This window comes from Aquarana catesbeiana, linkage group LG05 (genome assembly GCF_042186555.1).
Source record: "Aquarana catesbeiana isolate 2022-GZ linkage group LG05, ASM4218655v1, whole genome shotgun sequence".
Classification (NCBI taxonomy): domain Eukaryota; kingdom Metazoa; phylum Chordata; class Amphibia; order Anura; family Ranidae; genus Aquarana; species Aquarana catesbeiana.
Window position 1 is genome coordinate 367,518,010 of NC_133328.1, and position 61,720 is coordinate 367,579,729.

General features: G+C 41.8%; 1 protein-coding gene across 1 annotated transcript; it reads left to right on the plus strand.

Moving 5' to 3' along the window:
- Nucleotides 1-2,955: 2,955 nt before the first annotated feature.
- Nucleotides 2,956-51,646, plus strand: LOC141144863 (leukocyte elastase inhibitor-like). The gene is made up of 7 exons (XM_073630947.1): nt 2,956-3,108; nt 5,087-5,262; nt 13,221-13,361; nt 28,439-28,556; nt 31,331-31,473; nt 45,613-45,780; nt 51,163-51,646. Exons 2-7 carry the CDS (start codon nt 5,095-5,097, stop codon nt 51,565-51,567), a joined length of 1,143 nt encoding a protein of 380 aa, XP_073487048.1. The 5' UTR covers nt 2,956-3,108; nt 5,087-5,094; the 3' UTR covers nt 51,568-51,646.
- Nucleotides 51,647-61,720: the final 10,074 nt, after the last annotated feature.

The window sequence follows — 61,720 nt, forward strand, 5'->3', positions numbered from 1 at the left end:
ACCAAAGATTGTGGAGCCTTCCAGAAGAGGACCCAGTGTCGTAAACATGTTCCTAAAAAATTTCAATTGTCCTGTGTTTGGGGCGTAATAAGATACTAGGGAAAATAGTCTGCCCTCTATTGAGCCCTTCACGAGAATATACCTCCCCTCTGGATCTTGCCTCACCTGCTGCGGTGTAAATCTACAATTTTTAGAGATAAGGATAGCAACCCCTCTGGTTTTATTTTCCGTGTTAGCTAAATAAAACAAGGGGAACTGGGCGTATATGAAGTTGGGTTTGTACCGGATCCGGAAGTGTGTTTCTTGAAGAAATAAGACATCAATTTTGCGGGATTTCATATAATCGAGAACCTTCCTTCATTTAGAAGGTGAGTTCAGCCATTGGGTATTATGTGTAGCAACCCTTAATAGGGAAAACAATGAATCAGTGGCAGCCATGGAGCAGAGGTAAGGGTCCCACCACCCATCCACCAACGCCTACCTGGTCTGAGCGGTTGTGGGGGACTAAAGCCTGAACAGAGGTGGGACTCCCTCGCCTCCTAGGTGGAGAATGGATACCGACCAGCAGACAGCCAACTGTAAGAGAATAAATTATTAGAGAAGAAAGAAGAAAAGGGGAAAGAGGGGTAGGTAAGGAAGTGTAAGGCAAGCCCTCGTGGAGTGAGCAGTGAAGGCTTCGCAGCACGACACTCCTCAAAGTCGAAGATATGTCCAGTCCCTGCGAGCAGGGAGGACTCCTAACCCAGGGAACAGGAATCACCTAATCCATGGGGTAGGGGGAGGCACGGCTTAACTGCCCCAACCTCGGCGCACCTTTTAAAAACAAAAAACATTAAACAATATAACTAGCAATCAGAAACATTCTAATATGGGGAACCGTGTGGAGCCCGAGAACCTACCGCCCCATGGTCCCTTCCCCCTGCCCGGAACACAAACCCGGGAGGGGGGAAAGGACTCCTCACGTACCAGCCCAGGGAAAACAGTACCCATCCCGCGTCTAACGCACTTCAGCAGGTAATGTTAGGGTAAAGAAAAATTTTATTTTTTTTTTACGGCCATTAGTCTCGGTAAACTGATGCTTAAAGCCGCGTTGGAGGAAAGTGCTTAACATAGAATTAATAAAAAGAACCAAACAGAGGCCATGATAGCCAACGTCAATAGAACAAGTATGTGTTCAGATCCAAATAGTAGTTCCCCTATTGGCCGCAAATGGAACAGATTGTAATAAAAAAAAAAAGAGCGCAAAAAAAGGAATATAAAAAGCTGGGCACGGAAAATTATTTCCCCCTGGTCATACCATAGTCCCCTTGGAGACTGAAAAAGAAATAACAGGCGCATATAAACCCCAGCCTCCCTCGGGGTTCCAGTTGAATTCCGAGGAGAGAGCACGGGTAGAAAGTGAACTTCAGTCAAAAAGAAAACGGACAACTTCTTGACTCGTGGTATCATGGAGGTCTGGCTTCTTTGGTGCGTTTGTATTTAGGTTTCTCCCACAGAGGGCTTGCTGGTGAAGGGCGTTTGGAGGAACCCACTGAGGAGTTGTTAAAGTCCATTGCTGACTCTTGGGAGATGAGACGGAGGTCTAGCAGGATCCGTTCTCCTTCTGGTAGGCTACGGAAGGAATGTGTCTTGCCCCTGTAGTCAAACTTGAATGCAAAGGGAAAAGCCCATTTATATTTAATTTCATGCTGAGTAAAAACAGTAAGTAGGGGCTTCAGCGACCTCCTTTTTTGTATTGTGTTCGGTGATATATCTGCGAATACTTGTATGGTGTGACCTCTGCACGTAAGAGGATGTTGATGTCTGCACTTTTTCATCACCTCTTCCTTTACCGAGAAGTAGTGTGGTTTGACCACTATATCTCTAGGAAGGCCATCTTTCCTCGGTGGTCCCAAGGTTCTGTGTGCTCAGTCTATCTCCAACTTATGTGCAGGAATATCAGGGATAATTTGCTTGAGAAAGTCCTGGACCACCGCCGTGGAATCAGTTATAGATTCAGGGAGCCCCCTAATTCTAAAGTTTTACCTTCTAGATCTGTTTTCAAGATCATCGATACGTGAAAGAGCAATGTCCAGCTGATCCTGTAATACCTGTATTTGGTCAGAGTTCTGTCTAGTTTTAGATATGGTATGGTCAAGTTTGTCTTAAATTGCTTCCATCCTGGAGCCCAGTACTTGGAAGTCTTCCCTAATATCTGCCGTTATTTTGGCCGCAGTTTGCGCCAATCCTCTGTCCAGAAGGGCTGATAATTGGGAGAAGAGGTCCGGTGCTGAGAGCATCGTGTGGGCAGGGATGTCTGGCAGCTCAGATCCCGTTAAAGTGTTAGGAGTGGTAGGCCTCAAGGAAGACTCCATGGACTGTTCAGTGAGGGGCTCTGTGTATGCTGTAGATTGTGCCATAGGCTAGAGAGTACTCACTGGGGTCCCAGGAGGGAGAGAGCGGGTCACTGCAGCGTATGACAGTTTGTCTCCAGGGCTCTCCATAGCGTTCTGTGTGTTAGGCAGCATGGCGCCCACCATCTTGGATTTGGCCCGCTCCACCGAGGCCCTGAAGAGTGGTTCCAGACCTCTCCTGGTCGCTCCCACCGGCATGGGCTTGCTCCCCAGCTATTCCGCTGGCAACTGACAGGAGAGCAGCATTTGCTGTCACATCTAATATATCAGGACATGATGGAATCACAGGCAGTCCAGCAGGATCCAGGTCATTTGACAGCTACCTCTGTAGCACAAGAATGATACCAGCTATATGAAAAGTGAAGGGGTTAATTGTCAGCCTATAGAGGCGATAGGACTCAGTAATCATCTTGTTTTGAAAGTGCCATTTAATACAAATCTTTTACAGCCCACCCTTCTTTTTTTTGCATTCGTAAATGTCCTTAAATTTCATACAGCTACATAATTTGCATTTTCAGCTGGATTTGACTTAAGAAATCCTGTGTACTGGTCATGTCTCTCTAGCTGTAATCCCTCCCCTTTCTTCTTTGACTTACACTGTCTTGTTACAGTTTCACAATCTGTGGGAAAAGGCTGCAGCAACAACCCGTCACCGCCCAGCTCTGTGAAATATACAGCTGAAAGCTTTTCAGAAGCCTGGAAAAAAATACAAAGGGTAAGGCATATCAGTTTAAAATCTTGTTTGCAAAAAGTGTCAGAGCAGGCTAGAACAAAGTATTATTTCTATGACTGCCTAACATGGAACGCCACCCAAAAAGGCTTTCTTTAGTTTTTGAATGAATTGATTGAGTTTGATGTCTCGGTTAGTGCTCACCCTAACCGCACAGCATAACAGTAAAAAATTTTAATGTTGGCTTAAGAACCAGAATGGGATTGGCATATTGCTGTTGCTTCAAACCGCATTGTATGTAAGATTTGTGTTCAGGTTTACATTTTGTATGGTCCCATATAGAAATGTACCATGCCACAACTTATGGCTTCGTTTGTATGCTTCTATGGTACTAAAATGTAAGGCTAAATTGCTTTGTGAGCCCTACACATGTGTGTAAAAGGTAGTTGTATACATACATGCAGCATTCTTTCTGTTGCTAACCAGATCACCAGAAATAAGGTGCCTATTAATATACTGCAGTTCAACATATACACAGGTAGCAATAAGGCTTCTTTTACATGAACCTAGCTGCTGACCTGTGATCCATGGTGGGTCATGTTGTCAGCAGTGGCTGGCCCGCTATTACCAGGAAATCAGAAGGAGATGTGCCACCTCCCACATGCTTGTTCAAAGAGGGATTTTCCACTGACGTTCCTCTTCACTGTGCCACAATCAAGTCCATTGTATGCATTTGCAGTGTGGCCCCATTCACCTCTATGGGACACGGTGGCGGGCTGTATCACCTGCTGAACACAACATACTCTATTTCTTTTTTTGTTGCACCACTTAGTACAGATTTGAAGCCACAGCAATGCATATGGGGCTGCCTGGCAGCCTGAGTTTGACAGGAGGCTAAGGCAAGTTAAAAATGCGCCTCAACCTTCTGTTTTTTCTGCACTGACAATGCCCATGTGAAGGGGGCCTAAGTTGTTTTATTTACATGCACATTACGCATTAATAAAGGTGCTTTAAAAATGACTTGTTTCCCTGTTTGTTCCACAACGCAATTTAAACTCGTTTGTGCCTATTTTCAGAAAATGCTGGTCTGGCTGTTATGCAGATCTTCTGGTTTACATACTTTAAGTCTCTAAAATGAGAAACGTGCAGATAAGGATCAGCTATGACTAAGCACCATATCTAGAGTGAAACGCGTCAACAGCTGTGCAGTTAGTTTGTATTGCCCTGTAATGCTTTGATATCTATTTTTTGATAAAGGTGAACTTTTTTGGAGTGCGGCTATCCAGTGTTCTATTTCTTTCATGTGCAGATAAGGAGTCAAAATAAAGCTTGAAGTCATTAGCTGCATATTTATTCTGGGTCACTGACTTAAAGTGCTGAATCAAGATGATTAGCATGACAGCCAGGCAACTAGCATTTTCAGAGTAAACTGTCAGCACTGGTTGCCTCCATTGTCGTCCTCTCATTATCAGCTTTCTTTAAGGTAAAGTCTTATAAAAGTTTTTAGTGTATGTGGCCCCCTAATGATGGAAAGCATTTAAGCATTTGTCATCATGCAGATATTTTGAAACTTTATTTCAGTTTGCTTTATTTTCAAGATAAGTCAGCTTCCAGTGCTGAGAGATTGGATTTTTGAGGCAGATGGATTTTCTACCCTAAGGGCCACCATACACCCTGCCTGTAAACCTTAACACTAACCCTCTCTGTAAGCTTAACGGTAACCCTAACTTTAAGTAAACACAACCCTTCCATACTCCAATACCAGCATAAGAACCCTCACCATAATTTTCAAGTACTCAAATATTTCCTAGATCACTCCTTACGCTTTCCTCCTGGCTTGATTATTAAAGTAAATTACAGCCTTACCAATTAATTGCAAATATGACAGAGCGAACAAACGTAGTTACTTCTTATTACTTAAAGGCTAAAAAAATCCTTTTGACCGGAGTCCACCAATGGTTTTAATACATTTGACTTTACAGATAATACATAAACTAATCATATTGCTATATTGTCTTTACAGGAACCAAAATGGATGCACTGACTTCTGCTAACACTACCTTTTCACTTGATTTATTCAAAAAATTAAGTGAATGTAAACCCACAGGGAATATCTTCTTCTCTCCATTAAGTATCTCTGCTGCATTGGCCATGATTTCCATGGGGGCTAAAGGTAAAACAGCCGAACAAGTATCAAAGGTGAGTAGTAACAGCCTGATTAGGAATACCAGTAGTTCATTTATGTAATCGCATTCATTTATATGAAATCTCAAACTATGCTAAATGTTTTAGAGGTTATTTATAATATTAACAATCACACGTTGCACTAACCCCAACCACAAAATAATGTGAAAAATATTCAAATTAATCATTGATAATAATTATAATGACAAACAATTCATAAGTCCAATGTGAAAAAATCCAAGTTAAAAAGAATAAGTGAAGAGTGATCCAGAAAATGTGATATGGAAGATATCCTCCGTGGTAACCATTAAATGAAGAAGGTGCTTTGAAAGAAGATGGCACAAAGGGGTTGATTTGCTAAAGGCAAATCCACTCTGTGCTGCAGGTGAACTGCAAGTGCACTTGGAAGTGCAGTCGCTGTAGATCTGAGTGAAAGCTCTGTTGATTTTATCATCCAATCATGTGCAAGCTAAAATGCTGTTTTTTATTTTCCTTGCATTTCCCCCTCAGATCTACAGCGACTGCACTTAAAAGTGCACATTCAGTGCACTTGTAGTGCAAAGTGGATTTGCCTTTAGTAAATCAACCCCAAAGCCCTCCGCCTAATAGTATCCTGAAAGGCTTAACTCTCGATCACAGGATCATATGCATTTATATCAAAAGATAAAAGTTCTACATAGTGTGTACCAATAAAAATGTTTTTTTTAATATTATAAGTATAACCATCACATTTAAAAAGGGATACATTGGCGTTCAATGCATAAACTTAAGCCGATAGGTAAAATGGCTGCATGTAAACATCTGGCAATGCAGGCTCAACCCCATGTGTTTCGTCACAGCTGTCATCTTCCAGAGCATCTGATAAGGCTATTTGGTAAGTCTTTCTGGATACTATTAGGTGGGGAACTTTGTGCCATCTTCTTTTAAAGCTCATTCTTCATTTTAATTGTTACCATGGGGATATTGTCCATATTCCTCCACTCCTCTTCCCTTCTCTGTCGGGGTCCCCCAAGGTTCTGTTCTTGGACCTCTTTTATTTTCAATCTACACCTCTTCCCTGGGTCAGCTGATAGCCTCTCACGTCTTTCAATATCATTTCTATGCTGATGACACACAAATCTATCTCTCCACCCCTCAACTCACTCCATCAGTCTCCTCACGCATCACTAACTTACTAACCGACATATCTGTATGGATGTCACACCACTTCCTCAAACTCAACTTGTCCAAAACCGAGCTTATAATATTTCCTCCCCCACGTTCCTCTTCCCCCGACTTCTCTGTCAAGAGCAATGGCAAAACCATCCACCCGTCCCCACATGTCAGGGTACTAGGTGTTATCCTGGATTCTGAACTCTCCTTTCAGCCCCACATCCAATCACTTTCCAAAGCTTGCCGCCTCAACCTCTGCAACATCTCTAAACTACGTCCCTTTCTAACCAATGAAACCACAAAGCTCCTGATTCAATCCCTGGTTATCTCTCGCCTTGACTATTGCAACTCACTCCTCATTGGCTTACCTTTAAACAGACTATCCCCCCTTCAGTTCATCATGAATGCTGCTGCCAGACTCATCCACTTTACAAACCGCTCAGTGTCTGCTACCCCTCTCTGCCAATCCCTCCATTGGCTACCACTCGCCCAACGAATTAAATTCAAAATACTAACAATAAGTTACAAAGCCATCCACAACTCTGCCCCCAGCTACATCACTAACCTAGTCTCAAAATACCAACCTAATCGCCATCTCCGTTCCTCCCAAGACCTCCTGCTCTCTAGCTCCCTCATCACCTCCTCCCATATCCGCCTCCAGGACTTCTCCCGAGCCTCGCCCATCCTCTGGAATTCCCTACCCCAATCTGTCAGACTGTCTCCAACTTTATCCACTTTTAGGCAATCCCTGAAAACTTTCCTCTTCAGAGAAGCCTATCCTGCCTCCATCTAACAACTGCACTATTTTCTCCATTAGCTCATCCCCCACAGCTATTACCCTTTTGTATCACTTGACCCTCCCTCCTAGATTGTAAGCTCTAATGAGCAGGGCCATCTGATTCCTCCTGTATTGAATTGTATTGTACTTGTACTGTCTGCCCTAATGTTGTAAAGCGCTGCGTAAACTGTCGGCGCTATATAAATCCTGTATAATAATAATAATAATAAATTTTCTGGATCACTCTTCGCTTGGTTAACTTGGATTTTATCACATTGGACTTCTGAATTGTTTGTCTTTATAATTATTTTTTATTTATGATTAATTTTAACTTTTTTAACATTTTGTGGTTGGGGTTAGCGCAACATGTGGTTGTTAATATTTTCATGACTGTTTATATCTCATAGTTTGTTTGCTGCTCTGCTTCAATAATTCATTATATACCTTAATGCAGTAGATATGCAATGCAGATATATATTGTGTTTTCTTTATGCCTGTAATATTATTTTAGGTCCCCGTGCAGAGCAAAGGAACCAGTTCTCTTTAACTGCTTGCCGACCGGCTCATGCCGATTTACGTCGGCAGAAGGGCACGTACAGGCAGATTAACGTACCTGTACATTGCCCATAAGAAGCGGTTTGCGCGCACGCCTGCCGCGACCTCCATGAGTGTGCTCGTGGGTCCCATGGACCCAATGTCATCTCACGGAGAGGAAAAATGGGAAAATGCTTGTGTAAACAAGCATTTCCCCGTTCTGCCTAGTGACAGGACACTGATGACAGCTCTCTGTAATCGGGAACAGTGATCATTGTCGTGTCACACATAGCCACGCCCCCCCACAGTTAGAATCACTCCCTAGGACACACTTAATCCCTTCACTGCCCCCTAGTGGTTAACCCCTTCATTACCAGTCACATTTACACAGTAATCAATGCATTTTTAATTGCACTGATCGCTGTATAAATGTGAATGGTCCCAAAATCGCACCTAAAGTGACCGATCTGTCCGCCATAATGTCGCAGTCACGATAAAAATCGCTGATCGTCGTCATTACTAGTAAAAAAAAAAAATAATAATACAAATGCCATAAAACTATCCCCTATTTTGTAAACGCTATAACTTTTGCGCAAACCAATCAATAAACGCTTATAGCGAGTTTTTTTTTTTTTTTTACCAAAAATATGTAGAAGAATACTTATTGGCCTAAACTGAGAAAATATATATATATATATATATATATATATATATATATATATATATATATATATATATATATATATATATATTTTTTTTTTCGGGGGATATTTTTTATAGCAAAATGTAAAAAAAATTTTTTTTTTTTTTTTAATTGTCGCTATTTTTTTGTTTATAGCGCAAAAAATAAAAACCACAGAGGTGATCAAATACCACCAAAAGAAAGCTCTATTTGTGGGGAAAAAAGGACGTCAATTTTGTTTGGGAGCCATGTTGCATGACCGCACAATTGTCAGTTAAAGCGACATAGTGTCGAATTGCAAAAAGTGCTCTGGTCTTTGGGCAGCCAAATGGTCCGGAGCTGAAGTGGTTAATGCACACATTACCCAGCAGCAAATACCCCCCACCTTTCCTTCATTCCCCACCACTACATTACATTCAGCTGCCATGAGTAAGGAAAGGAAGCTGTGTGAAATCTTACATAGGGGGAAGCCCCTTTCACCACACATGAGAGGAAGGGACATAATTCATACACCTTTTCTGCTGCTTTGCACTGCATGTGTAAAGCACAGGCTTGCTGTAAGTATATTTTGAAAGGCTGGGTTGATTAACATCAGAGTTATCAAAGAGCCATAGATCAGTCTACTGGCTGAATACCAATGAAATTAGATCATTTCTTTAAAACATATCATACTTTTTTTTTTTTTTAAACACGATAACGGCAAGATCTGTATCAAGTTACAATTGCAGGCTGCCATCACTGACTTCTGAAAATGCTAGCTGCGGTACTGTTTCTTCCCTAATACTTTCAGTTACAGACCCAGAATAAGTATGCAGTCAATGAGGGCAGGGTGAAGTCCTGCAACTGGCATTTTCTAAAAGGTGATGATGACAACCTGCATATTTATTTTAGTATAGGGTTCTCTTAATCAGTATTCTTATATAAAAAGCTTATGTGAATAGTAGATTGTCCATACAGTTTAACAGATTAAACTTTACATATTTGCACAATTGTTGGCTCTTATTGCTAAATTTGATGTTGTCATAGGTCAAGTACCTCTGACAATCCAAACTACCAAGAAGATAATTGGTCTTATCAGTATGGGAAGGTCCTAGACCGAGTCACTATATAAAAATGAATGTCAGGGTAATCCTTACTGCAGGCATATGTACTTTATTACCGTTGTAAAGTTATTATGCCAGGTGTTCTTTGTACTTGGCTACGATTGCTAACAGAACAAGTTTGTATTATATAGATATGCACATCAAAGGTGAATTTGGCTTGGCTTCCTAACATTGCAGGCGTTCCAAAATAAATAGCAATTTGTGCTGTAGGGAGTGTTTACCAAAAGATAGTCACTTCCAGGCTGCGCCCTTTCCGGCCACCTTGCCTAGATCATAGTTTATGAAATTTTGCAGTTGAGTTGACCTGTAGAGACACCCAAGTTGTTTAGACACTGCCCGGCCACATAACTGGGGTGCTCAGTCCTGCAATCAGATCTTTTCTAATCAATGAAATACTAATACAATTCAACCCAATTTGTATTCTAGGTCTGTTTTGTAAAATGCTTGAGGTTCAATTATTTACTTGTAGTATTCCCCTGAGTGTCGAACTGTAAGGTTATTCTATCTCCTGCTTGAGTTTGGTGCTCTTAACAGACATCTGAAAACTGTCATTTAACGATGGGACTGCCAGGATTAAATAAAAGAAAAAAAGTTTTTTTGAATTTACAATTTTACCTAGTCCCTGGAAAGTCTGTCACTTATCAACCCAAAGCTCAGGCAGGAGACAGGTCAGCCTCCATGGAAGCCTTGCAGACTGTATTTGGGCTGACGTTTCTGCTCTGAAAAGAATAGAATTCAAGTGTGTAACAAAGTGCACACCTATTCTTAAGAGGTGTGGGGTGTGCTATTATAGCTGCTTTAAGCATATGTCAAGTGACAACAGTCCCACCGGTTACTCTTGTATACTCCAACAGCAAAATAGACAAGAATAAATGGCTTTCCTTTAGCAGAGTAGGGGAAGACTACTGACCCTGGTGGATTTTTAATATTATCTGTGTATCTGTTGCATATTTCCTCTTCCTTCCTATTTGATAAAACGGTTTAATCATGACAGGAAATATATCCAATAGTCCTGGATAGCAGTAAAAACCAGACAGGGATCCTTTCCCGCTCCATCTAAAACTAGATAAAAATTGTTTTTGCTGGACTTACACTTTAAGGTTAGAAATTTGGATTTTTACAAATGTCCAATTATGACTGGATAGTCATAACTTTATTTGTAAAACATAGCTCTTTTAAAGTTTGCCTTTAAGAAAAAATAATATATGCACATATTTTACAGGAAACAAAATGTGCATTTATTATTTTTTTCTACATGAGCTTGCAAAGCATTGCACCCACGATCAGGGGATCAGGGGTACAATGTCGAGCTCCTGCAAACAATTCCTTTAGCTCTTGTACCAGTTAGAAAGTGGAAGGAAGTGCCAATTGACTATGAGTGCACTTATCGGCGCACTCCTAGTCCATTGAGAACTGCAAGTCTGTCTGCCACGGTGGGAGATGGGACTTGTAGTTCATTCCATCACAGATTTTGGTGAATGAATTATGCAGTGATGTGGGCAGTGGGTCAATTTTAAATGTGACAGTGGCTATGGGGGAGAGGAAACTCAACCCGATGTCACGGGGGGTGGCACTCTGTAGACTGAATGTAAACAATGCAATGCTAATGTTGGCCTAGACATCTGATAACAGAAGTCCAGACCAATGTGAGGGTTCTCAGGAACATGTAACCTGTTCCTAAATGTGAACTTAGGAACATTCAGTGATACCAAGCAACATTGGATCCCATTACCATCACTTTTTTTTCTGTCATCAGATGTTCAGGCAAAGGTAACATTGTATTGTTTATAATCAGATTTCTAGGTGTGCCTGGATATACTATAAAAGCCATTTTTTTTTAGAAGTGCAGTCATCCTTTTAAATGTAACCTGTACATGAGGGCTGCCATTGTTGAGCTCACTCTCCTTTATGTGAGTTTGTGCTTTGCCCCAGAAGCATTGCTCCACACAGCAGAATGGGGCAGTGAAAGAGTGAATGAAAGATGAGTATATTCTGTTGGAGGGATGAGCCTTAATGCAAACCTGTTCCACTGCCTTTTTTAATTTGTGTGTTTTTTTTTTTTTGTTTTTGTGGCAAAAGCTTGGACCCTAATTCCATCCTCTTAGAATATGCATGCACTGAATATGCACTATACTTTCTTTTTAAGATACTGGCTGCCTGGCTATCAATTTCACCATCTTTCTTCAGTACTCTGAGTCACTGACCTCTGTGACTTTCCAGCTAACACTGTGGAATCAGAAAATAATCTACCCTGCAGATCAGTGCAATGTTGCCCAATTTAATTAAACATGCATGTGACTAAACTGTATACTCATCTCATATTATATTATAACATAATTTTATTAGATAGTCAATATTGCATTAACATTATACAAAACTGCTAAACTAAAAGTCAGCCTTTTCAAGTGCACCTAAAATAAATTTAATACAAATGACAAATTACCGTTTTGCATTGTGTGTTAGATGTCAGAGGGTCAAAAAGCTCATCACCAATAGAGGTAAGTACAGCGGGGACCAGGGAGTGGGAAGGATGTATGGTGTTCATCTTTTCATTTTTTCTGATTAGGTGAACTAACCCTTTAACCTTTCAAGACCAGCAAAACATTGAGACAGAAGCTTGTACATTCAAGAGACTAAACAAGCAAACACAAGGAACGCAACTTAAAGTGGAACTTCAGTCATTTTTTCAACCTTCCATCTATCAAATCCTCTGCCCTTGTTGTTTTAAATTTGGATAATAAAACATTTTTTTTTATCTATGAGTAAATACCTCATACAGCCCACTTTCTGTTTCTAGTCTGGTAAATAGCCTAGGCTTATGACATCATGCATAGCACTCTCTCTCACTCTCGTGAGAGTTTGCCAGGAAGGGAGGGGGGATGAGTCATAAGAGGGCCAATGAGAGCGGAGGTGTGTGTCTGTGTAAATCCAGGAAGTGAACAGGCAGCAGCTTCCGCTGCCCACAGTTAAAATGTCTGCAGCCAGACTCAGTGGAGGGAGATTTCTGAAGCATATTTGGCAAGTACAGAATAACAGTATATATAAAATAATACACAGTGGTTGGAGGGAAGCTTCAGAAAGGTAAAGATGTTTTTATTACAGATTATGTGAGCAGACTGCAGTTCCTCTTTAATATAACACAACCAGAACAACCATCCTTAACCACTTCCCACCAAACCACTGTACATAAATTGCCGGTGGGACAAGTACTGTTCTGAGTGGACGTACCCGCACATTCTCTCAGAACTGCATTTATGCGTGCCCCCAGGGGCACGCATCAGTGTGACCACTGTCTCGTGGACACAGCCGATCACCGATCTGTGTCCTGATTGGCGGTGCTCCACCTTGGTACCATGTGATCATTGTGACCAATCTCAGCAATCACATGGCCAGTAGTAAAGATGGCTGCTATTGATGCAGCCATTTTGAACTACTGGGAGCTCTGTGATTGGTCAGTGTGATCACAGGATACAAGGCCAAGCACTGCCTCCCTGTACCATGTGATCAGCTGTAGCCAATCACAGCTGATCAGTGTTCTCATGGCTAAAGGTATGCAGCCGAGATCTGTCAGAAATGATTGTTTATACAGCCATCACAAAAAAACCTCCCTGATAGAAAATCTTTATTATGAAGTCCTGTTTCTTATGAAATGTGATTGTTTTACCAGATAAATTAACTTTAATGGTTCAGTTATCATTTTTATTTGTTCTTTTCTTTTATATAGGTTTTACATTTTGATGCTGTTAAAGATGTCCATTCCAATTTCCAAACACTGAATGCTCAGATTAATAAGAAAGCTGGTTCTTCATATACACTGAATCTTGCTAACAGACTATTTGGTGAAAAGACATTTGACTTCTTATCTGTGAGTATTCTCTTTCCCCAGATAACAATGAAATGAGTATTTGTAATTATTAGTTTATACTTTAATTGGACTGTGAGTCAATCTTTTATCATAATACCAGCAGACTATCACCGTAAAAGAGAAAAAGCACAATTCAGTTGCCCATAGGAACCAAACAAGTGTGATTTAACACTGCTCTAGCTGAAATGTCATCGGTTGGCAAAGACTACTGCAAATATTTGCTTGTTACATCATGCTTGTAAAGAAGATGGGTATCTGTTAGATCCTATCACAGACTTGATTTTCCTGGTAGCGTTTCTAAATATGTTAATGTTACTGTTTTAGTGTAGGTGGTACGGGAATTTCAGTATTACAAACCACCTGTTGTATGAATTTGTCACCTTGGCCGGTTCAGTTGAACGAGAGGAAGAAAAGCCTCTAAAGTCTCCATGGGGCCTTGATGAGTAAGACCAATGGCACTTAAGCTACAGCTGTTGTTACTGAGTGAGCATAAGGGGCAAAAATCTCACATTTCCTTGTCAAAAGAAGTTTATTGAGTATACAATGTTATAAAGATACATAAAGTAAGTTTACAAGGATGTATAAAGTAAGCTCATTGTTTTACAGTAGGGTTTATATAGGTAAATATCATGAAATTTCAAATATTAAACATTGGGTTCACGTAAACCTAAATTAAAGATATATATCATTTCCTTAGTTACTTTTGTAGGTATTTAAATGATTTATACCTACTATACATATTGTTTACAAGTAGAGTGTATATAGGTCAAATAAATTCTGATAATGAGCTTTAATCGTAAGGTGGAGAAAAGGAAAGAGAAAGAAGAAAAAGGGTTGAAAGGTAGAGGTATGGTCCACAAGGTTGTCCCGCTCGTCAGTTTATTATTCTTTTTAGTTCTCTTTGAAGCCTTAGAATGGGTGTCTCTGTAAGTCATTTAATCTGTTACCATGGCAACAGGACAGAGTCATTGAAATTTGACAGGAACTGTTGTTTTATCCAAGGATGCCAAAGTTTTTCAAATTTTGGAATTTGATTTTGATCGATGGCTACCATCTTAGCATGGGACATTGTATTATTCATTCTGTGAATTGTTTCTGCTAGTACCAATGTAGGAGATTTCCATGCCTTGGCCACTGTTTGTTTTGCAGCCGTTATTAGTTGGATCATAAGTTTGAATTGAGAGAGTGTTAACCATTCCGGTTTTAGATTAAGTAAAGTTAAATATGGATCTGGTTGTATTATTTTTTTAAATATTTTAGATGCAATCACGAAGACTTCCTTCCAGAAGGTTTGGATTACTGGGCACGTCCACCATATGTGTAAATATGTGCCTATTTCTGGGCATCCTCGAAAACAAAGAGCTGAGGTATTAGGTGAATATTTTGCCACTCTAGCGGGTACAAGGTACCAGCGAGTTAGGACTTTATAATTTGTCTCCAGTGCTAAGATGTTGGGTGAAGATGACTTAGATGTGAGCCATATGTTAGACCAGTCCGTGTCTTCTAAAGTTCGTCCCAGGTCCTCCTCCCACCTCTGAACGTAAGAGGGTCTATTAAGATTTGCTACTCCATATAATTGATTATAAAGTGATGAAATTGTACCTTTAGCAAATGGATCTTTTGTACAGATTGATTCAAAAATGGATAATTGGGATAATGGTGTATCCCCCTTTAGGAATGGTGTATAGAAATTTTTGATTTGGAGATATCTAAATATCTCAGAGTTTGGTAGATCATATTTTTCTCTAAGCGATGGAAATGAAAGGAATGATTTAGATGCTATGAAGTCATTTAGTGTCTGAATGCCTGATGTTGTCCAAGCTTTAAAAGAATTTGGGTAGATCCATGCCGGATAAAAGGCCGGATTTCTGATAAAAGAAAGGAGAGGATTGTGTGGAGATTGTAACTGATATTTGGTTTTTAGTTTATCCCAGAGAGATAAGAAGTGTTTAGTTATGGGATTATGAATTTTAAAGCGGTCTTTAGGATCAAGCCATAATAAATTTGATATTAATAGAGGGTCATTTTCTGAAGCCTCTATAAATACCCATAATGGGATTTCCTGTTTTGCATGGTATTTGGACAAACTGGCCAAATGTGCTGCTCTGTAGTAGTTAGTAAAATTAGGGTATCCCAGGCCTCCTTTATTTTTGGGAAGATGTAGTGTGTGTATAGGTATACGTGGTTTAGAAGAGCCCCATATAAACAAAGTTGCTCTTTTTTGTACTATTCTCAAAAAATAGGAAGGAATTGGAATAGGGAGGACTCTGAATAGATAAAGCAATTTGGGTAGAATAGTCATTTTGATTGCATTAATCTTCCCTATCCAGGATAAAGGAAGTTGCGACCATTGTTTTATTAGATTTGTGATCTGTCTTAATACAGGAGGATAATTGGTTGAGAATAAGTCAGAATGAGATGCTGTTAAATGAATTCCAAGATATGGGATTGATTTTTCTGCCCATGTGAATGGGAGTGCAGCCCTAGCCGGGATCAATTCCATGTTTGTGAGTGAAATATTAAGCACTAGGCATTTCTTAGGATTAATCATAAGGCCGGATAGGGCTGCAAATCCATCAAGAGCTGGTATTAAGTTAGGACCAGAGACCTGTGGTGATGATAGAAAAAGTAATATATCGTCTGCAAATATACATAATTTGTGTGTAATACCTCCTACTTCAATGCCAGTTATAGTTTGGTTTGTTCTGATGTATTGGGCCATGGGTTCGAGTATAAGGGCAAATAATAGGGGAGATAATGGGCAACCCTGTCGGGTACCTCTTTCGATATTAAAGGCTTCAGATTTGTATCCAGCATATTTTATATAGGCTTTGGGTTTATTATATAATGCTTTGATCCATGTTAAAAAGTGGGGTCCAAAACCCCATTTTTGTAATGAATATTGCATATATTGCCAGGATACTGTGTCAAATGCCCTCTTAATATCGAGAGATAGAAAACATAAAGGGATTTTCCGTTTTTTAGCAATATGTGCCAATAACACTGCCCTGCGTATATTATCGCCTGCCTGTCTATTTGGCATGAAGCCTACTTGATCTCTATGTATTAATTTTCCTATAATGCTATTGAGGCGTTTTGCTATTATTTTTGCTAATAATTTAATATCGAGGTTTAACAGAGAGATAGGCCGATAATTCACACAGGAAGTATCATCAGAAAGGGGTTTTGGGATCATACAAACAATTGCCAGTAGTGTTTCTTGCCGAAAAGAATGTCCATCTAGAAGATTGTTAAAAGTTTCAGTGAGAATGGGAGAGAGTATTTCTGAGAATGTTTTATTGTATAAAGCCGAGTAGCCGTCTGGGCCTGGTCTTTTGTTAAGTTTTAGGTCTTTTATGGCGTTAGCAACTTCATCTATAGTTATATGCTCATCCAAACTGCTTTTTTGATTCTGAGATAATTCAGGTAAGGTTATTTTTGAGAAGAAGGATTCAGCCTCTGTAGGATTAAATTCATTGTTTGTCTTGTATAAAGTTGCGAGATGTGAGTGAAATTTATGGACTATTTTAACTGGATTACAAGTGTAAACATTTTTTGATAATTTCAAACGTATTGGTTTGAAAGATTTGTTAGTTGAATTTAATGCCCGAGCCAAATATGTACCTGGTTTGTTTGTATTCATGTAGAAATTGTGTTTGGAGCGTTTGAGGGATTTATCAACTGACTCAGTGAGAAATAGATCGTATTCCAATCTAGATTTTTCCAGATGAGATTTTGTACTCTGAGATGGATTATCTTGAAATGATATGTAGGCTGCATTAAAATTGAGTTCTAGTTTTTTTTGCTAGATTTTTGCGTTCCCGTTTAAATAGTGCCATTTGTCTTTGTATTGTACCACGCAGGACAGGCTTATGAGCTTCCCACAGTGTTATTGGGGAGATGTCTGTTGTATTATTAATTGATATGTATTCCTTTAAAGCTTGTTCAATGGCCATCTGATGTAGTGGGTGTTTGAGCATTATGTCCGGTAAGTACCACGTTGGGTCATGCGCTTTTGGTATGGCTGAGGCTATAGTAGTGTATACTGCATTATGGTCAGACCACGGAATCGGAATTATATCTGATGCAATAATTTCTGGTATCATTCCTATTGTTAGAAAAATATGATCTATTCTGGTGAAGGTTTGATGAGGGTGCGAGAAATAAGTGAATTTCTTTTTCATTGGGTTACTTTCTCTCCATGAATCTACCAGATTGTATTTGGAAAGAAGTTGAGAAAAAGGTAATCTAGAGGTTATTTTGGATGGTGTAAAAGGTGATTTATCTAGAAATGGGAGGAGGACCTGGTTCGAATCCCCACACATTATCACTGTTCCTATTTTGTGTGTATTAATCACTTGTAATATATGTGAGAGGAATGGTGTAGGTTGTTTGTTAGGAGCGTAGTAGGAAATCACCGTGATTGCTGTATCCATTATATAACCCATGAGTATCAGGTATCTACCTTCTGGGTCTTTAATTTCTGATGATAAGGTGAATGGTGTGGATCGGTGAAATGCAATTAGAGTTCCCCTTTGCTTGGTACAGGCAGAAGCCGTGTAAATTTGTTGATAAAAAGGAGAAATATATTTTGGAGTAGAATCTTTGGTGAAGTGTGTTTCTTGGAGGCATACTATGTGAGCCTTCTTGTTATGGAAAGTACGGAAGGCTTTGGTCCTTTTTTGAGGGACATTTATTCCCTGAACATTCAGGGAAAGTATATTTAGTGGTGCCATGGCAATAGATCAAATAGTTTTGACTTACTTTTTGTTATGCAGAGCTGACTGCGCAGATCAACCTGTGTGGACTGAAGAGATGAATAGATAGAAAAGAAACCAGTGAATTCTGGAGTAAAGAGTAAACAAAAAACATATAAGATTAGATGATACATTGTATAAATTATTTTTTGCAAGTAATCACAATTTACCCGTGAAAGAGAATAAATATCTCTCTCAGGGGAATAAGTGCCTTCGTCACACTCCCACATAATATGGTTGGGAGAATGAGGAGGGCTAATGGGGGTACACGGATCTTCCGCTTACAGGAGAGAAGTGCTATGTCAAAAGACATCAAAATGATGTTTCGTTAATTGGAGTGCAGAATATAGTTTTTGTTGAAATTATTTATTCCAGGGTGGTTGTATACGGTTAGTCTTTCCCTAGGCTAAATAATTCAGTTAGAAAAGTACTGTTAATAACTTTGGTATTGATGAAGATAGTTTGAATTATTTTGGGACTTTAACCCCTCCAGAGTAAACAATTACATATTTTATTCATATGTAACTGTTTAGATATGTTAACTCATAAAATTGAGGTTGTATTGCTTCAGATTAGAATAAACAAAAACATAATTCTAGGAACTAGTTAGGTAATAATATATTTGTTTTAAGAAAAGAAAGAAAAAGCTTCCATTACTTCTGGATTATTGAACATATTTGTCCTAAAAAGTAATAAATCTATTGTTACTACCTGATAATATATAACTGAACAAGAATTTCCTTATTTCACTTATATATTCTAAGGCTATATGAATCAGAAGTAATAAGAAATATAACTGGAATGTAACATGATCCCACACAATGTGTGACTATCAGAATGCAGTTACATTCAGTTATAAATACAGGTTTTTTATAGAGAACCATCTCTTAGTATAATAAATAAAGAGATATCAGGAATTTTAATGTCAGTTCATTGAATCTTCTTGGTCTGTGGATGATGTGGCATAACGGCCTCTTTTGTGAGAATGATGATTCCCATTTTGTTCTGGAATTTTCTGGGTGCTGCCTGAAGGTGAAGATGATGCCATTCTTCTGCGTGTGGGAGTGTTGCTGCTTGTGGGTTCTGTCAGATTTAATTTTAAAAGGGTTTGTTGTGTTCATCTGCTGATCTGCTTCTGTAAATTGTACCTTGGTGGTTAAATCTGACTGAAAAGGGGAAGCCCCATTGATACATAATGTTGTGGCGTTGCAGTTCCATTAGTTGGGGTTTCATGGATCATCTTTTAGTAATAGTAAGTTGGGATAGGTCAGCAAAAATTTGATAATTGTGTCCTTGAAAATTAAGTTCCTTTTTTTCTCTTGCAACAATTAGTATTTGTTCGTTTGTTCTGTAATAATGAAATTTTGTGATTATATCACGTGGGGGTCCATCTTTCTTTTTGGCTGTGAGGGCTCTGTGTACTCTGTCCAGTTCTAAACGTTCAATAGGGATATCTGGCTTTAGTTCTTGTAATAGAGCAGTAATAGTAGATTGCAGGTCTGTCACAGTTTCAGGTATTCCCCTTATGCGCAAGTTTGAACATCTGGCTCTATTTTCGTAATCTTCGAGCTTAGTTTGAAGTATTAAATTCTCTTTTTTTAATTGTTCCAATTCTGTTATATTTTCTTGGGTTGTAATTTCAATTTCATCCATTTTTATTTCTAAGGCTGCGGTGCGGTTTCCCAGCTCTCTTATTTCTTTGGTTAGGCTTTTTGTTATTTGGTCTGAGGTTTGTTTTAAAGCCTTATGAAGCATCTTTTCAAATTGTAATAATATTACTGGGGATACTGAGGAGGCTTGTGGAGAAGTTTGTGAGAGGATTTGTTCTGTATCTGACTCAAATGGAGAGTCTTGCTGTGACATTTTCTGTCTGTGAGAGCGCCCTGATGCTGTATCTTGTGAGGTGACTGGAGCTGCTTCAGCTGCAGTGAGTGCCTGTGAGCTCTTTGTGAGGTGATTTTTATTTCTGCCACGGTTTCCTCCCAGTACCATATTTCCTGCCCAAACTTTCACAGTTTGTTCCCTGGGGCAAAAAGGTTCAAATGGATACCTTTTGAGCCTGCAGGCTCCGCTTTGTCCTCTTCTCTCCTCAGCGGTGTGGAGCTCTAACAATGCATGTCTGCTCCGCTAGGCTCCGCCTCCTGCCCCCAAAAATCTCACATTTTAACCTATCTGGGTTTTTCTGACAAGTAACACAAACTGCATTTAAATGGACAGCTGTGAACTGTACCAGGGTTGCTAAAAAAATATGCCCCTGGGGAATAATTCCATATGATACTAGCAGAATTAGTTGTCTGTGTTGAAAGTATTGTTGCAAGGGCTGTATATGTCCATAAAGTATTTAAGTAAACCATGTTATATGCAGCTGCATCACAAGTAGCCCGTTGCATGCAGCAGTTAGCTTACAAAAAAAACTGCAGCATCAGAACCCCGAATCTGCCATTTATTCATAAGAAAACTTGTAAAGGTAAGTCAGTGTTTTCTGTCACTGGGCCATTTGTATACAGTGGTCATAGCCCACCCTGTTTTTTGCAGGCAGAAATAGAATTCAGTTAAAACCCAGCTCCAGGCAAAAATGAATTTTAAATAATGTGTTGGCTGGTGTCAGGCTTCCTCGCATGCAGCTATAGTAAGTGACCATAGTAAGCAGCCAAACTGACCCCCCAACGTGACAGCGACCTTCTGGGCAATGCAGGACTTTTCCCAGCGACATTCCCAATGTGAGAGTGGTGGGATGACTCTGATCCATCCTCCTGACTGTGTGCTTCATCCACTTCACTCCTATGGGGTTCCAGACACTGGGTACCTTCTTCAGGCTTGACAGCCAGGGACATCAGCAGAACTCACACTTTCCCAAGCAGCATGCTTACCAAATAAGGGCACCACATGGATGGATATGTCCTTTACTGAAGCCGCAATCAATCATGACTTTCATAGAACAACTCCATTCAATGCAAATGGACTCTTGTACCAGGCCTTTCAGGTGGCGGCTCACTTCCTTGCAGTTAGATGGGCCCATACTCCTCCTGGCCCTGGAATGGGGGAACAGAGGGACATACCAGCTTAATGGCTCTCTCTCTTCTGTCTCCTGGAACTAGGATGGGGAACCCCAGGGCACCCTGCCCTCCCCCAGGAGGGGGGAGAGCAAGAGAACGCTTATGATGTTGCCTGTTCCTCTTTCTCTGCAGTCAGACCCAGCTCTCCTCCTAGGTCCTTCCTAATATCCCAGCCTACTCCCAGGGGGAGGAGACACCTTAAAGGGGACCCAACTCTACCACCTGCCCACAAGTGTATTGTGCATCAATCACTTTACTCCTCAGTCTTGATTGCAAACACCTTTTTCTAAGCCATCCCACAGTGTATGATTCAAAGTCAGTTTCCTCTATGAGCTCAGCTAATTTCTTGCCCCAGGGAGCAGGCAATTTTCCCTGCTTGTTATCTTCTTGGGTACTGGTTCCCTCCCCGCCCAGTGAGTTCTCCTGCCTTTGGAGCCTATGAGCTAATACCTCATGTACACTCAGTAAACAGCCAATCCTTTCAGTACACAAAAAGTGTAAACAAATGATGAGGTCAGGCCAGGTAACATGCAGGCTTAATCAATACGGTCTTACAAAGCATGCATGTTTGGAAAAAAAAGCAGAACTATATATTTATCATCCAGCAAATACAGTTTGAGGAAGAAGGAGAGAAGAAGCTGCATGACTGTTTTGGGAAGGAGAGAAAGAAAAGAGGCAGCATGAACACATTGGGGAGGAGATGGATAGAAGAGGAAATCAGACTGATTTATGGAGTAGGAAGAGAGAAGAGGAATGATTACTGCATTGAGGAGATGGAGTGAGTCTGGATTGGGGAGAGAGAGAAAAGGCAGCATGATCAGACTGGAAAGGAGGGTGAGAGAAGTATCAACAAGACTAAAATGAGCAGGAGGGAGAGAAAAGAGGCAACAAGACAAGGGTGGGGAAGAGGGAGAGAAGAGAAAGCATAATCCAATTGGGGGACGGAGAAAAAAAGAGAAAGCAAGATCTATTTTTGGGGGTTGGGTTAGAGGATAGGAGGCAGCATGACAACACTGGGGAGGAGGAAGAAAAAAGGGTTTAACAGGACAGAAGTAGAGATGGGAAGGAGGGGAAAAAAGGGGGCAGAGTAACTGGATGGGGGAGGAGGTGAGAGAAGAGCCGGTGAGACCCAATTGTGGGAGAGAGAAGATCATGACCAGGGGCTCATGATAGGAGGCTGAAAAAGTCAACAACAATAGAGAGGGATGGAAAGAGGCAATGAAACTGAGAGACCAGAGCTGAGACGCAGTGGAAGTTAGTGATAGACTTTACCCACTGCCCGATGCTTGCCTTGTTACTTGACCCCAGTACCTGCACATATCTACAGTCATTGTGGGTGACAGGAGCGAGTTATCAACTGTAGGTGCTGGGAGAGCACCCCCAAACACACCAGCCCAGTTGGAAAACGTCTGCCTGTTCCCCTGCCCTCAGAGTAGTTAACAGAGCTGAATCATAGTGCAGGAGGTAACAGAGGCAGCAGTGATTTCGGAGCTCAATGCCCCTTCACATTTAACACAATAACATGGTGCATGAGGCACTGCCTTCAGTCCTAGTATAGTCATGACATGATGGCAGCCTTTGTGGAAGTTAGAAGGTAGCTATTCTCTCCCTAGACGCAGCCAAAGCATTTGACTGCGTCGAGTGGACACATTTATGGGAGGTTCTAGAGAAGTTTGGGTTGGGTAGAGGATTCTTAAAGTGTATTAGATTAATGTATTCAGTTCCACGAGCATGTATACAGATAAATGTCATCATTATCAGAGTATTTCTCTCTGTGCAGAGGTACTAGGCAGGGGTGCCCACTATCACCGATGCTGTTCGTATTGGCTATAGGACCACTGGCAATAGCAATTAGACAGACAACCACTGTCAGGGGATTTGAGAGAGGAGGAAGAGCGGACAAAATGTCCTTGTACGCAGATGATGCTTTACTATTCCTGGGAGATACAGAAACTGATTAAGACCTTTGGTAGTTTCTCGGGGTTTATTATAAATTGGAAAAAATCAGTGCTATTGCCAGTTGATCTTTAGCCCAAATAGATAATAAAATACAGGTTGTTACATCCTTTAAATACCTGGGAATAAGGGTTTCCTGTAGCATAAGGGAATATATAAATTATGACTGGGTCCCTATATTGGATAAATTTAAGGTGAAGAGTAGATTATAGACTAAATTAACTTTATCGGTGGTAGGGCGTGTAAATTTAATGAAAATGCCCCACATTTACTTTAATAATCTGGATACCACTTAAATGGTTTAAAAAAATAGATTCCCTGTTTCGAACCTTGTTATGGAAAGGGCAAAATGCTAGAATTAAGCTAACCACACTACAACTCCCTAAAGATAAGGGGGGTTTAGCCGTTCCAAATGCTAAAATGTACTTTTTAGCAGCACAACTCCAACAGGTTTCAGGATGGGGAGTGATCGACTGGACGGATCCTATCCAATCGATAGTTCTGAGTAGATCTTCACAATTTCATTTGATAGCTCAATTAGAATCAAGTAATTTTTCTTACACGTCACAGGGCTCTACCCTGGGACTCATACATAAAGTATGGCAGGAAATGAGATGTATTCTGCAATATAGTAATATTTCAGTCTATTCTCCCCTATGGGGAAATAAAAACTATGAGGAAGTGGGCAGACTAAAAGGGTTTGGAATATGGAGAGAAAAGGGGATAAAATATATTGCACACCTTTATACAGATAATATACTAAAAACATTTCAAGATTTGCAGAAAAAATACTTAATTCCCTCCCACACCTTTTATAAATATCTACAACTGCGCCATGCGCTAGAGAGTCAGTTTAAAGATAACAAAGTTAAGATACAAAATATGCCACTTATGGATTTTCTTGTAAAGATACAGGTTAAGAGGGGTCTTATTTCCACTCTCTATATGGCCATTTGACTGAGCAATCACAGAAGATAAACAGCTAAGTTTAAGCCAGAAGGGGATGGGAAAGACCTTGGAAAATTGACAGATGAAACATGGCAGTGTATACTGGAACATGTACTGTCCGTATCCATCTTACCACAGCAATGCTTAACCCAATTATATATAATATATAGAGCTTATTGGACACTAGCTAAATTATACCAATGGGGGAGGCAGAATATGTTGGAATGCCCGAGATGTTCAAGAGCATCTGCTGACCTAATGCATATGCTTTGGAAATGCCCTAAACTGTTCAGGTTTTGGCAAAATGTGGTAGAGACTATTATTTAGGCGTATTAAACACAGGTACAGGTAGATTCAAGAATATGCTTAATGGGCCCATTAGATAAAAAAATATACACTCCAGTAACTAGGATACCCATTAACCATCTCAATACAGTGCACTTTCACCCCCTTCCTGCCCAAGCCATTTTTCAGCTTTCAGCGCTGTCACACTTTGAATGACAACTGCGCGGTTATGCTACACTATACCCAAATTAAATTTTTATTATTTTTTCCCCACAAATAGAGCTTTCTTTTAGTGGTATTTGATCACCTCTGTGTTTTTTATTTTTTTTTTGCGCTATAAACAAAAGAAGAGTGACAAGTTTGAAAAAAACTCAATATTTTTTACTTTTTGCTATAATAAATATCCAATTTTTTTTTAAAATACATTTTTTCCTCAGTTTAGGCTGATATGTATTCTTCTACATATTTTTGGTAAAAAAATCGCAATAAGCGTATATTTATTGGTTTGCGCAAAAGTTATAGTGTCTACAAAATAGGGGATAGATTTATAGCATTTTAATTTATTTATTTATTTTACTAGTAATGGCGGTGATCTGCGATTTTTATTGTGACTGTGATATTGTGCCGGACACATCGGACGCTTTTGACACATTTTTTGGACCATTCACATTTAAACAGGGATCCGTGCTATAAAAATGCACTGATTACTGTATAAATGTGACTGGCAGGGAAGGGGTTAACACTAGTGGGTGATCAAGGGGTTAATTATGTTCCTAGGGAATGTTTCTAACTGAAGGGGGAGGGGACTCACAAGGGGAGGAGACCAATTGGTATTGCTCTATACTGAGAACACACATCAGTCTCCTCTCCTCTCCTCTCTGACAGGACGTGGATCTGTGTGTTTACACACACAGATCCACGGTCCTGCCGTGTTTCCGGACAATCGCGGGTGCCCGGCGGACATCGCGGCCGTCAGGCACGCGCAACGGGTGCCCAGTGACACGGCGGGCGGGCGCGATTGCCGGCAGCGGCGTGCGCGTCCCCTGGTGGGTAGGGAAGGCGAGGGCATCATATCACGCCCTCCCAGAATGAGAGCCGCGCTGCCTGGCCGTCATATGACAGCCGGCGGGCAGCAAGCGGTTAATAGGATGCTGTTTGTAGCACAAAAACTGATAGCAATTCAATAGCTATGGATTACGGTAGTTAGGGAATGATAGCTAAAATAGGAAGAATTGGTATGGAGGATTCATGAAGGGGAGGGGTATGCTAGTAGCTGATTTAGTTTGGCCCAAGGGAGGGAGAAGGGAAAAGGAAGGAGAAATTTATTTAAAAACATTTTTTTTTCGTAATATGTTATTGTTGTATGTATTTTGTATTTTTATGTGTGTTTCACTATGTGTTTGTGATAGAGGAAAAATGTTAATAAAAAGAGATGGAGAAAAAAAGAAGGTAGCAGTTTTGAAGGAGCATGGAGACACAGCTTAACCACTTCAGCCCCGGAAGATTTTACCCCCTTAATGACCAGAGCATTTTTTGCGATTCGGCACTTCATCGCTTTAACTGACAACTGCGTGGTCGTGCAATGTTGTACCCAAACAAAATTGATGTCCTTTTTTTCCCACAAATAGAGCTTTCATTTGGTGGTATTTGATCACCTCTGTGGTTTTCATTTTTTGCGCTATAAACAGAAAAAATACTGACAATTTTTTTTAAAAAAGCAATATTTTTTACTTTTTGCTATAGTAAATATCCCCAAAAATATATTTAAAAAAACTAATTTATTTCTCAGTTTAGGCCGATATGTATTCCACATAAAAATATCGCAATAAGTGTATATGGATTGGTTTGCTCTACAAAATAGGGGATAGATTTATGACATTTTTGTTATTTTTTTATTAGTAGTAATGTCGGTGATCTGCGATTTTTATTGTGGCTGCAACATTGCGGCAGACACATCGGACACTTTTGACACTATTTTGGGACCATTGACATTTATACAGCGATCGGAGCTAAAAATAGCCACTGATTACTGTGTAAATGTCACTGGCAGGGAAGGGGTTAAACACTTGGGGGCGATCAAGGGGTTAAATGTGTTCCCTCACCATGTTCTAACTGTAGAGGATGGGCTACCTAGGACATGACAGAGATCACTGCTCCCGATGACAGGGAGCAGTAGATTCCTTTCATGTCACTAGGCAGAACAGGGAAATGCCTTGTTTACATTTACATTTCCTCATTCTGCCTCTCATTGTCACGATCGCAGGCCACTGGCGGACATCAAGCTTGCAGGACCCACGGGCATGCTCCCCACGACGCGTGGCAGGCACGCGCCAGCTAGCCCGGGATTACGAAGGGATGTACGGGTACGCCCTTATGCACACCTGTGCCATTCTGCCAACATACATCGGCATGTAGCGGTCAGGAAGCAGTTAAAAGATAGTTTCCTACCTTAACTAAAGAAAAATTATATAGTTAGATCATTTCAGAATAGGTGTCACAAGAAATAAACAGTGACAGAGTCTGTTTAAGTAGTGAAGCAAAGAGAGAAAAGACTTTGCCAGAGATTGTACTTCAAATAGGCCAGCTTCCATAATTCTATTCAGGTTCCTTAAGGCCCCTTTCACACTGGGGCGGTGGGGGCGTCGGCGGTACAACAGCGCTATTTTTAGCGCTGCTGTACCGTCGTTCTTGCAGCGGTATTCGGCCGCTAGCGGTGCGGTTTTAACCCCCGCTGGCGTCCGAAAAAGGGTTAAAATCCCTCGTACAGCGCGGCTATAGCCGCGGTATTGCAGCGGTATAGCCGCGCTGTCCCATTGATTTCAATGGGCAGGAGCGGTTTAGGAGCGGTGAATACACCGCTCCTTCACCGCTCCAAAGAAGCGGTTTGCAGGACTTTTTTCACCGTCCTGCCAGCGCACCGCTTCAGTGTGAAAGCCCTCGGGCTTTCACACTGAACAAACAGCGGAGGCTGTTTAGGGGCGGTTTGTAGGCGGTATTTTTAGCGCAATACCGCCTGCAAACCGCCTCAGTGCATGTTGCTTTTGAGCGTTTTTGGAGTTTTTTTTGTCATGCTTGCCACGTTTTTGAGCAGTGTTTTTGTAGCGTTTTTGTGGCGTTTTGCCGCGTTTTGCGTTTTTTTTTTTTTTTTTTTTTTTTACAGTTTAGAAAAAAAAATTAAAAAATTAAAAAAAAACGCTGTAAAAACGCTGCAAAAACGGTGCACATGCGTTTTTGATGCTGGTCCATTGAATTGTTTAAGGCCCCTTTCACACTGGGGCAGTTTGCAAGCGTTATTGCGCTAAAAATACCGCCTGCAAACCGCCCCTAAACAGCCTCCGCTGTTTGTTCAGTGTGAAAGTCCGAGGGCTTTCACACTGAAGCGGTGCGCCGGCAGGACGGTAAAAAAAGTCCTGCGAGCTGCATCTTTGGAGCGGTGAAGGAGCGGTGTGTTCACCGCTCCTAAACCGCTCCTGCCCATTGAAATCAATGGGACAGCGCGGCTATACCGCGGCTACAGCCGCGCTGTACGAGCGGGTTTAACCCTTTTTCAGCCGCAAGCGGGGGTTAAAACTGCACTGCTAGCGGCTGAATACAGCCGCATAAACGACGGTAAAACAGGGCTAAAAATAGCGCTGTTTTACCGCCGACGCCCCCACCGCCCCAGTGTGAAAGGGGCCTTACATGCAAAACGCTGCATTTTGCATGAAAAAAGTCCCTGACCCTTTCCAAAAATGCAGAGGTACAAAAAGGCATTGATGTGAACATGTTCCATAGGAACCCATGTTAAAAAATTCCCATGCATTTCTGCAAAATGCATCACAAAACGCGCTAGTGTGAATGGAGCCTTAAGGGAGTTTTTGGAATTGGAGCTCCTAAATGTTTACCAATGTAATGAAGGTAAATTGTGTTCTCAGTCCAGAGCAGTGTCTTGTCAGAAAATGGAGTCCTCTGTATCAATAAAAGAAAAAAATGTTTTGTGCTTTGCTTTACATCATCTAGTACATTCCATTATAGTCATTGATCATATGACATGCATGAATAGAGTTTAACATAATAAATTACTGTTTCCTACCAGGGATTTTTATCTTCGCTGCAAAGTCTGTATCAGGCAAAACTAGGCACCATTGACTTTTTAACTGCACATGAAGCTGCTAGAAAAGAAATCAATGCTTGGGTTTCAGAACAAACAAAAGGTTAGTATGAGTTTTAAAAAATGCATTGAAAATTGAGTACTGTCCGTAATACTTTTTTTATTGTTTTATATGCACTAACATGTCATTTTTCATGGACGAGCTTTCGGGATGTGTCCCCTTCTTCAAGGTCCAAGCAGTCTTAATTCACAAAAGTTTTAGCAAAAAGTAAAATGTTAAAACAAAATAAAACAAAAAAATCTCTGAGGGAAAGGAAAAAGAAAATCAAACACATACAAATCAATAGTATGGCAATGACAATAAAGCTATCAGCAAGTGAGATAAGACAGAGGGAAACCTATAGACTGGAGGGGGGTGGGGGGTGATAGTCACAGAGGGGGGTCATACTGTAAAACTGTAGTATAGTGTGTAAGGAAACCAATATCTAAATTTAGGCCATTGTTTTTTGTGTCAATAAGAAGTATCATTCTTAGCTCAAATGTTTTCCTTTCCTGGATAGTTCTGAAATTCCCTTTAAGAACTAATACATTGCAGTCTTCTATAGTGTGGTCCGGTTGTGAGAAATGATGTCCCACAGGTGTGCGGAAACTGTCTTCCTTATGTTCCTTGGTGGTATACCTGTGCAAATTGGTACACACATGCGCAGTAAAGTCATTGAAATTGATGCAGTGAAAGCACAATAGCTGTCATGCAACAGAATGCTGGGGCACAATGGCACCAAATTTAAACAACTGGCTTTATAGCTGCAAAATACCATTTAAATTGTCATAAACTGCAGTTCACTGCAGCCAAGGCATTGGAGCACCCAGGGAGAGAGAAGGGGTCACTAAACCCTACCATGACAAATGTCTTTATACTATGAGCAGAATGTTAAAGCGGTAGTAAACCGCTGTCTTTTTTTTTTTTTTTTTTCTTAAACCAGGTCGCATACTAGCGCATTAAGTGAACTGATCTTAGAACGAAGCCCTCCAGTGTGGCGCGTTGTCACTGCTGAAGGTGCATCCATCTTCACCCGGTATTCCTTCTGTGTTTGCAGACTCCGGCTCTGTGAGTGGCCAAAGCCACGATGACGCCACTCCCGCACATGTGCGCGGGAGTAGTTGTTTGAGGCAAAGGACAGGTATGCCGTTCCTTCAAAGTGCATGTATGGGTGATGCCACCGGCTGTATCTAAAGTAAATATCTCCGAAACTGTGCAAAAAAAATTAAATTCTCCCTGCAAGCTGCCTTTATTTTGCTCAGCAACAGCAGGGGAGCCAGTGTGTATGATGAGGCCACAATGTAGTGCACTGGGAACAAGATTAGAGATTTTTTGGATATATTCTGGTGTCACTTTGACTTTGGATAGAAGTAACGGGTGCAGAAAAATTGGTCTTTGGATGTCAGTGGTGCCTTCCCACCATAACCTTATAGAGGTACTGTTGATGAAAGAAAGAATTGGCCTTGCATCCCTAGATTCAGAACTTGGGCTTCCAGGGAAACAACATGCTTACATTTTGCACAGCAGAATTTGCCCTTGATCGGAGGATCAAGGAACCCATACATGGCGCAAGAGGTACACCGAGTCGCATCTCCACACCAGCTGGGCATCATACCTACTAATTTAATGGGGATTTAGGAATTATGCTCTGTCCAATTAACTAACAACTAGCTTCCCGACACTAATATTTAACAATACAATACACAGGTACTCACAGCACACGTGCACTCACAGCACACAAGTACTAACAACACTTGGGCACTCACAGTACCCGTGAATCTCTATTGTAAAAGAACACCCCCACATACTATAAAGTGCCATATGGAATGATTCTGCCCATGGTGTCTCTATTTCTTATCATTCTGCTTGTTGCATCTTTTATTTTTATTTTTTCCCACAATATTTTATTAGTAGAAAAAAGAATGTAGGTTTACAATTTTGTTGAACAGAGTGTTAGTGAAACATGTTGATAGTTACAATCAATGGCAAAATATTTGTGATCAGAACAAACGCGAGTATATAACTATGGCGAAAGTGAAGTCTAAAAGTCGACAGAACAAGTATTAATTAAGACATAGGGGGTTATTTACGATAGGCAAATCCACTTTGCAAACTACAATTGCAAAGTGCACTTGAAATTGCACTGAAATTGCACTGAAAGTGCACTTGGAAGTGCAGTCGCTGTAAATCTGAGGGGTAGATCTGAAATGAGGGGAAGCTCTGCTGATTTTATTATCCAATCATGTGCAAGCTAAATGCTGTTTTTTATTTCCCCTGCATGTCCCCCTCAGATCTACAGCGACTGCACTTCCAAGTGCAATTTCAAGTGCACTTTGCACTTGTAGTTTGCACTTGTAGTGCAAAGTGGATTTGCCTTTCATAAATAACCCCCATAGTGTCTGGTTGTGTTGGATCCGTTAACGTTTATTACTAATTATAAAAACAAGCCTTCTGTATATTGATTGTTTTTTTGTGTGTATCTTGTATAAAATTGGATGTTTAAGAGTTGGTATAATAATTATGGTCATTAGGTGTGGTATTTCGCCAATATAGCCCATGGCCCGATCTGGTCAATTTTTGGTGTTTCGTGAGATAGAGCTCTAATGGTTGCATAAGGTTGGTGAAGATGTAAACCATAAGAGAGAAAGATGTTGCATCTTTATTTTACTGAAAGTTTGTATATTTGCTTCATGGTATTAACGCACAAACCAACAATAGCCAATTATATATCCACTGCTCATGTTATGCATTGGGACTGTTTGCATAATATTGTTCTGATTGTAAAAAACGTATGTATATATATATATATATATATATATATAATTGTATTTGTTTAGGAAAGATTCCAGAAGTGTTGTCTCAAGGAACCGTGGATACAACGACCAAATTAGTGCTAGTGAATGCTTTATATTTCAAGGGTGACTGGGCTGAAAAATTTAATAGTGAACAAACAACTGAAGCTCCATTCAGGCTAAGCAAGGTAATGTCAAGTTACCATATGTGTCATAGATACTGCTACTGTTAGCATTTTAATCATCTCTTTCAAATAATGCCAGGAATTGCAAAGATAACCACTGGTGTGCATTAACCATTGTCAACCATTTGAATTGGTACCTTAAAGCACTAGGCACAATGAGAGCCAGCTGCTCAGTGGCTATTTGGTATAGATTGTTGTTTTAGTCCTTGAGAGTTAATCATTTTCTGAAGTACAATGTTTTTTTACTTTAATGCGGCCTACATGGCTTGCTATGGGGGCACATGCAGACCGTGCCGGCGGGGGACTCCATAAGAGGTAGGGGGTCGTTCTCTGCAATATCATTACACAGTGCAGGCAAGTATAAACCTCTTCTTTTTTTATTTTAATTATTTAAAAAAAAAGATTACAATCACTTTAATGATGTATCAATCATTAATGTATAAGTTTTTTTTTTATTTCCAAGATGAAAAGTGATTCCTTTAGAATTTGTCCTTGGTTTTATTCATAATTTTTTATTTTTTTGTTTCGTTTTTTAACTACAAAAAATGTTTTCTTGATTTCTGACACAATATTTGTTTTATAAGAGGTTGTAAACCTAAAAAAAAAAAAAAAAAAAAAAAAAAAAGAGAGATCCTGTTCCTTTAAAGTGGGTTAAACAGCATAATGCTTACTAATCTGTCCCTTTCAATGCTGTCAAAAAACCTGGTTGATCCTGCCTGTTCCTGTGGCCCCTATATAAACTGACCGCAGTAATTATGTCTGCTGATCCACGATACCATGGTCAGTTTATGTGCCTCCATCACCCCACAGTGTCTCCTCCTCTCTCCCTCCCTCCCTCCCTCCCTGTCAGCTCCTGTGTGTGAGTGATCCCCTTCCTGCCCCTCCCCTCCCGCCCTGCTGCTATTAGTAGCTGGCAGTATGGTCATAGTAGGATTACTGCCAGCCCATTTGTTATACCAAGGTATACTACACAAAATGATGCTGTTAAATACCTTCTTTCAGATTGCATCTGTGCGGTCACGTGACCTCCTGCGACTCTCCTCCCCCGATCTAAGGGCTACGGCGAGAGGGGCTGATAGGACAGCACATTGGTCACATGACCTCCCGGCTGATGTCAGAGGGGAATCTCAGCCCCTCTCGCTGTAGCCATTAGATCGTGGGAGGAGAGCAGTGGGAGGTCACGTGACTGCACAGAGGCGATCTGAAAGAAGGTGTTTAGCGACATAATTTTAAACAAACATTAACACTGTGTAGTATACCTTGGTATAACAGAGGGTCTGACATTAATCCTATGACTTTACAACCACTTTAACACCCCTGTTAGGTTTCAAAGGCTACAACAGGCTGAAATACACTGTATATGCATAAGAAAAACATGCCCACAATAGTGGGAATCTGTAAAACCTCTTTGCTGTTAAAACCACTCACATGTGAAAAGAAATCTTAAAGTGGAACTTCACTCTCTCAATCAACATTGACCATTTTTGAGCTGCTAGCATTAGTAAATATATAGGAGCATATACTATAGTTACTTGTTTTAAACTTTTCTTTACATTTCTACAGTTACTTCCTGGTTTTCAGGCCCAGGCAAATGTCATACATTCTAGGAGGCTTCAGGAAGGGAGGAGGGTTTTTTTTCAGCTAAGCACATCTCCTGCCTGCATGCCTAAGCCAAGGGCATATGGATTCCAGGAAGTAAATGCTGCCTGCCCTTACTCAAGATTAGGGATGAGCTTTGAGTTCGAGTTGAACCCATGTTCGACTCGAACATCGCATGTTCGACCGTTCATCAAATCTCGAACGTTATGGGCCGTTCGCGCCAAATTCGAGTGGCGCGTCACAGCCCATAATTCACTGCGGCATCACAGTGCATTGCTGGCTGATGATTGGCCAAGCATGCACTATGACCCGCATGCTTGGCTAATCACTGTGCCGTCTGTACAGAGAGCCGTAATTGGCCAAAGCCAGGGTGGCTTTGGCCAATTGTGGCTCAGGGGGTTTAGTACACGCCCCACACTATACAAGGCGTGGCGGCCTTGTGTAGTGTGTTGCGGCGACGGCAGAGAGATAGACAGAGAGACAGTGTCATTTGATTTAAGTTGGAGTAGGCAGACGAGTCAGTTAGCTGCACTTACAGTGTATTGTGTATATATATGCATCCTAGGTGTTGTGTGTGTGTGTGTGTGTATATATATATATATACTGTATTCAGTTTAGCTAGATCCGTTCCTGTTATTCTCTTCCTACTGACAGGCAGGCAGGTGTTTTTACAGTATTTACATCTACCTGAAGAAAATTGCTGGTGTTCTTCTGATCCTATTAGCTACAGTATTTACAGTTAGTGTAGTGCGTCCTCTACACAGTGTGCACCTAAAGCTACCTGAAGAAAATTGATGGTGTTCTTCTGATCCTATTAGTACCGCAGGCAGCTGCAGTATTTACAATTAGTGTAGTGCGTCCTCTGCACAGTGCGCACCTAAAGCTACCTGAAGAAAATTGGTGGTGTTCTCCTGATCCTATTAGTACCACAGGCAGCTGCAGTATTTATAGTTAATGTAGTGCGTCCTCTGCATAGTGCGCACCTAAAGCTACCTGAAGAAAATTGGTGGCATTCTTCTGATCCTATTAGTACCGCAGGCACCTGCAGTATTTACAGTTAGTGTGGTGCGTCCTCTGCACAGTGTGCACCTAAAGCTACCTGAAGAAAATTGGTGGTGATCTTCTGATCCTATTAGTACCACAGGCAGGCAGCTGCAGTATTTACAGTTGGTGTACTGCGTCCTCTGCACAGTGTGCACCTAAAGCTACCTAAAGACAATTGCTGGTGTTCTCATACTAATAATACTACAGGCAGGCAGTTGATTCTGCTAGCTGCAGTATCAGTATATATATAAATCCCAGCTTTGTGCAGCTACATCTCACTGCAGGTCATTAGTATGTCTGGAAGGCCAACAAGGAGAGGCAGACAGTCACAAGCCAATAAAAGAGGGCAAGCAGGCTCTGTGTCTAGAGGAAACAGTGCTGGTCGTGGAGAAGGTGCATCCTCATCAGCACGTGGCCGTGGGACACGCTTGTCCTTTTTTTCGGCAGCTGGCTGTGTTGAGCTGCAACATGCGGAAGACTTGGTAGAGTGGATGACCAAGCCATCATCATCCTCCTCATCCTCTCTCACCCAGACTCAGGGTACTTTGTCTGGCAAAGCAGCTGCCAACGCGGCCTCTTTCCTCGGCTCAATGGCATCAGTCACTCCTTCCCTAGCCCCGCCATGTCCTCCTGAGGAGTCCCCCGAACTGTTTGACCACAGTGTTTGACAGTGTTGGGTACATGCTCTAGGAGGATGCCTAGTGTTTTGAAGGCTCCGATGATGGTACCCAGCTAGAGGAAGGCAGTAATGTGAGCCCAGAGAGAGGGGGTGCCCAAGAAGGACAGCAGTCATGTTCCCCCAGCTGCAGCATACTGCTAGCTTTGTTCCAGTGATGAGGAGGGAGGGGATGATGAGGTCACTGACTCCACATGGGTGCCTGATAGGAGAGAGGAGGAGGCACATCTCCAACAAGGCAGGATGCCCTCCAGGGGCCAGCTTAAGGGCAGCACACTGACTGCATCACACCGCAGAGCTCCGCATGTGCAATGCGCTGCTGTCTCTGCGCATTCTTCCAAAAGTTCTTTGGTGTGGGCCTTTTTTGAGACGAGTGCATGAGATCCCACTGCTGCTTTTTGCAACATATGTCTCAAGCGTATCTCGCGTGGCCAAAACATCACCCAATTGGGCACCACATGCTTGACTAGACATATGTCAACCTGCCATGCAGTTCATTGGCAAGTGTACTTAAAAGTCCCACACCAAAGAACAAAGAGGACCTCTCCTTGCTCCTCATCAGCTGGGATATCCAACCCCACTATACCTTCATTCCTCTCTGAAACCTGCACTGAGAGGAATGAAGGTGTAGAATTAGGTGTGTCACAGCCAAGTACTTGCGGGCAATCTGCTATCGGTACACCGACGTCAGATTGTACCAGGCAAATTTCCCTGCCCCAGCTGCTGCACCGCCGAAAGAAGTTCGCTCCCAGCCATCCACGTGCCCAGCAGTTGAATGCTAGCTTGGCTAAATTGCTAGCACTTCAACTGCTGCCTTTTCAGTTGGTAGACTCTGCCCCCTTCCGTGAGTTTGTGGAATGTGCGGTTCCTCAGTGGCAGGTTCCCAAATGCCACTTTTTCTCACAGAAGGCGATTCTGGCTCTCTACCGGCATGTGGAAGGCAATGTCTTGGCCTCGCTGGACAGGGCGTTCAGCGGTAAGGTGCATATTACCACTGACTCATGGTCCAGCAGGCATGGACAGGGACGTTGCCTATCTTTCACCGTGCACTGGGTGACTCTTCTGGCAGCTGGGAAGGATGCAGGACAGGGTGCAGTAGTGTTGGAGGTTGTTCCGCCACCACGTCTCCAAAATTCTACTAGTGGTGATTCTGCCACACCTCTCTCCTCCACCCACTACTCTTCTTCTTCCTCCATGGCCTCTTCCTGTGCTGATTTGTCCTCAGAACCAGCAGTGCTCCGTAGGCATTCAAGGGGCTATGCAAGCACGCAGGCAAAAAGATGCCATGCGGTGCTTGGGCTGGTGTGCTTGGGGGACAGGAGCCACACTGGGGCAGAGATTCTGTCAGCTCTGTAGGGGCAGGTTCAGAGGTGGTTGACGCCAGACCAGCTTAAGCCAGGTATGGTGGTTTGGGACAATGGCACCAACCTCCTCTCCGCCCTCCGACAGGGACAACTGACTCATGTGCCCTGTTTGGCTCACGTCCTTAACTCGGTGGTGCAGCGGTTCTTGGGCAGGTACCCGGGCTTACAGGATGTCTCTGTGTGCATTTCCACAGGTCATATAATGCCAGTGATCAGCTGGCTGACCTCCAAAAGGAATTTAACCTGCCCAAGAACCGCCTAATCTGTGACATGCCCACCAGGTGGAACTCAACCTGGGCCATGCTGCAGTGGCTGCACATGCAGCAGAGGGCCATCAATGAGTACCTATGCGACTATGGCATCAGGACAGGGTCAGGGGACCTTGGTTTTTTCCCCACACCAGTGGGATATAATCAGGGATGCATGCACTGTCCTGTCACGATTTGAGGAGGCCACGAGGATGGTGAGCAGTGACAGTGCATGCATCAGTGACACTGTCCTTCTTGTCCACCTGTTGGAGCACACTGTGTGAAATAATGGACAGGGCACTTGAGGCAGAACAGAGGGAGGAAGAGGGAGGACTTCCTTACCTCTCAAGGCCCCCTTTATCCAGACAGTGTTCCTGCGTGCCCGCCGATCACACAGGAAGAGGACGAGGAGGAGGGAGGAGGAGGATTGTGTCAGCATAGATATGGAGCCTGGCACTCAGCATCAGCAGCAGTCTTCAAGGGATCATTTACAGTCTGAAGAAACCCATGGACTTGTACGTGGCTGGGAGGAGGTGGCTGCTGATCATGTCGTCCTTTGTGACCCAGAGGACTCTGGACCGAATGCCTCAGCAAACCTACGCTGCATGGCCTTCCTGATCCTGCAAAGCCTGCGGAAGGATACTTGTATTCGTGGTATCAAAGGGAGGGATGATTACTGGCTGGCAACCCTCCTTGATCCACGTTACAAGGGTAAGGTTACAGACCTTATCTTGCCGTCGCAGAGGGAGCAGAGGATGAAACATCTTCAGGAGGCCTTGCAGAAAGGTTTGTGCAACGCGTTTCCAGAGTTTACAATTTCCTGGTCCTCCTGGACAACGTGTTGGTGAGGCTTCGGTCAGTCACAGAAGGAGCGGTGGAGAAGGTGGCCGTCTGACCGATGCGTTCAGCACATGGTGCAGGATTACCTAAGGGTAAAGTCAGACTTGGACACTTTTCCCACCGAAAATCCTCTGGGTTACTGGGTCTTATGGATTGATCAGTGGCCAGAGCTTGCACAGTTTGCAATTGAGCTACTGGCCCGTCCTGCATCCAGCGTTCTTTCGGAACGCACATTCAGTACTGCTGGAGGCTTTGTAACCGATCACAGGGTGTGCCTGTCCACCGAATCGGTCAATTGGCTGACCTTCATAAAAATGAATCAGTCTTGGATCACCAGCTACCAAGCACCTGATGCTGATGTAAGCGATTGATTTTTAATGTGAGATCTCTTCAAGACTGCCTATGCTGATGCTGAATGACTATCCTGTTATGCTGAGTCACAATCTCCTTCGTCCTCAATTTTCATGCTGATAGCTTGTAAGAACATTTTTGGTTCTGGGCACCGCCACCAGTGGCCAAGGCCCAATTTTTCTGGCCCTGTTTAACAGGGGCGTATAATTACAATTTTTGATGCAATACTTTGCAGCATTGCTCATTCCTGCGCTCCAACTATAGCATCTGTGAGGGGTTGCAGTGTTGTGGCAATTTTTCTGCCCCTGTTTAACAGGGGCATGTAAATACAATTTTTGATGCAATAGTTTGCAGCAGGGCTCATTCCTGCACTCCAACTAGAGTATCTGTGAGGGGTTGCAGTGTTGTGGAACCAGCACCAGTGCCCAAGGCCCAATTTTTCAGCCCCTGTTTAACAGGGGCGTATAATTACAATTTTTGATGCAATACTTTGCAGCAGGGCTCATTCCTGCGCTCCAACTATAGCATCTGTGAGGGGTTGCAGTGTTGTGGCACCAGTGCCTAAGGCCCAATTTTTCTGCCCCTGTTCAACAGGGACATGTAATTACAAATTTTGATCCAATATTTCACAGCAGGGCCCATTCCTGCGCCCAGCAAGTGTAACTGTGAGGGCTTACAGTGTTGTGGCAAAAACCACCACCACCAAAGGCCCAATTTTTCTGCCCCTGTTCAACAGGTGCATGTAATTACAATTCTTGATCTACTATTTCACAGCAGGGCCCGTTCCAGCACCCACCAAGAGTAACTGTGAGGACTTACAGTATTGTGGCACCAGCACCACCACCACCAAAAGACCAATTTTTCCACTACTGTTCAACAATGGCATGTAATTACAATTTTTGATCTAATATTTCTCAGCACGGTCCGTTCCTGCACCCACCAAGAGTAACTGTGAGGGCTTACAGTGTTGTGGCAACCTAAGGCCCCAATTTCTGCAGAGTATATAGGGCAGGCCCCTACTTTCCAACATCCAACTTACAAACGACTCCTACTTGCAAACGGAAGGAGACAACAGGAAGTGAGATGAAATCTACCCCTAGGAAGGGAAATTCTCTCCTGTAAATGTTAATATGGGAAAAACGTGTCTCCTCTTCACTGATGCTTTATCACCCATCCTTGTTTCACTAAAAAAAAAAAAAAATTTTCAAATACATTTGTCATTGGGACAGAAAGTGAGGTGAAATCTTCTGAAGAGGTGCACAGACAGCAAAACAAATGTTACAGGGGTGATAACCCTTCCCTATGTTTTCCAAAAAGCTTAAAAATAGATTTTTTGGCTGGAGCTACACTTTAAAAATGTAGCAGTTCAAAATTACAAGCAAATTCTACTTAAAGCGGAGTTCCACACAAAAATGGAACTTCAGCTTTTCGGAACCCTCCCCCCCTCCGGTGTCACATTTGGCACCTTTCAGGGGGGAGGGGGGTGCAGATACCTGTCTAAGACAGGTATTTGCAACCACTTCCGGCATAGACTCCCATGGGAGTCTACTCCACTTCCTGTCCCCACCGCGCTGTCTCCTGGGAACACACAGCTCCCAGGGGAGAGCGGGGACCACTTGGGACGCGCAGCGCGACTCGCGCATGTGCAGTAGGGAACCGGGAAGTGAAGCCGCAACGCTTCACTTCCTGATTCCCTCACCTAGGATGGCGGCGGCAGCTGCCGAGAACCGAGCGGGTTCTCGGCGTCCCCTGCCGACATCGCTGGATCCTGGAACAGGTAAGTGGCCATGTATTAAAAGTCAGCAGCTGCAGTATTTGTAGCTGCTGGCTTTTAATATTTTTTTTTTTTTTGGCGGTGTGGGTGGACCCCCGCTTTAACAACAAACCTACAGTCCCTGTCTTGTTTGCACCGCCTGTATACTGCTGTTCAGAGTATATGGGGCCTGGGGGCCCCACGCCTTACATTTTTTTAAATTTCGGTGCGGGGTTCCCCTTAATATTCATACAAGACCCAAAGGGCCTGGTAATGTAATGGGGGGTGGGGGGTACCCATGCCGTTTGTCTCACTGATTTTCATCCATATTGCCGGGACCCGACATTCCATTAAAGCCGCAAGCAGTTTTAAATGACTTCTATTCCTTAAAAAATGTAATTTTGTGCAGGGACTGTTCTAAGCACGGGAAACACGCGCCACTTTACAGGCATACTTTAGACACCCCCCAGGTACGATATTTAAAGGAATATTTCACTTTTTTTTTTCACTTTAAGCATCATTGAAATCACTGCTCCCGAAAAAATGGCCGTTTTTAAAACTTTTTTTTGCATTGATACATGTCCCCTGGGGCAGGACCCGGGTCCCCAAATCCTTTTTAGGACAATAACTTGCATATTAGCCTTTAAAATTAGCACTTTTGATTTCAAACGTTCGAGTCCCATAGACTTTAATAGGGTTCTAAAGTTTGCACGAACTTTCGGTCCGTTCGCAGGTTCTGGTGCGAACCGAACCGGGGGTTGTTCGGGTCATCCCTACTCAAGATGACCACAGACAGAATTGCTAGGGTTTTTTTTTTTTACAAAGTAATTTCTCATCAATATAAAGCTTCTAGACATGGATGGAAGGGTGAGTTTTCTCTGAATATTAAAAATGCATTAAATAGCATTTTTTGTTGGTGGTGCTCAGATGCAGCGTAGCTCTGCTTTAAGCCCTTCTCAACATTCCAAGCCAATAACGGTTCAGGTCGGCAAAGCCGACTTAAGTGATGATGCAGAACAGCTGTTGGCTTGAACTTTTGAGAAGCGCTTAAGATTTCTTTTCACAGTTTTAACAATAAATAGGTTGTATGGATTCAAACTATTGTGAGCATGTTTATTTCTCTTATCCATATATGGTGGTTATAACTGTGAGCCAGGGTTTCAACATCTGATGTGCCAAGGAGGAGTTGTGCTGGATGACTAATGCAAACAGGCTTATCATAACCACTCTAATCGGAGTGGTGGTGTTGGGGTAAGCCGTTTCCATTGGGGCTTACTTCATATTCAGAGCGAGGACTGCTTGGAATGATCTTTTGCTGGATTGTTATTTTCACAGAAGTGGTGGACATTTTTTTGTCACAATTTGGACTTTGCTATGTATGTTCACTTTCTTCTTTTTTTAAGCTATATTGTCATGTGTGTTTTTAGTCACTACAATAGGTTGCACCTTATGCACAGTTGATATTGCAATTTAAGCTTGAAAATTTCCACATTTTGTCATGTTACAACCAAAAACGTAAATGTATTTTCTTGGGATTTTTTGTGATAGACCAACACAAAGTGGCACATAATTGTGTAGTGGAAGGAAAATGACAAATGGTTTTCAATTTTTTTTACAAATAAATATGTGAAAAGTGTGGCATGCATTTGTATTCAGAGCCCCTGTATGTAGAATCACGTTTTGCTGCAGTTACAGCTGCAAGTCTTTTTGGGGAGGTCTCTACCAGCTTTGCACATCTAGAGAGTGAGAGTTTTTGCCCATTCTTCTTTGCAAAATAGCTCAAGCTTTGTAAGATTGGATGGAGAGCGTCTGTGAAAAGCAATTTTCAAGTCTTGCCACAGATTCTCAATTAGATTCAGGTCTGGACTTTGACTGGGCCATTCTAACACATAATTATGCTTTGATCTAAACCATTCCATTGTAGCCCTGGCTGTATGTTTACGGTTGTTGTCCTCTACACCGTGGCAATAATAATGTATAAAATATATAATGAAAAATATATAAAATTACATGTGCTTAATAGCCAAATAATAAAGTGACAATGTGCATTCATATAGTGATAAAACATTTTTTTTGAGCAAATAAGATGGTTCTACACCTTCATTTGAGTCCAGCTGTGTTTGATTATACTGATTGGACTTGAGTAGGAAAACCACACACCTGTCTATATAAGACCTTACAGCTCACAGTGCATGTCAGAGCAAATGAGAATCATGAGGTCAAAGGAACTGCCTGAAGAGCTCAGAGACAGAATTGTGGCAAGTCACAGATCTGGTCAAGGTTACAAAAAAATTTCTGCTGCACTTAAGGTTCCTAAGAGCACAGTGGCCTCCATAATCCTTAAATGGAAGACGTTTGGGATGACCAGAACCCTTCCTAGAGCTGGCCATCCGGCCAAACTGAGCTATCGGGGGAGAAGAGCCTTGGTGAGAGAGGTAAAGAAGAACCCAAAGATCACTGTGGCTGAGCTCCAGAGATGCAGTCGGGAGATGGGAGAAAGTTGTAGAAAGTCAACCATCACTGCAGCCCTCCACCAATCGGGGCTTTATGACAGAGTGGCCCGACGGGAACCTCTCCTCAGTGCAAGACACATGAAAGTCCGCATGGAGTTTGCTAAAAAAACACCTGAAGGATTCTCTGGTCTGATGAGACCAAGATAGAACTTTTTGGCCTTAATTCTAAGCGGTATGTGTGGAGAAAACCAGGCACCGCTCATCACCTGTCCAATACAGTCCCAACAGTGAAGCATGGTGGTGGTAGCATCATGCTGTTGGGGTGTTTTTCAGCTGCAGGGACAGGACGACTGGTTGCAATTGAGGGAAAGATGAATGCGGCCAAGTACAGGGATATCCTGGACGAAAACCTGCTACAGAGTGCTCAGGACCTCAGACTGGGCCGAAGGTTTACCTTGCAACAAGACAATGACCCTAAGCACACAGCTAAAATAATGAAGGAGCGGCTTCACAACAACTCCGTGACTGTTCTTGAATGGCCCAGCCAGAGCCCTGACTTACACCCAATTGAGCATCTCTGGAGAGACCTAAAAATGGCTGTCCACCAACGTTTACCATCCAACCTGACAGAACTGGAGAGGATCTGCAAGGAGGAATGGCAGAGGATCCCCAAATCCAGGTGTGAAAAACTTGTTGCATCTTTCCCAAAAGGACTCGTGGCTTTATTAGATCAAAAGGGTGCTTCTACTAAATACTGAGCAAAGGGTCTGAATACTTAGGACCATGTGATATTTCAGTTTTTATTTTTTAATAAATCTGCAAAAATGTCAACAATTCTGTGTTTTTCTTTCAATATGGGGTGCTGTGTGTACATTCATGAGGAAAAAAAATGAACTTAAATGATTTTAGCAAATGGCTGCAATATAACAAAGAGTGAAAAATGTAAGGGGGTCTGAATGCTTTCCATCCCCACTGTATGTCAATAATTCTAAAATCTAATAATTACTTAAAAAACACTTTAGGTCAAATTCTTTATTCAACCCCCCAGGGGCGAGAGAACCTAACTGGTGTATCCACCATGATTCTCACTTACTGATGTCCCTCACATAATTTAATCCTCTCCAGTGGCATTTGGGTGCCTCAATGCCCCAAAATTGCATACCATTTGTGCTTTTGTTATGTACATCCCTAAAATGCACAGATAAAAAGTGCTTATCAAACCCCTACCCGATATTCCTCACATGTTCCTCTAAACGTTCTTCAATGCCCTTATAGTTGTTCCCACATAGGTCAAATTGCATGGACATTCAACTGCGTAAACTACACCCACAGTGTCACACGAAATGAAGTCCCTAATGGTGTACACTCGATTATTTTGTGGGTTAGCAATTTCTTTTACTTTCCTGGTATTCATCGGTACCCTAGTGCAACTGTAACAGTGTCCACAACTGTGGAAACCCTTAATGTCCCAAAACATTTTGGGTTTAGGGGGAGGTGGTTCCACCACATTATGCACCAGTCTATCACTTAAGTTGGGTGCTCTTTTATATACAATATTGGGTGTTTCTGACAGGTCCCCTTTGAGATGAACATCTTGTTTCAGGACATTCCAATATTTAGAGATAATTTTCTCTACTTCCTTACTCTGCAGATTAAAATCCAGGACAATACATGTGCCCATGTTTTTGTTGGAGCTAATATTTCTGGTACTATCCTTAAGAAGATCTCCTCTATTCATACTTTTGATTTTATGTCTCTCTTTTTCTAGGAAGTCATCTCGATATCCCTTTTGTTTGAACATGTTGGTCAGCTGTTGTGATTGTAGCTCAAAGTCTGCTTCTTGTGTACAATTTTTCTTTATTCTCATATATTGGCCATGTGGGATTTTATCCAACCAAGGTCTAAAATGGCAGCTCATGGTGGGGATATAAGAGTCATGGTCGATCGCCTTGAAATATGTTCTTGTCTCTATACCTTGTGGAGTATTACAAATTTCCAGATCTAAAAAGTGTATCATATCTTTATTGTTGTTCCATGTCAGGTTGATATTCTGATCATTATCATTCATTGTCTGTAATATCTCTTCCAAAGAAACCACGTTGCCCTTCCAAATAATTAACAGGTCATCAATAAAACGTCTGTATAGTATAATGCCAGGATCCCTATTGTACAGGATACCCTCGACCTCCCATTTAGCCATATACAGATTAGCAACACTTCTTTTTGCCACTCTTCCGTAAAGGCCAGATTTGTGGAGTATACGACTAATAGTTGTCCTGTGGACAGATTCTCCCACCTGAGGTTTGGATCTCTGCAGCTCCTCCAGAGTTACCATGGGCCTCTGCTGCTTGGCTGCTTCTCCGATCAATGCTATCCTTGCCCGGCCATGTCTTGTTAGGTTTGAAGTTGTTCCATACTCTTTCCATTTTCAGATCATGGATTGAACAGTGCTCTGTGAGATGTGGAAAGCTTGGGATATTTTTTTTATAACCTAACTTTGCTTTAAACTTCTCCCCAACTTTATCCTTGACCTGTCTGGTGTTACTTGGCCTTCATGATGCTGTTTGTTTCACTAAGGTTCTCTAAAAAACCTCTGGGGTTTCACAGAACACACTGAGATGAAATTGCACACAATACAAATGCATGCCACACTTTTCACATATTTATTTGTAAAAAAAATTGAAAAACATTTATCATTTTCCTTCCACTTCACAATTATGTGCCGCTTTCTGTTGGTCTATCACATAAAATCCCAATAAAATACATTTATGTTTTTGATTGTAACATGACAAAATGTGTAAAATTTCAAGGGGTGTGAATACTTTTTCAAGGCACTGTACATGCTTTGCACTAAACGCATGACACATTGGATTTATTTATTTTTATATATTTTTTTAGTTATATTTGCACATGTGCACTGTTTGATATTATCATTGGTTGCACTTTATGCACAAATATTTAGTGTATATGTATGTAAATGTGTAGTATGGAACCCATGAATCACTTATGACATATAGGATTTATTTCATATAATTTGTAATTAATTTATAATTTGTTTTATTTTTATGTTGTTTATCAAAACTAATGGCACAAGGCTCTGTCTCCTGTTAGTTTTCTTGTTGTGAGCGCAGTCCTTTTTTACTTCTTTTTTTTTTTTAATACACTGCTAAACAATCCTTGGATTAATTGGAAGCCACAAATATGCATATCTGAAAATGTTATATTTTATTTTTTCATGAAATAACTTTTATTGTAACTAGAATCAAATCCCTTCTTATATACCAGCACACGCATACATATGCAGTATACTGTATATCTATATATCCTTATTTAAATAGAAAACATCTTCCATATTTGCTTCATCACAGCATGTACTGTATGTCACAAACATATCCAAAATAATAGCTCAATATAGGTCTTTTCCATTTCACATATCTACTTGCATAGTATCAATAGATGCATTTGTCCGAGTCACTCTAGATGTGTTGATTTCCGTTTTGACTTTCGCTCCCTTCATCAAGTAAACTTGCAGGACCCCACTCACCAGTTTACATGGGATGACATCAATACAGGTCCACTTAAGGCCTATAAGACTTAGTTATACCGGGGAAGATGGCAAGTAGTGGCTGTACAAATGCGTCGTATCAGTGTTTTAGAGGGGGGTGGAGGATAAAGTGAGTAATGAATTTTGATGTTTTAGATAACATTATTTTTTCCATATACTTCTGGTTTTAAAATACTTATTTGCGTTCAAAATTAGTTCCTAGTGTTTTAATGAATAACATTTATTATATATTTTATTTCTTTCCCCTAGAATGAGCAGAAGACAGTAAAAATGATGTATCAGAAGAAAAAGTTTCCCTTCAACTATGTCCCAGAAATTAACTGTCGTATCGTAGAGCTTCCATATGTGGATGATGAACTCAGTATGATTATTATATTGCCTGACAGCATTGATGATGATACCACTGGGTTACAAAAGGTAAATATACTCATAAGTAACTATGTCAATTGTTTTGGTAGATAGTTGGCCAGTAAATGGTGGAAAAAGAATGCAAAGTATAATTCTACAAAACCAAAGACTTAAAAAATGATCCAGTGGGTTAAAAACTTCAGATCATTTCCTTTTAGTTCTGTGCATGGGTTTGGTTTAATTATATTCTTCCACCAGTCCATAGAAAGCTTCACAAAATGTAAATTTAGGATAAAAGAGCAAAGCGCCCAACAAGCATTAACATAAGGAATAGGCCATCCACATTACTAGATAATCGTTTTTTATTCTGCTACAGTCTAAAAGAAACCTGTCAGGAAAAAAAAGATGAGAACAAAGAAGTATAGGAACTATCAATTCTGACTTTCTTTAGCAAACTCAAAGGTTGTTATCCTTCCTTTACTACTTGTTGAGCCACTCACCCAGAACAAGTATGTGTATATTAGGTGTTGAGTCAATGAATATGCATATACTCATTCTGTGTCAATGACTCAATAGTGAAGGAAGAATAAATACAACAGCACTGAACAAAGCTTCAAGAAGGGAACAACTTTCTGTACACTATCTTAAGACAGGAGGATAGAAAAAGGCAGAAATACTTATTCCTTGCTTTGTAGGGTTTCCTTCTTGCTGACCCGCAAAGCCACTCCTTTTTGACGCTCAACTGGTCACTACCACTCCAACATCTTTGGGTACTATGCAGAACAATCAGTCCTGCATTGTATATGAGGGTATCAAGGGCTTATCCACTTAACATGAGCATCAGAAAGAGAAGTGGCTGCCAGAAGAGTGAAAAATATGTTAGGTATTGTTCTTATTTCAATCCCTCTAGAGCAGTGGTTCTCAGCTCCGGTCCTCAGGACCCACTAACAGGCCAGAATTTAGGTAATACCTTGGGGAGATGCAGACTAGAATACTGCAATCACTGAGCAGCAAATGATATCACCTGTCATGTATTTCAGTTATCTTGCAAACCTGGCCTGTTAGTGGGCCCTGAGGACAGGAGTTGAGAACCACTGCTCTAGAGAAACAAGCCATAAATCCTTGCAAAGTGTGTGTGGGGAAGGGGGGGAGGGGGGCGTGGTGTTTTACTTTAATGTGCATGTTGAGAGATTCCTGGGGTTAAGTTCTGATCCGCATGCCTCTGCATGCAGCTACCCCTCAGCCCCCCCAAATATATACCTGAGCCCGATCTCGATCCAGTGATGCTCATGAGAGCTGAGGCTCCCTCAGCTTTCTTGCACCTCATTGGATCAGATACAGCCATTGGCTCCTGCTGCTGTCAATCAGAGCCAGTGACAAGAGAGTGGGGCTGAGCCATGGTCTGTGTGTCTTTTGGAGCAGGGCTCGGGAGCAAGCATGCATGAGTGCCCCCATAGCAAGCAGTTTGCTAAGGGGCTGTCGGCGGGAAGGATGAGCCAGGAGCGCTGGCGGGGGGTCGGGGCTGCTCTGTACACAACCATTGCACAGAGCAGTTAAGGTTGACATATTTATTATTTTAATCTAAAAAAAACCCACTAAGCTTTACAATCACTTTAAAAAGCAGTCCATGATCTTTGGTCAAGTAATATTCCCTAGGCTTGAAAGTTTCAGAAGGCTGGAAGGAAAGCAGAAGGAACGATTTCCCAGAGAATTCCAAGGCATTCACACTATTACTTGGCATCATGATTTATATGATTGTCATCTCTGGACCAGAATCTCAGTCCATTAAATAAACGAAGACTCCTGATGATGCTTGGCAAAGATGGTGCTGTCCTTCTTGAGAGAGGGGAAGATGAAGGCATTGTAAGCAGGAGTACTGTGATCTGAGAGACAATAAATACCTATAAGTATTGTGCTTACACATTAAGCATGCACTTACAGTAAAATAAAAATAAAAAGAATGTATCTGTATCAGGTCTGCTTTAAGCAGGCAAAATGGGACACATACCAGAAGATTTCCATGGATTCATTTTTGGATGGCTTGCAGTAATAAGAGAGTAATGGGGCGTACACACGGTTGGACTTTTCGGCTACAAAAGTCTGACGGACGCCGACGGACAATCCGATCGTGTGTGGGCTTCCCCGGACTTTCAGCGGACTTTTCCAGTTGCAAATCTGACAGACTTTAGATTTGGAACTTGCTTCAAATCTTTACGTCGTAACTCCGCCGGACCCAGAAATCCGCTCGTCTGTATGCTAGTTCGACGGACAAAAACCCACGCTAGGGCAGCTACTGGCTATCAACGTCCGGTGTACGTCATCACGTACGAATCCATCTGACTTTTGTGTGATCATATGTAGGCAAGTCCGTTCGTTAGAAAGTCCGCCGCAAGTCCACCAAAAGTCCGTCGAAAGTTTGTCGGACGGGCTGTCGGACTTTTGTAGCTGAAAAGTCCGACCGTGTGTACGCCCCATAATACTAATAGTAGTGTTACACCATCAAAACAAAAGATTTATGATTGGATATATAAAGATAGTAACTGATTCTGTAGTAAAAATTCATCTGCAACTAGGCGAATATGACCATGGTTAGGTGCTGTGTTTTTTGTTCACAAATTTCACAATGTATTCTGTTTAGATAAGTAATGCTTATGTCCCCATTGCAAAAATGTCTCAACACAGCTTGTCCCTGTGACCTTTTGTCTTCAAAACAGAAGAGGAAGGTCATTTTCCCCACTAGGGCACAGATAGCACTATAGCACTGAAGAACATGGCAGAAATTTGTACTTATCTTGGATTTGTATTCCAGCACAGTGCTTAAGTGGTTAGCACTTCTGCCCAGCAGCACTAGGGTGGTTGGTTGGAATTCCAACCACGACACTATCTGCCTTGAGTTTGCATATTCTCCCTGTGTGGGTTTTGTCTGGGTAGTCCGGTTTTCTCCCACACTCCAAAGGCATGCTGGTAGGTTAATTGGCTCCTGTCTAATTGGCCCTAGTATGTGTATATGATATAGGGACCTTAGATTGTAAGCTCCTTGTGGGCAGGGACTAATGTGAATGTACAATATACAGTATCTCACAAAAGTGAGTACACCCCTCACATTTTTGTAAATATTTTATTACATCTTTACATGTGACAACACTGAAGAAATGACACTTATCCACAATGTAAAGTAGTGAGTGTACAGTTTGTATAACAGTGTAAATTTGCTGTCCCCTCAAAATAACTTAACACACAGCCTTTTAATGTCTAAGCCGCTGGCAACAAAAGTGAGTACACCCCTGAGTGAAAATGTCCAAACTGGGCTCAAAGTGTCAATATTTTGTGTGACCACCATAATTTTCCAGCACTGCCTTAACCCTCTTGGGCATGGGATTCACCAGAGCTTCACAGGTTGCCACTGGAGTCCTCTTCCACTCCTCCATGACGACATCACAAAGCTGGTGGATGTTAGAGACCTTGCGCTCCTCCACCTTCCGTTTGAGGATGTCTCACAGCTGCTCAATAGGGTTTAGATCTGCAGACATGCTTGGCCAGTTCATCGCCTTTACCCTTAGCTTCTTTAGCAAGGCAGTGGTCATCTTGGAGATGTGTTTGGGGTCGTTATCTTGTTGGAATACTGCCCTGCGGCCCAGTCTCCAAAGGGAGGGGATCATGCTCTGCTTCAATATGTCACAGTACATGTTGGCATATATGGTTCCCTCAATGAACTGTAGCTCCCCAGTGCTGGCAGCACTCGTGCAGCCCCAGACCATGACATTCCCACCACCATGCTTGACTATAGGCAAGACACACTTGTCTTTGTACTCCTCACCTGGTTGCCGCCACACACGATTGACATCAGCTGAACCAAATAAGTTTATCTTGGTCTCATCAGACCATAGGACATGGTTCCAGTAATCTATGTCCTTAGTCTGCTTGTCTTCAGCAAACTGTGTGCGGGTTTTCTTGTGCATCATCTTTAGGAGAGACTTGCTTCTGGGACGACAGCCATGCAGACCAATTTGATGCAGTGTGTGGCGTATGGTCTGAGCACTGACAGGCTGACCCCCCACCCCTTCAACCTCTGCAGCAATGCTGGCAGCACTCGTACGTCTGTTTCCCAAAGACAACCTCTGGATATGACGCTGAGCATGTGCACTCAACTTCTTTGGTCGACCAAGGCGAGGCCTGTTGTTAGTGGAACCTGTCCTGTTAAACCACTGTATGGTCTTGGCCACTGTGCTGCAGTTCAGTTTCAGGGTCTTGGCAATCTTCTTATAGCTTAGACTATCTAGCAACAATTATTTTTTTCAGATCCTCAGAGAGATCTTTGCCATGAGGTGCCATGTTGAACTCCCAGCGACTAGTATGAGAAAGTGAAAGCTATAACACCAAATTTAACACACCTGCTCCACATTCACACCTAAGACCTCGTAACACTAACGAGTCACATGACACCGGGGAGGGAAAATAGCTAATGAGTCCAATTTGGACATTTTCACTTAGGGGTGTACTCACTTGTGTTGCCAGCGGTTTAGAAATTCATGGCTGTGTGTTGAGCTATTTTGAGGGGACAGCAAATTGACACTGTTATACAAGCTGTACACTCACTACTTTATATTGTAGCAAAGTGTAATTTCTTCAGTGTTGTTACATGAAACGATATAATAAAATATTTACAAAAATGTGAGGGATGTACTCACTTTTGTGAGATACTGTATATACACTTCTCCTACCTCCAGCACAATCTTGCTTGTAGAACTAAAACTCCCAGAACCAGCTGGCACTGTTTGGTTGATCCAACAAAGGCTCAGTTAGATCTGTAGCAAATGCCCTCTACAGGCAGGGACCACGAGCCCCTTTGCTCGTGTAGGAAAAAAAGAAGTCCCAGTGCTCAGCTGTCCTATGCCTGTGGCTGCTGATCCCAGCACCACCTCTTCAAGCACTACCAGCCCACCTAGCTGCATCTGCCCCATTTGCTAGCCCTCCTGACTAAGACTCCACAGTCGGTGAACAGGTTGTGATTAGAGCAGTATAAGACATTGTTAAACTGTTGACATAACGTTTGGTTGACCGATCCTTTAATGAGGATTGCATGCTTTCATAAAAAAAACCTATCCTTGGCCTCACTTTACAATATATGTGAATGTACAAAATATGTACAATCTTTTAAACATCGAAAAAGTTTAATAGAACAGTCTATTTAAAATCTACCCAATCAAGTTGGCCTTTGCACTATCCAGTTGTTGGTAAATATAAAAGATTGTACAATACAGATTTTAATGTGTATGGTCAGTTAAGTACACAACAGACATGGTAATTATCTTACTACACCAGCATTCTCTGGCTTCACATATTGATTATATTTACTGGTGACATGCTTATTTTTATATTTTAAATTATAGTAGTTGTCATTTTTATTGGAAACCCAGATCTTCTATTGTTACACAAATTTGTATTTTGTAGCTTGAAAGGGAGCTGACTGTTGAAAAGTTCCAGGAGTGGACACAACCAGAACATATGAGTCGCATTGATGTCCATGTACACCTGCCAAAGTTCAAACTGGAAGATGAGTACAAGCTGAAACCTGTATTATCTACACTAGGAATGGTGGATATCTTTAATGCAGGAAGTGCAGACCTCTCAGGAATGTCGGGATCCCAAAATCTTTTCTTGTCTGAGGTTGTCCACAAGACATTTGTGGAGGTGAATGAAGAAGGCACAGAGGCAGCTGCTGCTACTGCTAGCATGATCATGATGATGTGCCTGCTACCCGAAGAGGAATTCAAAGCTGATCACCCTTTTCTCTTCTTCATTCGTCATAATATTACTAGGAACATACTTTTTGCTGGCAGATATTCTTCCCCTTAAAATTGCAATTACAAATTTTAAGTGTGCTTGTGTTTGTCCTGTCATAAATTACAGAAGTCTATAAAGACAGTCACCCATTGTTCTTGGATCAATATTTTACTTTGTTCATTCTGCGAAGCAAGTCATAAATCATGTATTATCAGATGTTTAGATAGGTGTGACGTATAAGCATATTATTTAAGTAAACCTTTAACGGGGGAAAAAAATTGACGTGTGAATAGTCATACTATTGTATTGGATGGAATTAGACAAATCCATGGTGGTGTTTAATAGTAAGCTGGTCAATAAGTGCTACTTAAAGGGATTATCTCACCTCCCTCAAAATCAATAGCTCCCTACAATAGAAGACTCTGTATACTTACTATATCTCTTTGGCGGGTGCAGATTCTAAACTGCTCTTGCATTCGGCGCTGCAGCCTCTGGGAAAATATTCAGTGTTCAACACTTCCAAGACAAGATTATCTAGTGCCCAGGGCAAAGATGCCAAACTGTGTTCCCAACCCCCCCCCCCCCAAAAAAAAATAAATCCTGGCTCTTTCATTCTGTTCAGATTTGGCTTGACACTTCCAGCACTAACCTGACAGGAGTAGTGATGCTGCTGTTGCTATTCCTGTCAGCTTGTACTGGCAGAAACTCACCTCCCCCACCTCATATAATACTGCTGCGTCCAGGGAAGCTACAACATCCTGCACCTGCTTCCAGGAGTGTTAAATGCTTGGTCCCGTGCCTTGCACTCTCTTTCCTCTCACCCTTATGTCACTTCAGGACTCAGCAGTGATGTAGGAGCTTGTGGGAGGAACCACAGCATGTAGAGGGAGACACAGGCATTCAACAGTCCTGGAAAAGTCAGATGTTAAAGTTTTTGCAGAAAGGTTGCAGCACTGGAAGACATAGGAGTTAAAATCGCATGCCCACCGAAGTGGTATGTATTCAAGTATGGTAAGTACTCATAATCATGAAGGGAACCATTGTTTAGATGTTTAGTGAGAAGCAGTAGAGTCATTATAATTTCCCTTTTGCACTATAATGCCGCGTACACACGAGCGGACTTTTCGACCGGACTGGTCCGACGGACCGAGTCCGGCAGACAATTCGACCATGTGTGGGCTTCATTGGACTTGCAGCGAACTTTTTCGGTCGAAAATCTGATAGACTTTAGATTTGGAACATGTTTCAAATCTTTACGTCGGAACTCCGCCGGACCCAGTTCCTATCGAAAAGTCCGCTCGTCTGTTTGCTAGTCTGACGGATGAAAACCGACGCTAGGGCAGCTATTGGCTACTGGCTATCAACATCCTTATTTTAGTCCAGTCGTACGTAATCACGTACGAATCCGTCGGACTTTGGTGTGATCGTGTGTAGCCAAGTGCGTTCGTTGGGAAAGTCCATTGGAAGTCCGCCGAAAGTCCGTCGGACCAGTCCGGTTGAAAAGTCCGCTCATGTGTACACGGCATAACAGTAACCAAGTTTTGTAGCTGGGACACATACTGAAACACATTTCCAGAATTATTTAGTCTATTAGAGCAGTGGTCTCCAAACTGCAGGCCGGGGTCCGAATGTGACCCATTGCTTGTCTTTATCTGGCCCTTGGGGCACTGTTCCACCAACTGACACCAATGATGGGGCACCATTCCTCTTACTGACAACATCAGTGGGGCACTATTCTTCCTGTTGATACCAACAAAGGGGCACTATTTCTCCCATTAAATCAATGATGTGGCACTGATGCCGGGGCAATTTCGACTCCCGCTGGCCATTGTCTGGCCCCCCTAAAGCCTGAAGGACAGTAAAGTGGTCCTTTGCTTAGAACGTTTGGAGACCCCTATATTTGAGAAACGTACACTTCGGCTAAGAGAAATATAGGGGGCTGTCATTGCTGACCTCCTTCTGAAAATGCTAATTGCCTGGCGGTTTATTGATTCACTGGCTTCTGGAACTTATTATTATTATAAAGAATTTTTATAGTGCCAACAGTTTGTGCATCGCTTTACAACATGAGGGCAGACAGTACAGTTACAATTCATTACAGGAGGAATCAGAGGGCCCTGCTTGCTAGTTCAAGTATGTCTAAAAGGGAAGTCCAAAAAAGTCAGATGTTCTTATCGGCATTGCGGAAGGAGAAAAATCCTGGACTGCCGCACTCCATGCAAAAGCATCTTTTTTGAAAAACTGCGATAAAATCCAAAATAGCAAACAAAACAAAAAGTGGACACAGCGGGTGTAAAATAGCTAACGCGTTTAACATTCAAAGATGCTTACTCATAGCTAAGTTTGATCAAACAACAAAAGTGCATATAAAAGAAAAGGAAGGGAGGAACAGGGTGTAACACCCAATCCCCATCAGCAGACACTTAAATAGATACACATGCTGCATGATTAAAGTTAAATTCCTAACCATGAAACACACCTGAATATTGGAGACAATTCAACAAACAAAAAAAATCTGTACATTTGTCCCAAAAATTGATTTAAATGTAGGTATAAACATATAAATGAAAACATCAATATAATACCATACAGTGGATTCGTGGTGAAAAAAATAATACCATGAATCCACTGCATGGTATTATATTGATGTTTTCATTTATATGTTTATACCTACATTTACATCAATTTTTGGGACAAATGTACAGATTTTTTTGTTTGTTGAATTGTCTCCAATATTCAGGTGTTTCGTGGTTACGAATTTCTTTTCTTTTCTATGCACTTTTGTTGTTTGATCAAACTTAGCTATGAGTAAGCATCTTTGAATGTTAAACGCGTTGGCTATTTTACGCCGGCTGTGTCCACTTTTTGTTTTGTTTGCTATTTTGGATTTTATCGCAATTTTTCAATAAAGATTGCATGGAGTGTGGCAGTCCAGGATTTTTCTCCTTCCGCAGATCTGAGTATAGCCAGCACCCAGCACTCTGTGGTAGGGCGGGAGCTCTTCAAGAAATTACGGAGGCTTATCAGAGCGGCTTTTCCCTTTTGCATGTTCTTATCGGCATGGTCATTCAGGGATTGATACTAAAAGTTCTGAAGCAAAAGGATCAGCATAACCTCCACACAAGAAGCATTTGCAGAAGGAGAAATTCGTAGTGCCAGCAACCTCCCTTTTGGGAAATTTTCCCTTAAAGTGAAAATCTTTGGCTTTTAAACTAGATTCCTTAGAGAAGCAAGTATGTTTTTTCCCTGATTCTTCTATCTATCACATCACTCACAATTCAGGGAAGTACAAGCCACAAAGTTGGATGAGCAGGCTGTTTTAGACAGCGAGTTCAGTGGAACTAGCAATCTATAATTTACTGTTGACATCGATGGTTCAGTGGCTGTGACATGTTTCCATGCATATTATAGTTATAATGCATGCTATAAGGAGAGGCAGAACAAATTATAAACCAAAAAAATGAAATTAGGAAAGTATTCCTACTCACAAATCAAATTCAAGATTATATTAATAAAAAAATAGCGGCGCTTTACCGCCGACAGCCCTGACACCCCAGTGTGAAAGGGGTCTTAGAAATAGAGTAACGCTGTAGGCATGCAAGCACGATTTGTCTGCACAGCATGCTGATGTCCTCAGCCACCAGCAGTGTTTCAATGACATAAGGAAGATGGGTGGGCCAGGATTTGTAACAGCTTAAAGGCCCGTACACACGATCGGACTTTTTGATAACAAACATGCAAATGAACTGTTTTGGAGCAACATCCGACCGTGTGCACACTCCATCGGACAAACTTTTTCTGTTTTCATCGGACTTTTGTTGGCTGTGTGAATGGACAAACTTTCCGGCAACAAAAGTCCGATGGAGCAAAGTCCGATTGTGTGTACACAAAACCATCTGACTTTTGTACAAACTACAGTATGTGGCCGCGAGAATGTTCCCAGTGCGAACCTATAGCGCTGGTTCTCGGCGACAGGGTACTGTACATCTCGCGCTGGCTGCAATAGGAAAAACACATTTTCCTACTGCGGCGAGCACGAGAGGGAATTCCCCTCTGGGGGCATGCCAGGCCCTTGGGTCTGGTATGGATTTTAAGGGGAACCCCCTACGCCGAAAAAATGGCGTGGGGGTCCCCCCAAATCCATACCAGACCCTTATCCGAGCACGCAGCCCGGCTGGTCAGGAAAGGGGGTGGGGACGAGCGAGCGCACCCCCCCGAGCCGTACTAGGCCCCATGCCCTCAACATGGGGGTGGGTGCTTTGGAGCAAGGGGGCACCCTGCGACCCCCCCACCCCAAAGCACCTTGTCCCCATGTTGATGAGGACAAGGGCCTCTTCCCGACAACCCTGGCTGTTGGTTGTCGGGGTCTGCGGGCGGGGGGCTTATCGGAATCCGGGAGCCCCCCTTAATAAGGGGGCTCCCAGATCCTGGCCCCCCCACCCTATGTGAATGAGTATGGGGTACAGCGTACCTCTACCCATTCACCTAGGGAAAAAAGTGTCACTAAATAAAACACACTACACAGGTTTTAAAATTTAATTTATTAGGCAGCTCCGAGGTCTTCTTCCGACTTCGGGGGTCTCTCCGGCGTCTTCTCCCTCTCTCTGGTGTCGTCTCCGCGCTCCCTGGTTCTTCGGTGGTGCCTTCTTCCTTCTGCCGGGCTCCTCCGCTATCTTCTGCTCTTTTGCCGCTCTTTTGCTAGCAGAGGAGCCCGGACATCTGGATCATCTTCTTCCCTCTTCTCTTCCAGAGATGTTGACATGACGGTCTCTCCGGCTGTAATGCTGTCTGTGCGCTCTGCTATGACTTATATAGGCGGTGACCCCGCCCCCCATGACATCACAGTCCCGGGGCATGCTGGGACTGTGAGGTCATAAGAGACGTGGTCATGTCATCCTAGGGTCTGGTATGGATTTGGGGGGGACTCCCATGCCTTTTTTCTGCATAGGGGGTTCCCCTTAAAATTCATACCAGACCTAAGGGCCTGGTATGCCCCTGGAGGGGAACCCATGCCGTTTTTTTTATTTGGCGTGGAGTTCCCCCTCAAGATTCATACCAAACACAGTGCCTGGCAGTCAGTGACACCGAGTGCCAGCTTGGGCAAGAATGCCACGAATTCACTGATTTTCAGGACAAAACCACCATAAAACTATCACCTTTTTCACATTTCAGGCTTTACAATTTGTAGTTATAGCTATCACATTTATACAAGAGATGCACATGTAAAAACATTTCACCTAAAACATCCCCTATACTTCCAACAATCGTAAAGTGGAACTTCAGTAATTTTTTCATCTTTCTATCTATTAAATCCTCTGCCCTTGTTGTTTTAACTTTGGATAGTAAACATTTTTTTTCTGCCAGTAAATATCTTATACAGCCCACTTCCTGTTTCTTGTCTGGTCATTAGCTTAGGCTTATGACATCATGCACAGCTCTCTCTCTCTCTCTCGTGAGAATTTGCCAGGAAGGGAGGGGGGATGGGTCATAAGAGGGCAAATGAGGGCTGCAGAGCTGGAGGTGTGTGTCCGTGTAAATCCAGGAAGTGAACAGGCAGCAGCTTCAGCTGCCCACAGTTAAAATGGATGCAGCCAGACTTAATGAAGGGAGATTTCTGCAGCATATTTGACAAGTACAGAATCACAGTATATATAAAATAATATGTAAAGTGGTTGGAGGGAAGCTTCAGAATGCCAAAGATGTTTTTATTACAAATTATGTGAGCAGACTGCAGTTCCTCTTTAAGTTCTGAAGGTCTTCACAGTATCAATAGGCATAAAATACAGCATTTGATAATCATTCCATAACATAGTAAGGCGATATAATGCCAGGAAGACAACTTTGGAGGATGCACCTTAACAAACAGGTCAGTAATTGCAGCCCGCACAATTCTGTCCTTACATGTGTCCTTTAAGCACAGTTGGCTAAGATGACAAATCATTCTTACTTTTATTATCTAACACCAATCAACATTTACAGCCAGAAATTCAAAATTCTACATAATTCTACACCTCCAAACACCTAAATTATTGCCAAGTTAAAATTCCCACTCCAGTCTCTGCTGACATTGAAGATGATTTACTAAAGTCAATTGGGCTGTTCACTTTACACTGGAATCTTCACACACGTTTGGGTTTTCTTTACCAAGTACATTTTTACTGCATTCACCAATTTAAAGGAAAATACCCTTGCAAAGTAAACAGCCTATTTGCCTTTAGTAAATCATCCCCACTGTGTATTCATGGCTTAAAAATGCAGATGCTCCTGATAAGTCAATTTACTAAATGTTTATATTGAAACATAAATGAACTGCATGAGCATGTAGTGTATGCTAAGGATGATTCTAGCTTGCCAAAATAGTAGATAGGTGAAGGATTTCCATGCTGCATATTGAAGATAACTACAACAATCACTGCATGCATTTCCTTTAGTGAAGATGGGCACACCATAACATTTTAATGTCCTGTAATCACAGTAGAGACACGGCGCTGTTAGATATATTTGGCACTGTCAGTGGAGACAAAAGATTTTTTTATGCACTACAGTTGGTCAGCAGTTTGTGGCGGCTTAGGGAAATTACAATACAAAACAAATAAACAGCTGACCTTTACACACTTCTGTGCTTTATTCTGCTAAGCATCTCAACCCTTCTCTTTTTCATGTCACTTTGTTTTGATGTGCTTATGTTCAGTTCACAAAAAAATAGTGTCATTAGACAACAATATTCATGGGGTAGAGTGAACACAACATCACTTTGTCTCGTACTTTTCCGAATGAAGGGACTTTTTTGAAGCCCGTCAATGTGACTAGCATTAGACAGTGACCAAAAATACAATGAAATTCATTAACCCTGCTGATACTCTAAGAACTGGGTATTAGGGAAAATGTGACTACAGTTTGTATGAGAGCGAAATATAAAAGAAAATCTAGTTAAAGTTTTTTTTTTTCTAACAGAGGTGAAGCAATGGTATAATTTTTTAGACATTAAACATTTCTGACACTCACTGGGGGGGGGGGGGGGGGGGATTGGAGGTTAGCCAATACAATGTAATCTGCTAGCTATATCACAGTTTCCTGAACTGCGCACTGGTTATATATTACATGGCTGCCAATTCATTGTAGGAAAAGCACAAAAAAAATTATAGTGCAGTTGTTACAATACATTACCACATTAAAACTAGGTTTATTTAAACTGCACAGACAAGAGGCCTGTCAGACTGACTTCTCAGCACCCAACTTGGGTGCTTCTGTCAGTATACAGCTTCCTCCAGTCTGGAACCAGGAACCTAGGTATTATAGCTGAGCACCCAAAAACTAGACGACACTAGCTTAGGTGCAAACTGAAACTGCCTTTGTTGTAAATTCACACAGAATATGTACCATGCAACATCAGGTAAGAGCTTGATCACATTATCCTAGACAATTAGCACGTCTAAAGGAACAGCAAACATAAACATACACGGTATGCTAATTAACAAGCCTTGATTAGTCAGGGGGTGCCAAGACAGTCCAGCAACAAGCCCACAACCCTGGATACACAAAGTACATTGCACAGTATCATAAGTATAAACACATAAACATCCCACAATGGTTTGATAACAAGGTAAAGTAGATTAGACTACTCCCCTCATGTAGGAACCTCAATGAGGATTGGCCAACAGACAAAAACAATAGGTGACTCAATTGACAATGGGAATTCACACCTAGGAGGCACACAATGGAGAAACAATACCATGGGAGAAAAACACCTTAGTAAACAGATTACAGAAGTAGAACCCAGCATCAGGTTGTTTTGAGCTGATTATATTAACTTCTGCTCTGAATCTCACAGTCTAAAGCAATCATTGCTGGCTTGGGCAGAAAGGCCCCAAATCTGTATTTGGGTCCTAGGTTTCCAGAGTCTGTGTGTTTTGGTTAGACATGACCTGAATCTGAAGCAAGACCACTCCACGGGACCAAAAGAAAAAAGAAAAAGAAATAACCGTGCTAAAATATATATGAATAAGATATGTGAATTTTATTGAAAAAAAAAAAAAAAAAATTAAAATAAAATTATTCGTTATTTATTTTCAATAAAATTCGTTTTTATTATTACTTTGTGGAGTATAGGCTCTCAACAATAATATATACCATGAGACGCCTTAGCGTCTTCGTTAATATGTGTCCACAAGGAATTTATCACATTTTATTTATTTTTAATTTTAATTCATGGAGACTGTTTAATTATTATTTGAGGTCATTCATTCGGTTTTTTTGTATTTTTATATCCATCTCTTTTATCACCACAAGATGGCAGTGTGTCGAATCTCACAATCCTTTTGCTCATTAGTTTCAAGGAATATTGAGCCAGCCTGACCTTTTGTCAGAGGAAGGACTTCTTGATTGGACACTTTTCTATACATTTTTTCATTTGTTCAGTTCACATATTTGCATTTTCATACTAAGCAATTTGTTTTAAGTATAAGGTTCAGTTCTGATTCTTTTTCCCCCTCTAATATGAGCCACGATTTGAGTGGCTATTTTCCCTTCCACTGCTGAGATCTCAGAACGAGGCTTGGTTATCTGTACTCTATTTAAGGCGATGACTCAGAGCGTCGCCCGTTCCCCAGACGACGCCATTTGTGGTGAAACGTACGTCGGGAGGTTGACGCTCTGACGTCATCGCCATCTTAGTGTGGACGGGTGCTCGCTATGCCGGCCGGCTATTTGCTGTTTTTAATCTACTTATGTAAGTTTTCTACCTTTTTTTATTAAACTGTCCTGCCAGTATTACACTATGGTCAATTTCTTTTCATTCACATGCCTGTGAGATGAGAGTTTTGGGTCCTTGCTACATCCTCTTAGCCACGCTGTATGCAGTCAAGTCACACCAGCTGGATTTTCCCATACCAGGACGGAACATAGGCTGTTTTTTGCTTGCCTTGTGGTTAGAGTAATATTTGTGCGGTGGCGGATCACTGAGTGTGGTGTCTCTTTCATCTTTACCACCAAGTCTGGTTGTGTCCATTCATGGGCTTCTCTCTGTGACTGATTCTGGTCAATTATCATATATAAAGATTTCCATCTACCACATATGGACATCACCTTTTGATTCACAGTTATATGTATGGACTTATACAGTATATATTTTTCTGATTATCGCAATGTTTCACATACATACATGAATTTTCTAACAGAGGTTTTTGGGACATCGATATAAGAATATTTCACATATCTTATTCATATATATTTTAGCGCGGTTATTTCTTTTTCTTTTGTCATTTTGGTGCACATCTCACTGTTTAACTGCTGCTTTTTGGGGGGTTTATCGATTTAGTGGCAGCGCAGTATTTTTTCTTGTTTTTTACACTCCAAGAGACCCCCAGGCACACACCTCCCAAGAATAGAGCCCCCTCAAAAGCTAGGGCCCATAGTCAGTAGGCAAGAGGCTACCCTGCAGTCCCCTCCAAAAGCCCCTGTCCCCGTTGGGTCTGTCACAGCCTGTAACATACTTTTGAACACTAAAGTATGTAGTTTATACGTCTTGAAAAGTCCTCATGAAAATTTCAGCTCACCCTTATTAATATGAGTTAACAGGGATGAGCCGAACACCCCCTGGTTCGGTTCGAAACCAGAAAATGCGAACAGACAAAAATTTTATGCGAACACCGTTAAAGTCTATGGGACGAGAACGTGAAAAATCAAGTGTTCATTTTAAAGGCTTATATGCAAGGTTTTGCCACACAGATTGTTTGGGGACCCGGTCACTGCCCCAGGGAACATGTATCAATGCAAAAAAAAGTTTTTAAAATGGTTGTTTTTTTAGAAGTGATTTTAATGCTTAAAGTGAAACAATGAAAATGAAATATTCCTTTAAATATCATGCCTGGGGGTCCCCTTAGTCTGCTTGTAAAGGGGCGCATCTTTCTCATCTTTTACTGTGCCGCAGCAAAATGAAAATTCCAAAGGTCATTCAAAATTGCTCACGGCTGTAATGTATTGCCAGATCCCAGCAATATAAATAAAAATCAATGAAAATTTTTTTTTTTTTTAAATGGCGTGGGGCCCCCCAAAATTCATACCAGACCCTTATCCCAGCAAGCAGCCATGGCAGGCCAGGAAAGGGGGGGGACGAGCAAGCGCCCCCCCTCCTGAACCATACCAGGCCGCTTGACCTCGACATGGGGAGGGTGCTTTGGGGCCCCCCCAAAGCACCTTTTCCCCATGTTGATGGGTACAAGGGCCT

Coding starts and splice junctions, on each gene's coding strand:
- LOC141144863 (XM_073630947.1), top strand. CDS start 5,095: ATGGATGCACTGACTTCTGCTAACACTACCTTTTCACTTGATTTATTC. Junction 13,362..28,438: donor AGACATTTGACTTCTTATCT/GTGAGTATTCTC, acceptor GTTTCCTACCAG/GGATTTTTATCTTCGCTGCA. Junction 28,557..31,330: donor GGTTTCAGAACAAACAAAAG/GTTAGTATGAGT, acceptor GTATTTGTTTAG/GAAAGATTCCAGAAGTGTTG.